The 72,089-nt window shown below is 37.6% G+C and overlaps 3 protein-coding genes across 4 annotated transcripts; 2 read left to right on the top strand and 1 right to left on the bottom strand.

Moving 5' to 3' along the window:
- Nucleotides 1-22,625: 22,625 nt before the first annotated feature.
- LOC141701564 (exportin-T) lies at nucleotides 22,626-33,698 on the top strand. 2 transcript variants are annotated; one of them, XM_074505192.1, is made up of 15 exons: nucleotides 22,626-24,780; nucleotides 24,884-24,973; nucleotides 25,079-25,168; nucleotides 25,319-25,423; nucleotides 25,661-25,720; nucleotides 27,027-27,089; nucleotides 27,162-27,257; nucleotides 27,787-27,951; nucleotides 30,594-30,767; nucleotides 30,912-30,977; nucleotides 31,048-31,146; nucleotides 31,693-31,839; nucleotides 32,937-33,109; nucleotides 33,192-33,241; nucleotides 33,463-33,698. In XM_074505192.1, the coding sequence occupies exons 1-13, from the start codon at nucleotides 23,056-23,058 to the stop codon at nucleotides 33,021-33,023; spliced, it is 2,967 nt and encodes a 988-aa protein (XP_074361293.1). In that variant the 5' UTR covers nucleotides 22,626-23,055; the 3' UTR covers nucleotides 33,024-33,109; nucleotides 33,192-33,241; nucleotides 33,463-33,698. The 2 variants fall into 2 exon arrangements, with proteins under 2 accessions (XP_074361293.1, XP_074361294.1); XM_074505193.1 differs by having other exon boundaries at nucleotides 33,460-33,698.
- Nucleotides 33,699-41,786: 8,088 nt separating this feature from the next.
- LOC141701565 (serine/threonine-protein kinase RIPK-like) lies at nucleotides 41,787-43,878 on the top strand. The gene is made up of 5 exons (XM_074505195.1): nucleotides 41,787-42,232; nucleotides 42,347-42,482; nucleotides 42,561-42,697; nucleotides 42,778-42,901; nucleotides 43,070-43,878. The coding sequence occupies exons 1-5, from the start codon at nucleotides 41,846-41,848 to the stop codon at nucleotides 43,651-43,653; spliced, it is 1,368 nt and encodes a 455-aa protein (XP_074361296.1). The 5' UTR covers nucleotides 41,787-41,845; the 3' UTR covers nucleotides 43,654-43,878.
- A 715-nt stretch (nucleotides 43,879-44,593) lies between these two features.
- On the bottom strand, nucleotides 44,594-49,542 carry LOC141701563 (linoleate 13S-lipoxygenase 3-1, chloroplastic-like). Its single transcript, XM_074505191.1, has 8 exons — nucleotides 48,931-49,542; nucleotides 48,417-48,697; nucleotides 47,318-47,555; nucleotides 46,881-47,198; nucleotides 46,488-46,681; nucleotides 46,053-46,348; nucleotides 45,701-45,964; nucleotides 44,594-45,494 (listed from the first exon to the last, which is right to left on the bottom strand). The coding sequence occupies exons 1-8, from the start codon at nucleotides 49,313-49,315 to the stop codon at nucleotides 44,738-44,740; spliced, it is 2,733 nt and encodes a 910-aa protein (XP_074361292.1). The 5' UTR covers nucleotides 49,316-49,542; the 3' UTR covers nucleotides 44,594-44,737.
- Nucleotides 49,543-72,089: the final 22,547 nt, after the last annotated feature.

Here is a 72,089-nt window from a genome sequence, read left to right as displayed (position 1 = left end):
ATTGAAAAGATGAGTGTAGAGATGTTTCATATTCACACAAGCATGATGGTAGCTACTGAGGAAGTGAGTAGGCTAACAAAAATTAATGAGAAGCTTGAGATTCAAAAATAGGAATTGAAGCTGCAGCTTATTGGTCTTGAGACAGTCAAGCAAAAAAATGAATATCTTAAAAACAAGCTTAAGCGTGCTAGTGAAGTGGAGGTAGCGTTGAGAGAAAAATTGGATAAGAATGAGTTGAAACTACAAACATATAAGAATGCATCTCAGTTGGTTGGACAATATCACGAGAAAAAAAAACAATGTGCTAACATAACTATTGGTTTGGACTATAAGGCATTGAACTCTCACAAGAAAGGTGAAGATGACAAGGGAAAAGAAATAGTGAACCATGATGTTCCTATGATGCTGAAAAAATTTAATGCACCTCTGTTCAAAGCTTGTGAGGTTAATTTCAGTGAAGTTGAGTTGGTCATCAAGCAAGAAATTGCATATGACGATAATGAGAAGAACAATGCAGAAACCACTCCTACTGCTGAAAATGAAAAGAAGCCTATAGTAAATCAAACTGCAAAGACACCAACCAAGGGAGTCAAAGCTTAAAATGCTGGGAAAAAGAAAAAGAACAGAAATGGAAAAATAGGTATAAACAAGAGCAACAACTATGCCTACATTTCGGATGCTCCAAGAAAGTAATGTCAAAAATGTGGCTCAACAAATCAACTAACTCACCTTCATAGAAAGGTTGTTAATGAGCCAAAAGTGGGAGCATGCAAATATAATGAGGCATTGGCTGATGATCCCTATTCAAATCTGGTGACAAGTTTGATTTCATTCCTTGCAATATGAAGGTTATGACAAGCTGTCATAAATTGAGAAAATATATCAAGGAAGTAAATCTTGGATCTACAGTTAAAAAGGATAATGCTAATCAAACAAGTAATAATGTTCTTTTTGAAAGCTCAAACTCTACTTCTGCAACTTATGTGAAAAAGAAGAAAGTACCCAACACTGCTTAGGTAGCTAAACACACTTAATTCTCATTATATGCATGGCAAGAATAATAAGGTCATATGGATCATTGACAGTGGATGCTCCAGGCATATGACAGGTGATAAAACCCTGTTATCACAATTTGAGGAGATGGCTGGCCCATTGGTGACTTTTGGAGACAACAACAAATGACTCACAATGGGATATGGCAAGTTAATTTCTGGAAATGTTGTCATTGAAGATGTAGCACAAGTTGCTGGTCTTGAAGTAAATCTTCTAAGTGTCAGCCAGTTTACAGATAAAGGTTTCAAAGTGATATTTGACAAAGAAGACTGCTCAATCACTAGCAAGAAAACTGGTGAAGTTGCTCTGAAAGGAGCAAGGAAAGGAAGCCTGTTTGTTACAGACCTAAATTCAGCAAACAAGGATGGAATATGTTGCTTCTACACCAAGGCATCCATTGAGCAAAGCAAGTCGTGGCACAAGAAACTCTCTCACCTGAATTATAAAGTAATTAATACCTTGGTGAAAAATGAATTAGTGAGAGACATGCCAAATCTGTAATTTACTCAAGAAGAAGTTTGTGAGGCTTGCCAGAAAGGCAAAATGAAGAGGTCCAATCACAAGAGCAATACTGTAAATTCAATAAGTGCACCATTGCAGGTTATTCACATGGACATGTTTGGACCAATTAATGTCTTGTCTATTTCAAGGAAGAAAAATGCACCGGTGATTGTGGATGACTACTCAAGATACACTTGGGTGGAATTTATGCATTCAAAGTATGAAACCCCATATATCACCATTGAACACATAAATAAGGTTGAGAAGAAGGTCGAGGATCAAAATTGTGTTAAAAGATTAAGAAGTGATAATGACACAGAATTCAAGAATGCAGCTTTAAGTGAATTCTGCAAAGACAATGGCATTATTTAAGAGTTCTCAGCTACAAGAACACCCCAACAAAATGGTGTGGTTGAAAAAAAAAATATCTCTGGTTGAAGCTGGAAGAACAATGCTGCAAGATGCCAATTTTCTAACAATTTTTTGGGAAAAAGTTGTCAATACTAAATGCTATGCTCAAAACAAATATTTAATCAACAAAAACCTTGGCAAGTCACCCTACTCAATTTTGTTGAAAAGAAAGCCTACTGTGATACATCTGCATGTGTTTGGAAGCAAATGCTTTGTGCTCAAAGACAACTCTGAATATGTCGAAAAATTTGAATCTAAAGTTTTTGAAGCTATTTTTCTAGGATATTCATCGGAAAGAACTACCTACATAGTTTATGTGCTTGAACAGAAGAAAATTATGGAAAGCACTGATGTGACCTTTGACGATGACAAGTGTCCAGGCTTGGAATTCCTTGATAAAAAAGAAGCTGAAGCCCTAAAATTTGAAAATCTAAAAATTGATAGTGATTCTGAAGATGAAGCTGAGATCAACACACATAACAGGATTGAGGAAGAATCAAATGATCTAGTGAGCTGTGGAAATGAGGATTCATCTCAAAGTAGAAGCTCACGTGATTTTGATGGCATAAACTCGGGGGGAATAGATGACTATTCTGTATGTCATGCCAACAATGAAGAAAATGCAGGCAACTCTAGTCAATAAGATCATACCAGAAAATGGGATCCGAGTCACACAAGAGATGCAATAATTGGTTATCCAAGTACTGGAGTGAGGACTAGGAGTGCAACTGTAAATGAATGCTTGCATGCATGTTTTATTTCATAAATTGAGCCTAAGAAAACCCAGGAATCTCTACTTGATCTTGTCTGATTATTTGTCATGCAAGAATAGCTAAATCAGTTTGAGAGAAATAAAGTTTGGGAATCGGTTCCTGCACTAAAGAATAGAAGCATTATTAGATCAAAGTGGTGTGGTTGAAAGGAAAAATAGAACTCAAGTTGAAGCTGCAAGAACACCCTAGCAAAATGGTGTGGTTGAAAGGAAAAAATAGAACTCTAGTTGAAGCTGCAAGAACAATGCTACAAGATGCCAATTGCCTTCTATACTCAAAACAAATATTTAATCAAAAATACCCTTGTCAAGTCACCCTACTCAATTTTGTCAAAAAGAAAGCCTATTGTGAAACATCTACATGTGTTTGGAAGTAAATACTTTATGCTCAAAGACAACTCTGAATATGTTAGAAAATTTGACTCTAAAGATTTTGAAGCTATTTTTCTGGGATATTCATTGGAAAGAACTTTCTACAGAGTTTATGTTCTTGAACAAAAGAAAATTATGTAAAGCACTGATGTGACCTTTGATGATGACAAGTGTTCAGGCTTGGAATCTCTTGATGAAAATGAAGCTGAAGCCCTAAATTTTGAAAACTTAAACATTAATAGTGATTTTGAAGATGAAGCTGGAATCAACACAGACAATAGGATCGAGGAATAATAAAATGATCCAGTGAACTGTGAAAATGACGATTCATCTCAAAGTAAGAGCTCGCCTGAATTTGATGGCACAAACTCAGGGGGAGAAATAGATGACAAATCTGCAAGTCATGCCAACAATGAAGAAAATGCAGGCAACTCTAGTCAATAAGATCATACCAGAAAATGGTATAAGAGTCTTACAAGAGATATAATAATTGGTGACCCAAATGCTGGAGTGAGGAATAGGAGTGCAACTGCAAATGAATGCTTGCATGCATGCTTTCTTTCACAAATTGAGCCTAATAAAATAGAGGAAGCTCTGCTTGATCCTAAATGGATATCTGCCATGCAAGAAGAGCTAAATCAATTTGAAAGAAATAAAGTTTTGGAATTGGTTCCCACACCAAAGAACAGAAGCATTATTGGAACAAAGTGGGTGTACAGGAACAAAATAGATGAAAATGGAATTATAACAAGAAACAAAATAAGACTGGTTGTCAAAGGCTACTCACAAGAAAAAGGAATTAATTATGATGAAACTTTTGCTCCAGTTGCAAGACTTGAAGAAATAAGAATTTTCCTTGCATTTGCTACACACTCAAAAAAGTATATCAAATGAATGTGAAAAGTGCATTCATTAATGGTGAATTGGAGGAAGAAGTCTATGTGCAACAACAACCTGGCTTTGAAGATCCAAAATTTCTAAACTTTGTTTATAAACTGTTAAAGTTCCTTTATGGATTGAAGCAAGCACCTGGAGCATGGTATGACACACTGTCAGAATTCTTACTCAAACATGGATTCACAAGAGGCACAATTGATAAGACTATGTTCTACAAGCAGCATGGTTGTGATATTATCCTAGTTCAAATCTGTGTGGATGATATCATTTTTTGTTCTACTAAAGAAAAGCTATGTCAAAGATTTTCAAGACTCATGCAGAGTGAGTATGAGATGAGCATGATGGGGGAACTAAGTTACTTCCTTGGTCTTTAAGTTAGCCAAAGAAGTGATGGAATTTTTATCAGTCAAAACAAGTATGTCAAAGATTTTTTGAAGAAATTGGAATGGTTGACTGCTCACCTGCATCAACACCTATGTCTACAGTTCTAAGTTGGATGAAGATAAGAAAGAAAAAAGTGTAGACATTTTAGGTTATAGAGGAATGATTGGATCTTTGTTGTACTTAACTGCTAGTAGACCAGACATCATGTTTGCAACATGTCTGTGTGCTAGATTTCAAGCAAATCCTAAAGAATCACATTTAATGGTTGTAAAAAGGATTTTAAGATATTTGAAGGGGACACCAAACTTGAGATTGTGGTATCCTAAGAGAACTGGTTTTGAAGCTGTTGGATACGCAGATGCAGATTTTGCTAGATGCAGGGTAGGCATGAAGAGCACAAGTGGAAGCTGTCAATTTTTTGGTCAAAGACTTGTATCCCGGTATAGTAAGAAACAACAACCTGTGTCAACTCTCACAGCTGAGGCTGAATATATAGCTGCTAAAAGTTGTTGTGCTCAAGTGCTTTGGATTATAAATTAATTAATGGATTATGGCCTAGTATGACACAAAATTCCAATCGTGTGTGACAATACCAGTGCCAGATCTTTTGTTGCTAATCCAGTTAATCATTCTAGAACTAAGCACATTGATGTAAGGTACTATTTTATTTGAGAACATGCTACAAATAGTACCATTGAGCTTATTTTTGTTCCAACAGAAAAACAATTAGCTGATATTTTTACTAAACCTTTGGATGAAGCAACTTTCATTAGACTTGTAGGTGAAATTGGTATATTAAATTCTTCATCCTAAAGGCAATAAATCAGCTAATGTGTTACAACAGATTAATTTCACATAAATCAAAATTAATTTGATTTAATTGGAAATTAATTGAAATATGATTTATAAATATTTCAGAATTCTCTGTATATTTATTTTTCAAAATTTAAAATTCAACTTGGAATTTTTCAAATTTTGAGAAAAAATGTCTAATGGTTAATTCACATTTTTAAATTGTGAAATTATTTTAAAACAGAACTGAAAAAAATCAAAAGTATGTAGAGAACTGAGTTCTCGATAAGTCTAAATGACTTCTCGATAGGTTATTTTGAGACTTCTCGATAGAGTTCTCGATAAGCCTTTTTCATGACTTCTCGAAGGACTTCTCGACAAGCCTCAGTTTGACTTCTCGATAAGTATTGTAGAGATCTCGACATATGTTTATACATGGAGTTCTCTACAAGTATATGTAATATCCGGGATATAACGTGTAATTATTTTTACTATTAAATAATTAATATGTGTGTTCAGTATCTATTCTGTGAGTTAATTGTTAAGTGATATATGTACTTGAATATTCAAAAATAATATTAATTGAGTATTTTATTTTTATATGTCCCAAATAAAATATAGATAATTGTTATATCTTCCTAATTATTTTTGTGTTGATTTATAGATTTATAAGAATCATATGAAATTTTTAAAATCTTTTTCCGGGTAATTAAAATCTATTTTATAAAAACGGGAACCAACCGACGTCAACCGTTGTTACGTTTTTGGAACCCAAAACTCTACCGAGAACTCCTTCCTAACCTAATTGTAATATTCCGAGCATTTTCCATGTTTCGACTTTTTCGATCCGGCGTACGGTTTGTCCTGCGCGGGTCCCGGCACAACATTTTCGATACAATATTCGTTTCGGTAAATTAATAAAACCCGTATTTTTGATAAACGGGAGCTTTTTATTAAACTATCCCAATTATCACTTCGTAGTACGTGTAACTGGGTGCTGAGACCAAGACCGCAGTACAAATTGTACTGATTGGGATAACTATCCCGAAAACCAATACTGTTTGGATCAGTTTTTATAAATAAACGTACCATTTTATATCCGGAATGATCCAACGGGATACTAATTTTCCGTAATTATAAATAGCCTTTTTCCGTATTTTATTTCGTATCAAAATCATTTGCAGACAGATAAATATATAATTTTACAGAGAAAAATCATATATTCATAAACCTTTCTGAGAATCAAACCAACTTTTGAAGGTGTTAGTGATCTTTGTTTGAAAAGCTCGAGTACTGGATTTGAAGGTCTTGAGAAGCTCTATCAGAATCTGTAATCCATACACCTGCAGAATCAAAGAAGAGGCAAGGCGTAGAACAGGGAAACAGATAGTTGAGGAGTAAGACGATTGTGATTGGAAGCGAGTACAGAGTAGTAAGCTAATTCCAGGCAAGTGTTCTGAACTTTCTCGAGATATTGAAATTCTTGATAGTCTTGTTGACATTGCAAGTGCTTTGAAGCACAGAAACCTAAACCCTGATTTCAGTTATTGTTCTTGAGCTATGAACCATATTCTTTCTAAGCCATTGATTATTATAAACCCAAACTTGAACCTCAAGTATACGATACTATTCCATAAATACATGCAAACAAAATCCCAAACACTGAACTGAATTACTTATACATTCAACCATTGTATCCTATGCTTTGAGAGCTCAAATCTTTGAAACCCTGAAATATTGATTCTTTTGTTATCCAATTCTTTCAGTTCCCAGCATTCAAGCTTGTAAACTACTTTATTGATCCTTACAAAGATTGAAACCCTTTCATTGTTAAACAGTCATTGTTGTTAATGATTCTGGTTATTGTTTATTATTGCATATTCTGTTATTATGTTAGAATTGGATTGTTTTTTTTATAAAATTGTGGACCAGATTCGTGGTCAGACCATATAATGGTCAAGTTAGGCGAATGTGTGCCTTGGATCCAATAGTTAGAGCAATGCTGTGTGCCTTGCTCGGGGTTAGTGCGTGACTGATCAGCAGCCTAACCTTGGTTTTTAAATTAAAAGTATATTATCCAATTCTAAATCATAATCCATTGTTCACTTGATATCATAAATATATTCACCTGATGATCATTATTCTCAGTTTTGTTATTGTGACTTGCTGAGCTAGTTAGCTCATTTGTGCGATGTTGTTTATATTCTTTCCAGTTAAAAAGGAACCAGTTGGTAAAGAGGATCCCCAGTCCAGCGCGAGAGCTAGGGGTTCAGGTTGAGAAAGCTGAACTAGTAGACTTCTTTTGGGATAATTTATGTTGTAAAAGTTTGTAATAATGTTTGATACTCAGTGTGAGTTGAAATAGTTGGGATTTGAACGGTTTGTAATATATTAGTGTGTTGGCTTGTGTGCATACTTTAACCTGTCGCGGTCCGTGGTGGTGGATAAGTAGGGTCACTGCATATAATTATTATTATCTTTATTATTGTTATAAGCAGGTTATAATTAAGGTGTGTGTGTGGACCCCAAACTTCTGACCCGGGTTTGGAGGGCGCCACAGGTTGGTATCAGAGCTACAGGTTATAAGTCACTGACACAAGCCTAGGTTAACGGGAATGGGTAGAGGGTTAAGATTAGAAGTAAGGCATAGGATGAGAGAACGTTGAGAGGTTGAGTGCTTCGGTATATCAGGTATTAGTATAAGTTTGCGTTATGGAACGAGATTCTTATATTACGATATGATTTCAGATAGCAGAGATGGCCGACTCTTTTATTCCTGTATCAGCTGATCATTCAGAGCCTTCAGTTGGAGTGCCGTTTTCGGATCCACGTCCTGTTGTTCCATCAACATTGGCTATTCTACCTCCACCGGTGTTGCAGCCCGTACCACTGCAGGCTATTCCACCTCCAGGTGTGAGGCCACCTATCAGAGGACCCCCACCTGCGGATTCAGGCTTTACTAGTCATTCAGTCACGGGAGTACCTTTCCAGTTCTCTTCCTATCCTGTCCCATATCATCAGTTTGAGGCTTGCCTTATGGAGCAGCGATTTCTACAGGGTCAGATCCAGGAGTTATTGCATATCATGCGTACTAGAGAGATGGGGAGTGGTGAGAGGCGACTTAGAGAGAGGCTCCAGGCGTTTCGTAAAACAGCTGCTGTGAGGATTGCTGAGGCTACACATGCGGACATCACCCCTGATTTCCTAGTCGAGTGGGCTAAGTGGGTTCTAGAGGAGCTTGAGGAGATAGGAGGTCCAGATTTGCCATGAGTCAGAGATTCAGAGATGGAGATGCTGAGAAGTGTTGTTATGGTTATGTAGTATGTACAGTAGTGTGTAGTGTGTATCAGTAGACTTTTGAGTTGTATTTATAGACTAGCTATGCTGACTAGTGAATAGGTTGTTGTACCCTTTTTGCTTTTACTTTCGAAGCGTCTTTACGCTTGTACTACCCTAAAACTTTTGATCTATATATATCAGTACCTTTTTCCTTTCCAGCACTGTCATTTATTTTATTGCACCAGTCATACCCTGTGATACCATGTACCCCATTTTCCATAACTGTTTATATTCTGTAAAGAAGCATGCAATTTACTTAGTTACAACTGTTTTCAAAAGAGATATTCCTGTTTTACAAAACTTTTCTTTTATGCAAATATTTGATTCAAAAGCTAAATAAATTGATTGATTCTTTACAGAAAATGCCTCCTAAAAGAAATACCCGCACCAACACCCGAAATGAAGAAACCAACAACAACAATCAAGATGATACAAACCCGAATGTGAACCCAGGACCTATGGACCCAGCAATAGCCCAGATTCTTCAAATCTTGGCTCAACAAACAGTTCACCTAGCACAACAACAACAAAGACAGACCAATCCCCAGGTAACCTTCAAAACTTTTCAGGCAATAAACCCACCAGAATTCAAGGGTTCCTTAGAGCCAATTGAAGCAAATGTTTGGTTAAAGGAAATAGAGAAGGCATTTGCCTTAGTGAAAGTGAAGGAGGAACAGAAGGTTGAGTTTGCAAGTTACTATCTGAAGAATGAAGCCACCTATTGGTGGGAGATGGTGAAGACATTGGAAGGTACGGATGTTATTACTTGGGAAAGGTTCAAGGAATTGTTTCTAGAAAAGTATTTTCCTCAGTTTGTTCAGGATCAAATGGAGTTGAAGTTTTTAGAGCTAAAGCAAGGGAATATGTCGGTAATAGATTATGAGGGGAAGTTTGAGGAATTGTCAAGGTATGTACCGTCGTATATTGATACTGATAGAAAGAAAGCTAAGAGATTCCAGCAAGGCTTGAAACCATGGATCAGGGGAAAGGTAGCTATTTTTGAATTAGAGACTTATGCAGGAGTAGTACAGAAGGCTATGATCGCAGAGACAGAGAGTGAGATGTTCCAGAAAGATAAGGAAAGCAAGAAAAGGAAAGTTGAGGGAAGTGAGGGTCAGTCACAAACAGGGAAGTTTCCAAATTTTAAGAAGGGCAAGTTTCAGCCAGGGAGAAATTTTAATTTCAGAAGACAAAATGCAGGAGACGGAGGACAAGGCAATCGTCCAGCTAATGTAAATCAGCCGAATCAGTTGAGATTAACTTTTCCAGATTGTCAAGTTTGTGGAAAGAAGCATGGAGGAGTTTGTAACAAGTTGAATGTGGTATGTTTTAAATGCAACCAGAAAGGGCACTATTCAAGGGAGTGCCGAAATCAGCCAGCAAATAAGGATCAGCCTATCCGGAATCCAGCAGTGAAGGTTCCAATCATTGGATTTACATGCTTTAAATGTGGAAAGCCAGGACATATGGCCAGGGATTGCAAGACACCAGCCCCAGTCAGTAATGCATTGAGGATTATGGGATCTACCCCAACAGTGAATGAGACTCCAAGGGCTAGAGTTTTTGACATGTCGGTGAAAGATGCGATCCAGGATACGGATGTCGTGGCAGGTACGCTTAATGTGAATTCTTTATGTGCCAAAGTGTTAATAGATTCGGGAGCAACTCGATCATTTGTTTCACAAGACTTTGTTAGTAAATTAAATTGTCCAGTGGAATGCTTAAATGAAATAATGACTGTGGAATTAGCAAATCAAGAACGTGTAACTGTGAACCAAGTTTGTGGAAATTGTGAGGTTGAGATTTCTGGTAGTAAGTTTTGTGTAGATTTGATACCATTTAAGTTAGGAGAATTTGATGTAATATTAGGGATGGATTGGTTATCTAAGCATGATGCTCAGATAGATTGTCGGAATAAGAAAGTAATGGTGAAAACGCCAGACGAAAGAATAGTAACGTTCAAAGGTCAGAAACAAGTAAAGAAGTTCTTAACAATGATTCAAGCCAAGAAATTATTACGGCAAGGATGTGAGCATTTCGTAGCATATGTAATCGACAGGAGTCAGGAGCCAGCAAAACTTGAAGATATTCCAGTAGTGAATGAATTTCCAGACGTATTTCCCGACGAATTACCAGGACTTCCTCCAGATAGAGAAATTGAATTTGCGATCGACTTAGAACCTGGAACAGAACCGGTGTCCAAAGCCCCATACAGAATGGCGCCTGTTGAGATGAAGGAGCTAGCAAGGCAATTGCAAGAATTGTTAGAGAAAGGAGTAATTAGACCTAGCGTATCCCCGTGGGGAGCCCCGGTATTATTTTTCAAGAAGAAAGATGGAAGCATGAGACTGTGCATTGACTATAGGGAGCTCAATAAGCTGACAATCAAGAACAAGTATCCGTTACCCAGAATCGATGATTTGTTTGACCAATTGAAGGGAGCCAAGTATTTCTCCAAAATTGATTTAAGATCGGGATATCATCAACTAAAGATCAAGCCACAAGATATACCAAAGACAGCTTTCAGAACAAGGTATGGACATTATGAATTTCTAGTGATGTCTTTTGGATTGACCAACGCCCCAGCAGCGTTTATGGATCTGATGAATAGAATTTTCAAAGAGTATTTGGATAAGTTTGTTATTGTGTTTATAGACGATATTTTAATCTATTCCAAGACGAAAGAAGATCATACGGAACATGTGAGAACGGCTTTGGAGATTTTAAGGAAGAAGAAGTTATATGCTAAACTGTCGAAGTGTGAGTTTTGGTTACAGGAAGTTCAGTTCTTAGGACACATAGTCAGTAATGAAGGGATCAAAGTGGACCCGGCAAAGATCGAAGCAATTACGAATTGGGAGAGACCGAGAACACCCATTGAGGTAAGAAGTTTCCTAGGATTAGCAGGATATTATCGTCGATTTGTTCAGAATTTCTCAAGGATTGCCACATCATTAACAAAGCTTACACGAAAGAATGAAAAGTTTATATGGAACGACAAGTGCGAAGGAAGTTTTCAAGAATTGAAGCAGAGATTAATCACGACACCTGTTTTATCACTTCCGGACGATCAAGGGAATTTCGTAATTTATAGCGATGCTTCTCATAAGGGACTAGGATGTGTTCTTATGCAGCATGACAAGGTGATTGCTTATGCGTCAAGACAATTAAAACCACACGAACAGAAATACCCTACTCATGACTTGGAGCTAGCAGCTATAGTTTTTGCTTTGAAAATTTGGAGACATTATTTATATGGAGAAAAGTGTGAGATTTTCACGGATCACAAAAGTTTGAAATATATATTTACCTAGAAGGAACTTAATATGAGGCAAAGGAGATGGTTAGAGTTGATCAAGGATTATGATTGCTCGATTAATTATCATCCCGGTAAGGCGAACGTTGTAGCAGATGCGTTAAGTCGGAAGGAAAGGTTAAATGTGTTATCTGTACCTGAAGAAATATATAAAGAATTTCAGAAATTAGAATTGGAGGTTAAAATTTGCAAGCCTGAAGAAGCAAAAGTATACAGTATGATTTTCCACCCGGAGTTACTGGAGAAAATAAAGAAATGCCAGAAAGAGGTAATGGATCAAGATATAAATAGTTTGGTAGGTGAGGAATTATGCACGCAACAAGATGATCAAGGTATTCTTAGGTTTTCTTCAAGAGTTTGGATTCCACCAGTGACGGAGTTAAAGAATGAAATTTTACAAGAGGCACATAGTTCAAGATATTCCATCCATCCAGGGAGTACCAAAATGTACAGAGATCTGAAGAAGAATTATTGGTGGCCAAATATGAAGAGGGAAATTGCGGAATGGGTTAGCAAATGTTATACCTGTCAGAGAGTTAAAGCGGAGCATCAGAGACCAAGCGGATTGCTACAGCCATTGGAGATTCCAGAATGGAAGTGGGAACATATTACCATGGATTTCATAGTTGGATTACCAAAGACAAGGGCTAATCATGATGCCATTTGGGTTATAGTGGATAGACTTACCAAGTCAGCTCATTTTCTGCCTATAAATGAAAGATTTTCGCTCGACAAGCTAGTTCATATGTACCTAAAAGAAATTGTAGTTCGTCATGGAGTTCCAGTGTCTATCGTATCTGATCGAGATCCAAGGTTTAATTCAAGATTTTGGAAGAGTTTTCAAGAATGTTTGGGAACAAAATTGAAGATGAGTACGGCCTATCACCCGCAGACGGACGGCCAAAGTGAAAGAACAATCCAGACAATCGAGGACATGCTACGTGTTTGTGCTATTGATTTCAAAGGAAGTTGGGACGAGCATTTACCCCTGGTAGAATTTGCTTATAACAACAGTTATCACGCCAGCATTGGGATGCCACCTTATGAAGCCCTTTATGGACGCAAATGTAGATCTCCATTATATTGGGACGAAGTAGGAGAACGTAAAATACTCGGACCTGAATTGGTGCAGCAGACAAAGGAAGTTGTTGAACTTATCCAGAAAAGATTAATAGCCGCACAAAATCGTCAGAGGAAATATGCAGACCAGTCAAGGAAAGACATGGAATTTGAAGAAGGGAGCTTGGTATTATTGAAAGTATCACCGTGGAAAGGACTAACGAGGTTTGGGAAGAAAGGGAAGCTAAGCCCAAGATATGTCGGACCTTTTGAGATCCTAAAGAGCGTTGGCAAAGTCGCTTACGAATTGGCATTACCTCCTTACATGGAGCACATTCACAATGTTTTTCATGTATCGATGCTCAAGAAATATAATCCAGACTCCAGGCATGTAATAGAATATGAGCCAATAGAGCTTCAGGCAGACTTATCATATGTAGAGAATCCAATAGAGATTTTAGAGGAAAGAGAGAAAATATTGAGAAATAAAGTGATAAAGTTAGTAAGAGTATTGTGGAGAAACCCAAAGGTTGAAGAGTCAACCTGGGAGTTAGAAAGTGATATGAGAGAAAAGTACCCTCATTTGTTTTCTTAGGAGATTCTGAGGACAGAATCCTTTTAAGGGGGGAAGGATGTAATATCCGGGATATAACGTGTAATTATTTTTACTATTAAATAATTAATATGTGTGTTCAGTATCTATTCTGTGAGTTAATTGTTAAGTGATATATGTACTTGAATATTCAAAAATAATATTAATTGAGTATTTTATTTTTATATGTCCCAAATAAAATATAGATAATTGTTATATCTTCCTAATTATTTTTGTGTTGATTTATAGATTTATAAGAATCATATGAAATTTTTAAAATCTTTTTCCGGGTAATTAAAATCTATTTTATAAAAACGGGAACCAACCGACGTCAACCGTTGTTACGTTTTTGGAACCCAAAACTCTACCGAGAACTCCTTCCTAACCTAATTGTAATATTCCGAGCATTTTCCATGTTTCGACTTTTTCGATCCGGCGTACGGTTTGTCCTGCGCGGGTCCCGACACAACATTTTCGATACAATATTCGTTTCGGTAAATTAATAAAACCCGTATTTTCGATAAACGGGAGCTTTTTATTAAACTATCCCAATTATCACTTCGTAGTACGTGTAACTGGGTGCTGAGACCAAGACCGCAGTACAAATTGTACTGATTGGGATAACTATCCCAAAAACCAATACCGTTTGGATCAGTTTTTATAAATAAACGTACCATTTTATATCCGGAATGATCCAACGGGATACTAATTTTCCGTAATTATAAATAGCCTTTTTCCGTATTTTATTTCGTATCAAAATCATTTGCAGACAGATAAATATATAATTTTACAGAGAAAAATCATATATTCATAAACCTTTCTGAGAATCAAACCAACTTTTGAAGGTGTTAGTGATCTTTGTTTGAAAAGCTCGAGTACTGGATTTGAAGGTCTTGAGAAGCTCTATCAGAATCTGTAATCCATACACCTGCAGAATCAAAGAAGAGGCAAGGCGTAGAAAAGGGAAACAGATAGTTGAGGAGTAAGACGATTGTGATTGGAAGCGAGTACAGAGTAGTAAGCTAATTCCAGGCAAGTGTTCTGAACTTTCTCGAGATATTGAAATTCTTGATAGTCTTGTTGACATTGCAAGTGCTTTGAAGCACAGAAACCTAAACCCTGATTTCAGTTATTGTTCTTGAGCTATGAACCATATTCTTTCTAAGCCATTGATTATTATAAACCCAAACTTGAACCTCAAGTATACGATACTATTCCATAAATACATGCAAACAAAATCCCAAACACTGAACTGAATTACTTATACATTCAACCATTGTATCCTATGCTTTGAGAGCTCAAATCTTTGAAACCCTGAAATATTGATTCTTTTGTTATCCAATTCTTTCAGTTCCCAGCATTCAAGCTTGTAAACTACTTTATTGATCCTTACAAAGATTGAAACCCTTTCATTGTTAAACAGTCATTGTTGTTAATGATTCTGGTTATTGTTTATTATTGCATATTCTGTTATTATGTTAGAATTGGATTGTTTTTTTTATAAAATTGTGGACCAGATTCGTGGTCAGACCATATAATGGTCAAGTTAGGCGAATGTGTGCCTTGGATCCAATAGTTAGAGCAATGCTGTGTGCCTTGCTCGAGGTTAGTGCGTGACTGATCAGCAGCCTAACCTTGGTTTTTAAATTAAAAGTATATTATCCAATTCTAAATCATAATCCATTGTTCACTTGATATCATAAATATATTCACCTGATGATCATTATTCTCAGTTTTGTTATTGTGACTTGCTGAGCTAGTTAGCTCATTTGTGCGATGTTGTTTATATTCTTTCCAGTTAAAAAGGAACCAGTTGGTAAAGAGGATCCCCAGTCCAGCGCGAGAGCTAGGGGTTCAGGTTGAGAAAGCTGAACTAGTAGACTTCTTTTGGGATAATTTATGTTGTAAAAGTTTGTAATAATGTTTGATACTCAGTGTGAGTTGAAATAGTTGGGATTTGAACGGTTTGTAATATATTAGTGTGTTGGCTTGTGTGCATACTTTAACCTGTCGCGGTCCGTGGTGGTGGATAAGTAGGGTCACTGCATATAATTATTATTATCTTTATTATTGTTATAAGCAGGTTATAATTAAGGTGTGTGTGTGGACCCCAAACTTCTGACCCGGGTTTGGAGGGCGCCACAGTATAAATCTTAGACTTCTTGATAACTTAGAACTGAAATAATTTAATTCAATAAGTTGTTTAGTAAAATACTTTTAATACAAAATCATTTTAATTTTATATTGGTTTATTTAATGTAAATTGGAATAATTCAGCCCAATTAGGACAAACTGGGTATTTATTCTACATCTCGATAAGTCACTATCTAGTTCCCGATAAGAGTCAGGATAGTGACATCTCGACATGAATTTTCTAATTTACGTGACTTCTCGATAAGCAAATATCAATCCTTTATTCCTACTTCTCGACAAGTCACATCTCTAGCCTATAAATACCCAGACATCTCAACATAACCCCTCTTTACGCTTTCGAGATCTCAATTGACCTAGCTTTTGCAAATCTTCACCATTCTCTCTCATTTCAAACTCTTTCTTTCTAAAATTTCTTACCCATTCAAACTCAAACACTATCAATGGCTGCCAATAATGTCAGGGTTGTTATCCCAACGAATGGTACCAAATACTTGGAATTTACAGATGCAAACCAAGCTCTTGACAGTTTCAAGTATTTTATCAAGTTTTTGTCTGAGTCTTATCTTGTAGGAGCTTTGGCTGCTAATCATGTTCTCTACTTGGACATGCTCAACGAGTTTTGGAACTCAGTTGTGGTGAATACTATTGTGCATGAAAACCAGGCAGTTTCTTTGGTGGTAAATTGATCAATTCAGGGCAGACATGTGGAGTTTGCTGCCAATGATATCAATAAAGCTTTAGGCATTCCCACAGATGGCATGGTGGAGGTACCAAAAGCACAAGAGTTGGATGAGTTTATAGATTGCATAAACTACAGTGAGAAAATTAACCTTGCCCGTCTCAACAAGAAGCATCTAAAGAGGGAATGGTCCTTTTTGTTTGACTCCATTGTGAGGGCTTTTACATGCAGGAAGACTGGGTATGACAACATATCTAGTGTTGTTCAAAAGCTGGTGTTCTCGGTAGCTTACAACAGCCACATCAATGTTGGGTTATTGATCCTGGAAGAACTCAACACCAGGCTCACAATGCCATTAGTAAGTAGAGGTAATAAAATTTTCTTTCCAAAGTTAATAATGTCTACTTTAAATTATAAAGTTGCAGAGATTCACTTGATTGAAGGAAATGACAGAAATAAAATAGGCAACTGTAGACAGGTGTCCAAAATTTATTTGGGTCACTTATTACAAAGAACCAGGGGATGGTAGCTCTAAATGTCACTAACTTTATGTTGGAGAGATTTAAGACATACCCTTATCCTTTGCCTGACATGAGGTCTAATGCAGGTTCTAGTGCAGTAATGGCTCCTGCACCTGTAGTAGTACAAAAACAGGATAACCAACATGAGCCTTCCCAAACTGAGACCCTTCCTTCAAAACTACTAGAAGCTAGGGAACCAACTACTTCAGCCTCCCAACAGGTTGGAGTTAGTAAAAAGAAGAGAAAACAAACACCAATAGTTACTATTTATAAGAGTGGTGAGGACCAAACACTTATTGAGTTAAACCTGGTCAGAAATCCAAAGAAGTCTAGGAAGATTGAGTTGACCACTCAAATAGCCACCTCTGCATCTTTTAAAAAAGATGTGGTTGTACTCTGGGGGCACCTTCTCAACAAGGTGTCACTATTAAATAAAGCAGTCTCCCCAATGCATCATGTACAGAGTCTGCACCACCTCTTGAGCACTCTCAAGAGGTTGAAAAAAATGATTTGGTTGGCACACACCATAAGAGCACATCTTTTGAAACTCCCTCATCCATTCAGGGGAAGTTGCCAAAAATTAACTCTGAAATTTCAAATCTTATTTCTCAAATTTCTTCTTCTTATAATGATAGGCTTGAATCTATTCCTCAAGCCTTGCCAAAATCAAGGGACACGGTTCAAGAAACTATGATCACCACTTAGACACAACATTTAGATGGTGAGATACTACATGCTGAGCTAGACCTTGATGAAACCATCACAAACACATGGGTTTCATCAGTTTTTACTAAAGAACATATGCATGTTACTCTAACACCTTCATGTGCACCACAGTCTTCACAGACTACTAGGTTTGAGGGTAGTCCTCTTAAGGGGAGCTACTCAAATCCTCTCCAATTCCATTGGAGGTTTCTCAAGTAGGAACAACTTCCCTCGCAACCCTGGCTGAATTTGCTTTGTCAATTGAAGCTAGGAGTTCAATTGCCAATGTTACAGTCATTGAGGAGGCAAGCATAGCACATTCAGATTCTAGTTTCTTGCAAGAGGAACAAGGGTTTGAGGTCATGGTACATGATAGTAACCTGGTCAAATCCCCTCCAATTCAATTGAAGATTCTCACTAGTGGTAAACAATACACTATCACAACCACAACTCAAGCTGTGAGTTCAACTGTGATCCATGTCACATGTACATTTACTACCTCCATCCCATACACCTCAAACACAACAATCCAACCTTCTACCTCAAACACTATTTTATCAACCCTTACACCTCATACCTCATCAAGCCAAGCCACAACTCAAATTCAAAAGAAGGATGATATTGGAATGGACAAACTCTTGAAAACAGCTGAGGGACCTTGTTCGGACAATGAATTTGATGAACTTCTTAAAGCTTTCAGTATCTCTCTTAACAACAATCATTTCACCTATACAAAGGCTTTGGACATAAATATAAATTTTCTAAGGGTGGTGATGGTGATCAATGATAATTTCAGGGAAAAGTGGATTGTTGCAAACATCAATGACTCGGGTGTATACATGCTTATGCATGTATCTCTTTCTTATCTCCAATCTAGAAGAGCATCTGAGCTGGACATCCTAATCTACAAAGTCAATAGGGAGATTTTAGAGGACACTCTCTAGCTCAATGAACTCAAGAAAGGTCAAGTAGCTGCATTTCCAGAAGCTTACCTTCAACCTAGTAAGGGAATGGCCTACATCTGTCCATCTACCAAAAGGTGCAAACACTTCATGATGACTAAGCATTGTGTCATGGGAAACCTGAGATTGATCATGACTTTGGAAACTGACTTGAAGACTAAGAAAATCAAGACTGTTAAAGATGAAAAGATGATCAAAATTTTGGGGAAATACTTGAAGAATGTTGAAACCATGTTGCCTAAAACTCAAATCAATACTAAAAATGACTTTGATGATGATGAGCAGAAGAAAGGTGATAAAAAATCTTCTGACTCAAATCCAAGTCAATCTAGCAAAGCAACTGGCAGTAAAGGTGATGACAAGAAAAAGGAGAAAGAAGCAAAGAAGAACATAGATGATGATAAGAGGAGAAGAAAAGATGGAGAAGGAGTAACAAAACAACAAAATATCTAAGGAATCCAAATATCACAAACTCACAAAACTCAAACTCCCAAACCTAGCCAAACAGACACTCAATCAATCCAACCTCAGAAACCCAAGTACCTATACAAGCCAACTGCAAACTCCATACTCAAGATACCTATCACAACTAGTCAAGTCTCTTTAAAGAAAATATCAAAGCCACCTTCATTCAAACCTACAACCAATACTCACTTCAAAACTGCCAGGAAGAAAACCAAAGAAAATTCAAGCTAATGTTGGTGTCATCTGGAACTGTTTCAATCAGAATGACTTTCTACCAGCTTCAAGGAGCATAACAGATGATGATTATCACCAACAACTAGCGGAGAAGATAGTCAAAGTTTGAGTTATTTCTCTGAGAGAAGTCATGATCTACTACAAGGGTGACTCCTTCATTTTTCCGAATAAGGAAGTAATAGATACATTTTCCACTGTAGGATTGAAGAGGGTGATCAGTTTGATGAAGGTTATGGATTCTAGTACAATGATGTGGAAGGCTGTATTGGCTGAAAGTTTGAGAGAAAGGGATATCAGGCCTGTAAGGGAAAAAGTTGAGAGGGAGAAAATAGAAAGAAAATATGCTGAAGAAATTGAGATGTTTGAAAGAAGATCAGATGAGTTAAATGCAAGGGGGTTGAGCAGAGTTTCAAAGGATGGACATTTTCTAAACATCAAAGTTGGCAGGTTCTCAAGATTCAGAATTCATCTTCTCAACAATTACTCATTGGAAGAATGGTTCAAGCTAGTGGAAGCTCCAAAAGGGACTGAAATCATTGAAGAACTTGAAGTGATAGTCAAAATCAAAGATCTCATTAGAAAGGAGCCTGACTATGAGAAATTCACCTAATATTTGTAATTTGTGAACTGGTGTAATTTTTTAATGTATAAATAGTGTCTTTGTCAATCTGTCAATTTATTGTATTTAATTTTAGCTTGGGGTTAGTCTTGTTATCAGGCATGAATTTGTGATAAACAATCTTCTCATAAATTGTGGGAGATTGTTGTGCAAGACATGCCTATATAATAATAAGAATAAGTCATATTGACATCCCTATAAGTTGTTTGATAATCAATATTTATATTATGTAATTGTATTCCTTGAGTTTGTAAAAATGTTTTGTAGATTAGACTGGAGGATTTTTTTTTTGTGAACAGTTTTAAGCTAAGGAATAAACTCTGGAAGAAGATCAAGACATGATCATGCCTCAGAGAAAAGATGTAGCAGCTTGGAATTGAATAAATTTGTTCTAGGAAAAATGTTCCAAGTCAAGATATCGATAAGTCACAGATCAAGGTATATCAAGAAGAAAGTTGAGAACTCCGAAATGACTTATAGAGAAGTCTCAAAGGATATCGACAAGTCATTTATGCATGTAGAGATGTTAGAGATATCGCAAAGTCAAATAAAGATGTAGAGAACTGGAGATATCGACAAGTCAATACCTCATGTAGAGATCTCAGAGATATCGACAAGTCAAGTATGTATATAGAGATCTCAGAGATATTGACAAGTCACTTCTGCATGTAGAGATCTCAACGATATCGACAAGTAAAATTCCTCATGTAGAGAACTCAAGACGTCGACAAGTCTAAAACCCATGTAGAGAACTGGAGATGTCGACAAGTCATTTTACATGTAGAGAACTAGAGATCTCGACAATTTAAATATACCTATAGAGAACTAAAGATATCGATAAGTCATTATACTTATCGATATGTCACATCTCTATAGAACAAAAGAAGATCTCGATATACTATTTCAAATTCAGAATACAGACAAGTTCAAGATTCAAGATTATCAGTAAACAAACAATTCATTCACTGAATTGGAAAGTCTACAAAAGCAGCTTGAAGAATACAAGATCAAATGCCAAGATTCACTGGACAAAGGATGGTCACAGACCTGCAAGATTCTGCACAGATTTGCTAACACCAAAAAAGGAAATAGACAAGGTTGCTATAGAAATTGGTTTAGTACATTTTAGTGCAAGTTTTGTAAACCCGTGTTGCTAATCTATAAAGCATGCACGGGTCCTTAGTTGATGTGTAACAAAATATATCTGGAAAATCTTGTATTCTTTCAAGATAGAAGCTGGGTTCTTATTTTCAAGAACACGGATTTGTAGTAAGACAGACTTCATTAGTATAATTAAGTGAGTTTTTGATATTGTGTCTTGTGTGTTAAACTGTCAATCATTTTATTGCTACAATTCTAAACTTTTCAGTTCACCAATAATCCAAACCAATTTTAAAAGCTAAATATGATCCAAAAAATATATCCACCCACTGTGTTATATTTCTTTGCATTCAATATCTAACACAGAGCTATATAATATACATCATCGAAAAAAGTAATTCAGTTCATCACCTTATATTTCTCAATATCTACGTACAACAATGTCTTAATACAATTCCGTTTAGTATATGATTAATATATAATAGAGCTATATAATATACATCACCAAAAATATTAATTCAATTCAACATCTTATATTTCTCAATGTCTGCATATTTGTTGTAACAATATTGTAACAAAACATAAAAATTAAAAAAATATTGCAACAAAATCATAAATAATAAATAAACAAATATATATATATATATTAAAAACTTATAAAAAAAAATTTAAAAAAATAAAACAAATCAATTTTAGAAAACCGTGCTAAAAGCTAATCTATACTATATTATAATAGACGAAACATTAAAAGTTTAGTAGTCGGTCGGGTATTGCTGAAATTACATACTTACCCTTTCTTAATTATTCCAATTATTGGGTCGATGAATTATAATTCTAATTGATATTGAAGTCAACTTTCTTTATTGCTTTACAAATTTCAATTCTATTTTATATCGAACTCTATATCATTATAATTTATATTAAATTCAACTTCTTCTACCAATTTATATTTTAATTCATATCGAGTTCTATATTATTCTGATTTGTTACTTTGGGCTAAATTATATTTAAGCAAAATAAATATAATTATTAAAATTTAGTTGATATATCATGTGACTTGGGACTAAGTAAAATTTGTATCCTATTAATGTGAACTAAAAAATCAAATTTTAATTAAAATATAAATATTATTTTTTTAAAAAAAATACACATGAAATTATCAATAATATTATATTGTTCAATCAGTAATATTGTATTTTTCAAATATTTTTTATAGAGTTATAGTTAATCGATTAAGGAATAACCATGCTAAAATAATATTTTTTAAGGTCTCAACATGAAGACATTATATTTTTACATTTAATAAAATAATAATTTCGTTATAATAATATTCATACCTACCAGTGCTATCACTTTAAATAAGTTTAAATATTCTAAAAAGTTTTGAATATATACGTATACTAATATAATTATCATGAAGTCATATCATTTAAAATTTTAAATGAACAAAATTAAGAATTAAATTTAATTTTTTTTTAAAAAAAAATAAATAATATTAAAAAAAATATGTAAAATCCGTACATTGTACGAGTTTTAAACTAGTTATATATAAAAAAAACATATAGAAAATATACGTCTAAACGTAGAGGCCAAGTAAAAATACGACTTTTCATGTTAAATTTGTTTATTTTCGAACAGAATAAAATTATAAAAAAATCGAAATTAGAAAAGGAATAGAAACGCACAGAAGGAAAGGGTGACAAAGCGGTGGTATATATAGAAGGGCGATTGAAGGCAAGCAATTGAAAAAGCCTCCGTCCATTCCATTGTTATATAAGTATTTCCCATTTATTCATTCACCCCCTCCCTCTCTGTCAGTGTCTTGTGAATTAGACAATCTAAAGACCCCAGTCATTGCACACTACCAATCCAAACCCTAGCTTTCTTATTTTTTAATTCTTGCTCAAAAACCCTAAAACCTACCTACACTGATCTCTCCTCATCTAATCATCTCTCCCTTTTGCTTTCTCAGAGGTAATTAACAGATCTCTCTCCCCCCTTCTTCAAATTCGTTAACTCTCTCTCTCTCTCTCTCTCTCCCCCCCCCTCTCTCGTTAATTACCATCCGTCATCACTGTGTGGACTAGTTTTGGACTCCAAGCTGTAAGTTTTATTCCTTTTTAATTAATGATGGATGATTTGGAGAAGGCGATATTAATTAGTTTCGATGAGTATGGGACCGTTAATCCACAACTTAAATCACAAGCTGTTGCCTATTGTCAGCAAATTAAGGACAATCCGTTAATTTGTAGTATTTGTATCGAAAAATTGTGTTTTTCTAAATTAGTTCAAGTTCACTTCTGGTGCTTACAATGCTTGTATGAAGTGCTTGGTACTAGATATTCTGATATGACTCCTGACCAGATATCGTTTCTCCGCAAGTCGTTGTTTTCCATGGCTTGTTTCGAGGGTCTCGATGATAAGAACTCTGTTAAATTGTTGGATGGCCCTGCGTATATTAAGAATAAGCTTGCTCAGGTTTTGACTACTTTGATTTATTTCGAGTACCCGACCGTTTGGTCTTCTGTGTTCCTTGATTTTTTGCCAAACCTGAGTAGAGGTGCTGTTGTTATCGATATGTTTTGTCGGTTGTTGAATTCACTTGATGATGAATTGATTAGTTTGGATTATCCGCGGACAGCGGAAGAGACGGCTGTTGCTGCTCGGGTTAAGGATGCAATGAGGCAGCAATGTATATCTCAAATTGTTAGGGCATGGTATGACATTGTCTCCATGTCGAGGAACTCTCATCCTGAAATATGTGCTAGTGTTTTGGATACTATGAGGAGATATATCTCTTGGATAGACATTGGGTTGATTGTTAATGATACCTTTCTCAGGTTGTTGTTTGAGTTGATTTTGGTTGATGGGGGGTTGGATCAGCTCAGAGCTGCTGCTGCGAGTTGTGTTCTTGCTGTAGTATCCAAACGTATGGAACCACAGCTCAAACTAAATCTTATAAAAAGTCTTCAAATGAGTAGAGTGTTTGTGTTGTTAGGGGAGGATAAGGATTCTGAGTTGGTTGCTAGTGTAGCAGCTTTGCTTACTGGGTATGCTACTGAAATTCTGGATTGCTACAAGCGTTTGAATGCCGAGGATAAAGGCGCTTCGGTAGAGCTTTTAAATGAGGTTCTGCCGTCAGTTTTTTATGTCATGCAGAATTGCGAGATTGATACAACATTCAGCATTGTGCAGTTTCTCTCTGGTTACGTCGCCACAATGAAGAGCCTTTCTCCGTTAAGGGAGACGCAACTTCATCATGTGGGTCAGATACTGGAAGTGATACGTATGCAAATTCAGTTTGATCCCATATATCGTGACAATCTTGATGTATTGGACAAAATTGGAAAAGAGGAAGAGGATAGGATGATGGAGTTCCGAAAGGATTTGATCACGTTGTTTCGTAGTGTAGGCCGTGCAGCACCTGATGTAACCCAAATATATATTCGGAACTCATTGATTAGCTCGGTTGCAGCACCTCCTGACAGAAATGTAGAAGAGGTAGAAGCTGCTCTATTCCTCTTTCATGCATTTGGAGAGTCTTTAAGTGATGAGGCACTGAGAACAGGGAATGGTCTGTTGAAAGAGTTGGTACCAATGCTCTTATCGTCAAGGTTTCCTTGCCATTCTAATAGGCTTGTTGCTCTTATATATTTGGATACGATAACCCGGTATGCAAAGTTTGTTCAAGAGAATAACCAATATATACCTCTGGTTCTTGCTGCCTTCCTTGATGAACGTGGCATACATCATCCAAATGTTAATGTTAGTCGCAGAGCGAGTTATCTTTTCATGAGAGTCGTTAAATTACTTAAAGCGAAGCTAGTGCCTTTCATAGAGACTATATTGCAGGTATTTGTTCTTTGTAGATATCTGAATCGTACTTGGGTGTATCTATTGCTTTGCAAGCCGGCTCCCCTCCTTTTGTACTTATTGTTTCTCAAATATTTGTTAGAGCCTACAAGATACAATCGCTCAGTTTACAAGAACACATTGTGTAGAGAATGATCTATTGGTAGCTGAAAATGGTAGTCACATATTTGAGGTAATTGCATATGCTCATTTAATCTGCCGATAAGACGATGTTATCAAATAATTTTTATGTCTTTATATATTTTTTATGGTATGAGTTCCCATGCCTGCTTTGTAGGCGATTGGCTTATTAATTGGAATGGAGGATGTGCCAGTGGAGAAGCAGACTGATTTCCTTTCATCGCTGCTGAGTCCTCTTTGTCAGCAGGTCAGCTTGCAGTTGCAGTAATGCACTTAAATTTTGGGTCGCCTAATTTTGAGCACCCTTCTTAATCAAAGACTTTATAAAAAAATTGTATTCACTTATTTAATTATAAATTGATTATGTACATGATATAAACTATTTTGCTTGGATCAGATTGAGGCATTGATTGCGAATGCCAAAGTTCAAAACTCAGAAGAGTCTCCAGCAAAAATATGGAATATTCAGCAAATAATTATGGCCATTAATGCTCTCAGCAAGGTTTTAATAGCTTTTAATTTGTTAGATATTTCTTGTGTTTCACCATTATTGATCCGTTTTAATAGTGATGTTAAATTTTAAATTTTCTCTCCACGCTAGTGGTTTACTCCTGTTATTTGCAGGCACGTTTTTTTTCTTTAGGATATTGGAATCGATCATTAATGGACAAATATCTGAATTTAATGTAGTACTATAAATATTTGGTTGGTTTTATATCTATTCTTTTTCTGTACTTAGGGTTTTAGCGAGCGACTTGTAACCGCTAGCCGTCCTGCAATTGGTCTGATGTTCAAGAAGGTTCGCATCAGTATTTATGTATCATAACCTTCTTGGCTGACTATATATGTATATATCTTCTTAATATTGTACATTGGACAGATTTTAATGTAGTTCTGATCGGTTTCTTTTTGACTTGTAGTTGTATAGCTAAACTTTAAGTCTTTTTTTTTTGCAACTGCGAGAATGATTTGTGAATAAAAACATTTATAGGTATTTGCAAGTAAAATTTTAGATGTTTTCAACCATGTTTTGCTTCAAGCCTTTCTATTATGCCTGTTAGTACTCCATTTTGAATCATCTCATAAATGTCTTCGATATAGATTCTATGGTTATCACAGCGCCAAGTCGAGCCTCGACACCCGAGTAGACAACGTCCGACTAGTTGTTAATAGTAGACAACGTGTTCATAGTACATATACTTTATAGATCTAATATATAATATGACTAATAACGCCAATTTCATAGTTAAAATCAAAATTAATAGAATAGTAAGCTCAAATAAGCATAGTTGCGGCATAGTAACATTCATATTCCAAATATCCAACATGTGCAAGTAAATAAAGACATAAGTATGATGAATATCAAGCAAAGTTAATCATCTTAATATCATTTTCATCTTCATCTCTTTCTTATATACTGTCAGGGGTTGGTATCTTAATATCATTTTCATCTTTATCTCTTTCTTAAATACTGTCATGGGTTGGATTGAGTCATGGTACACCACAATCGTACCAACTCGGGCACTGACCCAAGTACCTTCAGGACAGCTAGTCGTCGACAAGCCGGGCTTCGAGGCCCTCGGCGCCCGAGTACCTTCGCATCGACTAGTCGTCTTCGTGATAACAATGATAGATTCTTTTATTAGGCTGTGTTATAAAAAAAAGAAATCTGCATAATATGGGAAAGAAATCAGCAAGATTGTTGTTATGTATTCTAATTCATTTCGTTTCCTCAACTGCTTCTGTTTCACTAATTACGATCCTAAAGTGATGCCTGTAATTTAGGATCTATTCCAGTCCATTATATGTAGCCTGTATAAGGCCTGGATTAGAAAATAAAATTTGATTTTTCTAGATTCAAAATTCAGCGTGCGAGGGCTCTGTCGAGGACGAGTCTTTGCTCAAACCAATTCAATTAACATTCTTTCGTGTCAAGGCCTGTGATTCGATCCTATGGCAAAGAACGTAACAGTCTCATTACACATGTTAGCATTAAGTTTGATGTTTCTATCATTTAGTATGTGAATATCAGAAAACTTATTCTTATTGCCGGTCCGTTGCTACTTTATCACTTCCTTACAACTAATATTATTGTTTGTATGTAGACGTTGGATGTTCTGCTACAAATACTTGTCATTTTTCCCAAGATAGAATCCCTGCGGTACAAGGTAAGAACTGTTGAATTTACTGTTTTGGGATTTGTAATGTGATAACAACCTGATTCTAGGTCTGCTTTTCAGGTGACATCATTTGTACATAGAATGGTGGACACGTTAGGTGCATCTGTGTTCCCTTACCTTCCAAAAGCTCTGGAGCAATTGCTTGCAGAAAGTGAGGTATAATAATTTGCTGCATTTTGTATCTATGAACTCATCTTTTTTAGTAAGGTCATACTTTGCATTTTTTGCTCAATGAAATTAACAGTAGAGATTAGACCGATAAGAAGTAATTGTTGTAGGATATTGAAGAAGCTTTGTAGTCATAGTTAATGCTTTTGACATTGGTGCATGTTAAACCAATCTCCTATCTCCCTCAATTTTTTTCATTTCCTATTATTGTCCAAATTTTCTACTTCTCCAACTTTCCTTTGTCTAAGCAACCCAGGTTTGACATTTTTGTTTCATGTAGCTCACTTCAATGTTTCCCTGTTAATCTATATTGGATAAAAGACATTATATGTTTGCAAAAGCATGATTTTATCTTTCTAGTTGGAGTAGCTCGAAGCCTATAATTGCTTTTGCATTTTCAGGATAGAGTTTGGGACTTACAGTAGGGAGTTGTGCATTGTGGGTATTTTTGTCAAGAGGAATTGAATGCTTAGGTTGTAGTTATTAATGCTTCACTTTCCTCAATTTGTGGTTGCAGCCTAAAGAATTGGTGAATTTTCTTGTTCTACTAAATCAGCTAATTTGCAAATTCCGAGCTGCAGTCCAAGCTATAATGGAAGAAGTATACCCTGTTATTGCTGGTAGAATATTTAATATTCTTCCCAGGGATGGATTTCCTTCTGGGCCTGGTAGCAACACCGAGGTAATTGACATTATTGAACGGAGTTTATAGGTTTCCATGTCTGTGTGGGTAAGGCGTGTTAAAGGTCTTGATGTCAGAAAGAATCAAATTAGAACACGAGGACTTATCTGTTGTTAGATCTGTTATAGTGGCTAACATAGCTTAGATATATACATCAAAACTCACCTTTTCTGTGTATTGTTATGCCTATTACATTTTGTCATTTACTGTTTTTGTCCTATGATCCTCATTCATTTACTGTGGTCAATATTGCTATAATATAATTGCATGCCTTTATATGTGCGCTTTTTCATTTTAGCTGCCATCTTCTTGCATGCATTTCTTTCTTTTTTTCTGTTGCTAGGAAGTCGGGGGTGGGGTTGGGGGGATGTGAATGTGAAGGAGCAGATATCAAGTTTAATATGATGAATTGCATTGAGGATGAGTTCGAAGTTTGGATTAAATTAGCATAATGATTGTTGCCTTCAGATACATGGTATCATGTTCGCTTTGGGTTAATGATTGAATAATGCTATCTTTATGACTGGAGTGGTAACTTAACAGGTTTAAACGACCATAGATTTTTTTAAGAAGTTAAGTGAATGCATGCTCCCAGCCATTATTAATGTCATAATAAAAAGCAGTGAACTGATAGAACTAGAGCGTGGTTTAGAAGAATCGCTACCTCCAGAGATTCCCGACTGTGGAAGGGATAAAAACTATGGAAGACAACTGATAAGTACTCTCAGTTTAGTGTCCAATATTTTAGTAATAAAGTCTTAAGAAAATATGTGGGATTGGGAATCTCGACCTGTGTAGGGAATAAAACCTTGTAAACCTAGTGGACTAAGTCCCAAAACAATTGGACTCACTATAAATAGCCTACAAATATTATAGCTCCTGGCCAAATCTTCACGTGATTACACTAATTTCTCTACAGTTACTATGACCAAACTATATACTAAAAAAATAAATAAAAGATCCCCTGTATTTTCATTTTCCATCATTTAGCTAGAGGCCTAGAGTGCCACATGTTCTCTGAATAGTTTTTTGTAACCAATTATTTTTCAATTTCTATAACGAATTAATGAAAAGCTTTTTTAATGATATTACAGTACTTCTGAATGTCATGTCTTCATTGCAAATGCAAGGCAAGTAGCTGGCATTGTTATCTACTCGATGGCTAGTGGTCCAGTGGGAATTGTTAACAAGTCAACCAGAAACTTATTGCTTTGGCCAGTAATGGGTTACCCAAAGCCCTATCCTGAATTGTACAAAAATATGTTTAAATTAGAAACACTTACGCGTACTTCGGTTAACGTCTGTGGCTCTTGATATGAAAGTTTGCGGCAGGCAGCGTATATGATCTCTCCTCCAGCGTATGCAATTACTCCTGTGTATTTCGGTGTTTTTCATCTTGTTATCCACATCTCTCATCACTAAATTCCCAATTCCTAAATCGCGTGGTCTTCATATCTCAACTCGTCCGGGCCTTTGTTTATATACGCACCTTCTCGTTTTGGGCCATATTTATATTGTATACCCAGATTTTATCTGTACTAAGATTTTATTTTTACACTTACAATTTAAATAATTTCAATAGGAAAAGATTTATTTTCAACAGTATACAAGTAATTTATATTTGTATACAAGTTTTTTAATACAAATAATTTGTATAAATTCAATACAAAGAGAGATTTCTTTTTCCCTTTTTGATATTACAATTTTAAATATACCACATTTGAACGGATAGTAATATAACCACCTCTGGTTTTCCTTATTTTATATTTCTTTAGTTTTTAAATTAGGATTCAAAACAATTAACTGGTTACATTTTCCATATAGCAACTGGTTTCCAGGTACAACTGATTGCATTTTATAACCTGCTTTGATAAGTGGTTTATGGATATTTGAGCTTATTATAATATCAATTTTAAGTTGAACTATAAGATTGATCTGTGTTCAGTTTATACTTATATTATATACTAATTATTGTAAATATGTTTATATGAATTACTTCTCTAGTCTGGCTACTTGTCGACTAGTTGTTGCAAAGGTACTCGCGGGGCGAGGCCCGACTTGGTCCCATGATAACCATGGTAGCTGGTCATGGCTAATTCCGGTAGTGTGCCTGCTTGTCTGTACTCCAATCCCAACTAGTATTTCAAATGAAGTCCACTTCCAACTCAATCGCAAACTATCTTGTTTAAATACCCAACTGCTTAAAAGAATCAGTGTCTCTTCCTTTACGGACTACCATGCCCCCACTGTGGTTTTCATAAAGCTTATGTTGTGATGTTCGATGACACGTTACAAGGCCTCAAGAATTTTCGATCATGTAATATTCAAGTTTGGAATTATAGAATTATTAGTGTGATAAATTGCTTTTGATGTCAATAATTATCTTTCAGATTAGGGATACATTTTTTACCTTTTACAGATTAATATAATTTAGGAAAGTTTGTTTAGCTTCATTGTAGGAGTCACATTTTGTAATTTAAGGCATAATTTATTGATAGTTTGTAAGTTTTGAAAACGCAACCATTTCTTTAACAAACAGAAAAAGTTATTAATTTTGCCTGCTTTGAATATGTGTGTCCTGTGCATTTAGTTAACCTTTTGTACCTGTTATAGATTCATTTTTTAAAATAAACAAATTTCAGGAAATTCGTGAACTGCAAGAGCTCCAGCGCACGGTGTATACCTTTCTTCATGTCATAACAACACATGATCTCTCGGAAGTGTTCCTTTCCCCTAAAAGTAGGGGATATTTGGATCCAATGATGCAATTGCTATTGCAGACATCATGCCATCACAAAGATACAGTCATTAGGAAGGTCAGTGAAACTATACATTTAAAATTCTCTGACCATAAGTGAATTTTACCTCAGATTACCAGAGGTTTGTAAGTCTAGTGATTATACACACACAAACACGTACAGTTGGGGCTTCAGCTAATTACTGTTTTCTCTTCTATTCAGGCGTGCGTACAAATATTTACTAGGTTGATAAAGGATTGGTGTTCTAAGCGCTTCGGAGAAGAAAAGGTAATACACACTTTAAAACTTGGTATTGAATAAAATTATTTCAGGTGTACTGATGTCGCAACAATTTCAGGTGCCTGGTTTTCAAAGTTTTGTAATTGAGGCTTTCGCAACAAATTGTTGTTTGTACAGTGTGCTTGACAAGTCCTTCGATTTTCACGATGCAAATACTGTAAGTTTATTAGTAGCAGATGTTGGTTATATACTTATAGATACAAGTAAAGAGGCTTCCAGCCCAATCATCAGAGGTGTTGTGATATGATTATTTTCCACTTGTAAAAATATAGGGTAACTAGTCATCTTAACTACTAATGAATTATGGAAGTGTAAAGATTAGTCTGTCATCCTTCATAGTTCTGATCATCCTCCTCAGCTCCAAAAATTCAATCCTGTTAGTGTATTGAAACTAATCCTTTGCCAAAAGTAAAAATAAAGAATTAGAAGTTGCAGATATTAGGCCTATGTAAAAGGCGAATTAACCTTGGGTTAGCTTATTTTTCTGGTTGCTTTGTATACTTCTGACTGTTAACTTGCTTTGGTTTCATGCGAGGGTACTATTTATTTTAATACAATTTTTGTGTCCTATGTATTCATAAAAAAGGTACTTTATGTGGATTATTATTTTTGGGGGATGGGTGCTTGTAATATTGTTATTCTGTTTTCTACCAAGTTTCTACTGCCTACTTGCCTGACTTTTTTTTCATGATTTATGTGGCAGCTTGTTTTACTAGGAGAAATTGTAGTGGCTCAGAAGGTCATGTATGAAAAATTTGGAAATGACTTTCTCACTCATCTTGTATCAAAAGGTTTCCCGGCTGCCCATTGCCCCCAAGATTTGGCGGAACAGTATTGCCAAAAGATTCAGGTAACATGTAGACCTTCACTTGATAAAGATAATATGGAGTAAAAATATCCTCTGTTGTGGGATAAAGGCAAAAAGCTTCACTTGGATATTAGATCTTGGTGTAACACTATCTGTAGTAAGTTAAAATACAAGGTTATTGAGGGCAGCTTATAACCAACAAACCAGTCGTGGCATGACTTTGCAGGCTAGAATTGTAGTCCCATCTCTGTCCAGTATTTATCAGGGGCTCCAATGTATTAGGCCAATTTTATCAGGGGCTCCAATTTTCTGGTGGCGGCCAAACAAAGTCTTAAACTTTTAGTTGTTGCGGAGAACATTTCTTTTGATTTAAATTTTGTAATGCTTCTGCTGTTGGGACTACTGTTGTAGTGCTAATTCTGTCTCGTTTGTCACATCTTTGTTTTATCCGAGAATCTACAGTATATATTTTTCATATTATGCACTTTCTTTTAGTTTAATAAAAGAAGAGTCAAGGTTGTCGTTCTTAGTGGCCAAGAAGCGTAGTACTCATACGAACCTGTGTACAAAAGCCAAAATGTGTTTTTAGTAGATTTATCGTGCCATTATATAAATCTTTGATTCATTTCTTTCTTTGTCAGTTCATAACTTTATAAACAACTCCCTAACTTTATAAATAACTTTATAAATATATGAACTGACAAAGAAAGAAATGAACCAAAGATTTATATAATGGCAAGATAAATCTACTAAAAACACATTTTGGCTTTTGTACACAGGTTCGTATGAGTACTACGCTTCTTGGCCACTAAGAACGACAACCTTAACTCTTCTTTTATTAAACTAAAAGAAAGTGCATAACATGAAAAATATATACTGTAGATTCTCGGATAAAACAAAGGTGTGACAAACGAGACAGAATTAGCACTACAACAGTAGTACCAACAGCAGAAGCATTACAAAATTTAAATCAAAAGAAATGTTCTCCGCAATAACTAAGAGTTTAAGACTTTGTTTGGCCGCCACCAGAAAATTGGAGCCCCTGTTGTGTGGTTCTGTCAGTATGGAGTTGTATTATATCCTTGAGCTTAGCTTATTAATAGCATGATGCTAATATATGTTTTGACTTCAATTTACAGGGGGATATCAAATCATTGAAGTCATTTTATCAGTTATTCATAGAGAACTTGAGACAAGAACAAAATGGAAGTCTTGTTTTCAGATAGCATTGGCAAAGTTGCACCATTTGGTCAAAGTGTAGTAGTTTGTGGTGATGTAAGCACTAATGTTGAAACAGTTTTGCAAACACAAGGTTTGTACTTTTTGCTTGCCGCATAAATAGTTTGGAATTGGCAATCATCTCTTGCAGATAATTATTTCCATGAACATTGCAGGTATCATGTATGTATATAAAATGTTCCCAACAATTTTATGGCACTGAGAGGTAAACACATCTTTAATTTGAATGTCCTGTATGGCGGCTCTTGTTTAGAAAAATAATCATGTGTAACTTTTTTAAATTGGTCTTTATAATCAATATATCGGGATTGTAAAGTTAACATTTGTTTATGATAATATCCACTTGAGAAGTAAAATAAATTATAAGTTTACTGAGAATTTCTTCTTTATCCATGTTACTGATTTATTCTTACATTGCTTTAGCAGGTGTATATTTGAGAAAGCTGTTGGTTTGAATATGACCTGTAACGCATAAAATGGTTGCCTGGAGCTGTGAGCAATATAAAGTTTCTAGCAAGAATGTTTATATCAAATTTTGGAAATTTTTGATGTGTGACGGTTCCTTGGATGTGTGTATGTAGTTTACATCCGTAGTGTAAATTATTAATATTTTAGAAAATTAAAGTGATTCGGTTTTATTTATAGATTATAGATTATAGATATTTTGGTGTTTTGGTTGCGGTTCATTTCTGTATTTTTATAGCAGAGGAAAGGTGAGCCTGTAGGCCATATAGTAATCCATGCAGCCTGACCTATTATTTATTTGACCCCTTTTTGTACATTGAAAAATTATCACGGTTTAATCATTTCAGACAAGAAAAAAAAATAAAGCTAAACCATTATTCAAGTAATTAAGAATAAAAAATGCAGTGTTTATGCCAAGTGTTTCTGCCGTGCTGTGTTCCAAGTTTCATACCGGGCAGTGGCAACTTGGGCCTTATATGTGGACTTTGGCTCAATTGTGACGCCGACAGATTGCAGTCAAATCTTTCACCTAAAAGCTGGTTGGGTTTTTAGAAACCTGATTGTAAACACCATAATCTCTTCTAATGATGATGAAAGTAACAAAAAAATAAATAAATTCAAGTATAGAATTTTCAATTTTTCAATACCAATTCAACTAGCTTGGTCAATGAGAATACTCGAGCACTCTTTCTGTTACAACGTATATATAATAAATTAATGTTTCTTTTCTATATTTCTGGGTTTTTTTTGTTAAATATTTAACCTTTTTTTTTTTTTTTGTATAAAGAAAGTTGTGTTAAGTTACTCAGTCAGGTCTCAGGATAATGTCGTTTGGTGTTTGTTGTTGGTTGTCCAGGTTGGGCACTAGTTTTTAGTGGGGAGTGTTTTGTTTTAAATCAACATCGAATATGAAAATAAAGATATACAGGGATAGAAAAAATTAAATTATTTTATGCAATTACAGCAAATACAGCTATTGTTTATCTTTTTGCAAAAACAAAAAGAAAAGGGTTTTTTCTGGTACTAAAAACAGAACTCAGATTTTGGGTGCAAGATTCCATAGACAGTTGGATTTTGTTGCTATAACGAAATATGAACTTTGTTTTGGATTCCTTGTTCATGATTTACACATAATGCAGAACCTACTATACATCATTTTCTTCTTCATATTTTGGTCATAATATTAGTTTTTAGTAATGCAGTGTATTTGCTATTATCATATGGGCATATCATATGAGATGTATCCATCAAATTCGTGGACGGCTGTAATCGGGTACGAGGCTAGCTTGTTCAAAATATCGAACCTAATCTCTGCCCGAACTTAACTCGTTTAATTTTACAAGTCAAGCTGACTCGTTTAGCTAAACGAGCCGATTTTAACGAGTCGCGCAAGTTGACACGTTTAATTTTACACTTAATCGAGTCTCAAACACTATCTGAACTCGGTTTGTTTAATTTCACGAGTCGAGTCAGGTGATTCATTTAATTAACGTTCCAAATTTTTTATCCGAACTCTCATTTAACTAAACGAGTCGAATCACAATTAAATGGATTCGAGACAGGAGAACTCGAGACCCACACGAACCGAGCTCGCCCGGACCGATTACGGCCATAGAGGAGACGCATATGTACATATCGGGTAAAAATTAGGATGAACGGTTCATAATTAGGTTAGTGCGATTAAGCTCTAGTTTAGATTGGGTGAAATGGCAGTTTGGTCACTTCACATATCAGCAACTTGCAACTGGATCATCCAAGTCAAAAATCTTACAGTCAGGTCATTTCACTCTTAAAAACTTGCAATCAGGTCATTGGCCGTTACTAACGTTAAAAAATAGACAAAAAGAAGACTATGTTGGGTGAGTTGGCTTCGATCGATATGATGTGGCATGAACATGTCAGCTGATACATATTGTGACCCGATCCAACCAATCTAAAACCAAGTTATATAAGAAACCAATCGATAAATTAAGGTTCTTGTTATCTCTCTTTCTTCCATCTTCAATGTCTACTTCAAGGAATAGCTGCTCTTCAGTGAAGAATCCATACAACAATAGCAACTCTATCATGAGCCATAAGAAATAAAACTCAAACTTCGAATATATGTTTAATGGTATCAAATGCAAGTGTGATATTGCTGTTCCATATCAAGAAACTTGGAAAAAAGGTACAATGGATCCAGAGAGGAGGTTATTTGGATGTAGCCGCTACTTGGTAAGCTTATATATGGTCCACCTAGATTTATTTTTTTTTTCGAATTTGCAACAATTATTTCAATTTTTTGGTTAGGACCCAAGCAAAAAGTGTAATTTTTTTTGTGGGCTGATCCCCCATACCCGGATAGAGCAAGAGAGGTTATTAAGGAGTTGAAGGGAAAAATTAGAGGCAAAGATGAAGAAGTGCAAAGAGCTATGATGGAATTAAGCTTTGTGGAAAAGAAAATGTTGGTTCTAAACGAAGAATGTATTTCACTTCGAAGAGAATTGATGAAGTAGAAGCTATTTTGCGGAAGGAGAAACAATCTAACAAAATGAAGAAGTTGTTAGTGATCGTAGTCATAGCTTGGATTGTTTTTAGTTTGTTCAATTAATTTTAAGATTATAGTAGGGAAAATAATGTGTAGTAGTTTGTTAATTCTTGCAATGTGATGATGTTCATTAATTTAAAATGGTGTTCTTAATGTAATGTTGTTCTTAATGTAGTAGTTTGTTCTGTGACTTCGCAAAATAACAGTATAGTAGAGAAAGCTTGTAATCTTAATAAAAAAATAATGAACAAAAGAACTTGATAGATATGCAAAAGACTGTTAATGGTGATCCCGTTACATAGAATATTGTCATACATATTAAAGTTGAATGCATTGACATTGTTTAAAGGATAAATTATATCAAAAGATTCGCATTACAATAATTCATAGTCTAGTGGTCAAAAGCAACATGTTCACTTCTTTTTTGGCCTTGGGGGAGGGGGGCAAATGGCTTGATAGATTTTCTTGGTGTTTTCTTCTTGACTTTTGGTGGTCTTGTTGGAGGTGTTGAGGCTAGTGGAGTACACCATGTTCCTATATGCTTCCTCAAACTTGGTGTTGGCATCTAACACAATAGAAACAAGATGTATAAATATCGTAAACAATCACACCAACTAAAATATAATAATAAAATTAACATCACATACAAACTTCATTCTAGTGCTAGGTCCATGTTGTTCAAATGATGCAACAACTTCATCTATACCCTGTAATTCTTCCATTTTTGTTAGTGTCTCATTCATAAACTCATCTTCACCGGTTTGGTGCTCTTCATCTTGCATCTCTACGTCTTCATTTAACTCTTTCACATTTTCATTTGGAGGTGGATTTCTTACCTGTTTCCCCTTTCTTTTCTGCCCTTCTGCCGGATACTTGTCTCTATCTGGACATTTGTCCCTTCTGTAGCCAGCTGCTCGGCAGAGACCACAATGCATCACTCTACCCTCATATTTAATCCTTTTTTTTTTCCAGTAGACACAATACCCTCTCAACCATCTCTTCTTCTCATCTTTTTGGGTCTGCCCCTCAATTGTTTCTTAATTTTAGGTGGTAAAATCAAATATCCCTCAACATCTTCCCAATAGTCCTCATCTTTGATTATATCCAAATAGTAGGAATATGTCCTCATGTAAGTTTCTTTTGAATATCATTTATCAACAAAAGCAATAGGGTTCTTTCTAGCCTCCTGAATAGCAGTGACCCCATGGTAACAAGAAATGCCTACCAAATCCCACACTCTAAATCTACATGTCCTATTCTATAGGTTAACTGAGCAAGAAGTACCATTACCTTTAACTACATAAGTCTCCCTCCCATTCCAAAGAACTGTAAATCCAAGTGAGATTTTGACAGCTTCATCTAATATTTGTTTAGCTTTCGGAACAATGACAATATCTTTTTCAGCCATTCTATCTCTTTTTTGATGCACTCTTGTCATAAGCATATCATGTATTTCAATCAACATGTCAATAATAGACATATATCTTGCTTTCAAAATTCATGAATTAAAACACTCACTTATATTATTTTCAGTTGAATCATTTAGTGAGTGTGTCTGGAAGTAGGCCTTGGACCACATACTTGGCTGTAATTCATTCATCTTCTCAAAAGCACCCTTTGATGCATTATCCAGATTCTTCATTGCTTTTTTAAATGGTTGAGGGTGTGTTGCACATGATGCTTCCCAAAAGGCATGTTCCACAATGTTGCTTGGATGCTTATTTTTCAAGTTTGCTGATAGGTGCCTTGTGCAAAACCTATGCTCTACTTGAGGTAGCAATTCCTTTATAGCTTTGTCCAACCTCTGTTTGCAAGTAAGTAAAAAATAAGTAAAACCGAATCTGTTAAAACCAAAGTAAATGAAAGCAAGTAAACTTATAACTAATACCTTTTGTTGATAAAAAATGATGGTTTTCCTATGTCCATTTTGAAGATCAAGATCATCCATCAGCTGCTCCAAAAACCATTTCCATGAATCATAGTTTTCACTCTCAACAACTGCCATTTCCACTGAATATATGAAGTTTTCTGCATCTCTCCCTACTGCAGAAAGCAATTATCCACCAGTTATTGTTTTAAGAAAACAACCATCAAGCCCTAAAACTGGTCTGCAACCATTTTTTCAACCTTCCTTTAAGGCTGCATAACAAACATAAAACCTTCTAAATTTGTTTACATCTCTTTCCTGCAGCCTTGTTGTCGAGATTTTGACTATATTATGGCTATTACTTCTTAAGATCTCACCACCAAACTTCCTAATCTTGGCAAAATGTTCTCTTATCTTTTCTGCAACACCACACAATGCAGCCTTTCTTACTCTACTGCATTTTACTTCACATACATCTACCTTAAGTACCCTTTTAAACTCCTCCTGCATCTCACCTAGTTTCTAATTTGGGTTTTTCTTATTTTATCTCCAAAGAGGTCAACCAGGTAGTTGGTTGTTACTAACTTGTTTTTATAGTTCCACACACAGTTATGTTCATTTATTATACTCTTCAACTGTCACACATCCTTTTCTTTATTGTAACCAAGCCACATTTTAAATGGGCACCCTTCTACACAACCCACTTGAATTCTTTTTAAATCATCATGCAGATACTGGTAGGGCCTGCCAGTAGCCATAGATGTTGACCTCACAGCTTCTTTGAATTCTTTTCTACTACCAAAATCCATACCAGGTTCAAATTTGATGTCCTTTGTTGGTGCGTGCCTACTAAAAACTCCTTGTACATACTTCATTTTTTATTTTTTAGGATGGGGGCTAGCATAACAGAACTCATCATCACTCTCCTCACTGCTAGGATAAAATGCAACATCTGATTCACTACTATATTCATTTTCCATCTCATTTATCTCCTCTAATTCTGCTTGTCTCTCGAATTCAACCATTTTCTTTTTTTGTTCTCTACAAGCCCTCCTAATATCTACATATTCATCATCACTACAATTAAATCCCTCCATTTCATCCAATTCTATGTCTAAATCACCACTAGCAGGCATAGACATACAACACAATGTTATAATCACACAGCTTACTCAATTCTACCAGATGAGATTTTGATTCAGCATTATCTTTTCTTCTAGAGTTTTAAAATACAGAGAATCATATTCACCAACAACAGCATCAAAACACAGCTTCAATTCATTAATAGTAAGCTTCTCAAATTCAATTTTCTTATAAACCCTTTTAACATTACTTGTGTATGAGGGAAAAGGAACATGGACAAAGTGACCTCCATAGTACAGAATAACATTGTAATATTCATTCTTGTTAAACACAAGCAAACTAAGAAAGAGACTAACATGAAATTCGAGTTCATGCAAACTAACAAAAAGAATAAATAATTAATTTTATCACATAAAAAGAAAGAATAGCTATTACTTGCGTTTCTTCTTCACCAGTGGTCTCGTTTGTGTCTTCGTCTTCATCTTCAATAACGATTTTATCGTCATCCTTGTGACTCCGAGTTCACACCATCTCCACAATTAGGGTTCAAGAACGATTAATTTGAGGGAAATAAAATTAGGTTTAGAGTGTGAGATAATTGGAGTATACAATTAAAAAAATCGTGGATTATAAGGATCGGGCTTTAAAATGAGCGAGTTATAATTGGATCGGGTTTTACAATGGTCGTGAAATGTTTATCGTGTTTAATGACTTGATTGCAAGTTTTTAAGAGTGAAATGACTTGACTGTAAGTTTTTTGACTTGGATGATTAGTTGCAAGTTGCTGATATGTTAAGTGACCAAACTGACATTTCATCCCGTTTAGATTTGTATAAATAGAATAAAGGTAAGTATTCGAAAGTTGACAAACTATACTGAAGTTCATACAAAAAAGTTTAGCGTGGTACATTGAGTCGAGGCCATGAGACATGAGAGGGGTTGCTTATCGGGGTAACCTTTCATAAAAAATAATTTTATACTAATTGCTGTAAATTGATTTTGATATTCGGGACAAATCAAACCAAATCAAACCGTATCAAAGAAGACAATATATTAGTTCGGGGACATGGGCGTCAGCCAAAAGAGAAAAAATGTATGATCCACGATAGAATTGTTCCAAATCGCCAAGCTCGGACTTCAAGTGGATATATGCTTTAGAAGCTAATCATAATTTGGTTGAACTTAAGCTACAACAACAACATATTACTATTCTCATTCTCACAACTTCCGTTCAACAAACAAAATAGGAGACCGTTGATTACACTTTTTTCTTTCATTCAGTTTACACAGTGTGTGTGTGAGAGAGACAGACTGCGTCGGCAATATTGCCTACACTAACTACATGTTTAGATTAATGGATATGCCATTCTGGTTTTTATCAATGCAACCAGGACCGTTCAGGAGATCTACGGGCAAAAATAGAAAAAATGGAAAACCATAAATTTTAAACAGAATTCAATTGTTTAGTAAAGTACACAGGTAAAAAAGTTTTTTAATAAAGGGTTGCATTAGGGCCGCAATTTCGGACACAAACCGAAACCCGACCCGAACCAGACTCAATTCGTAACCCGATTTATTGAGTGAAAATCCTAAATTAACCATACACAACCTGCACAACTCGAAAGTGACCCGAAATGATCCAGAGAATTTCATTTCTTTCCACTTATTATTTCTTTTCATTTAATTTTAGGTAATTATAACATTATCTGAAATTGACCGGTTTACAAATAATAATATGATCTAAAACCCGAAATTGCTATGATACACTGGCGGGAGGCCGGAGAATTTTCCGTAATGGACGAAAATCTAAGTGAACTCGTGGAGGTAGAAGGCCTATGGGTTGTGAACATCTTTCCCGGAGGAGAAGTAATGACGCTATATGAGAAATAAGTACAGTTAACTGGGTCGGATTTATATTTTAAGGGCTCAGGTTGAAACATTTTTATTACCTATTTGTTATAAATCTTCTGCAGAAATGAGAACTTTCGATCCGCGAAAAATTATAGCGGAATGGGAAAAAAAGTTTTAATTTGGATCTTTTAAATAAAGATTCAATGGTTCTGGTTAGGCTTATTTGACACCCGGTTGTTAGAGATTAAGACACATCAATGAAAATTTAGGCAAAAAGATTAAACTAAACTATAAAGAACATCTATTTCACATGCAAGTAAATGGATTAACATAAAAACAAATGACTTAGTAATATTTATCGTCGAATTTTAGTAAATGGACATGTGCATGTTTTAGTAAAAAAAATATTTAAGAAAGTAAAGCCACATTTTTCATACTACACAAAAAAAAAAGAGTCCCATCGTTAATAGCAGGAAATTATGATTATAACAATTTAACAACTTTACTTGTAAGAAAAGTAAATATCCCAAGGAGAAAATAATGTTGAAAAATATGGCTTAAGAAATGTGGTAATGTACCAAATTTTATTGAAAAATCATCCTCTGGGTCATAGCGGTAACTTTCATAAACGTGACAGCATGAAACACAGAGATATCTTATCTCTCTGCAGCTCAAACAGAGAATCACTGCTACATTTCCTAGTTTTAATTCTAACATTTTCAAAGTCAATCCCAAGTTTCAATGGGAAAATTATATAAAAAAAGTTGCAAAGAAAATAAACAGACAGAGAAATGCACTGAACAATATTATCATTTACTTGTAAAAGATTTTCATGATGCTAAATAGATCTCCAAATGGGAAAAAACAGCACAGCCAAGAAATTATTTTCATGTGTATAAATATGGAGTGACTTTGCAGATATGTACATGTCTACACATGTCTCTCTTTTCAGATTAAACGTGTTACAGGCCTTTAACTATCATCAACTTTTCAAGATTTTTTGTACATTGAAAAAAATGGTTCTGAAGAAGAACAAATGGAGAAGTATTCTTCCAAGTTGTTTGAATCCGAACTACAAATCTGATGAGTCCAAAAACAGAGTTTTGAAGGAGAGTTCTTCGAAAAGGCTATCACTTTCTGATATAAGTTACCAGAGCTCCTCATTTTCTTTGATCAGTGACCTTTCCAACTCTGTCATTGGCTTGAATCTTCATATCTTTACTCTTGAGGAGCTCAAGTTGATCACACACAATTTTTGTGGAACTAATTTTCTTGGGGAAGGCGGGTTCGGACCGGTTTATATGGGATTCATTGATGACAAGGTTAAGCCTGGCTTGGCAGCTCAACCTGTTGCAGTTAAAAGATTGGATTTGGATGGGGGACAAGGCCACAGAGAATGGCTGGTTGGCATTTTACATTTTCTTGTCTTTCTTGCATGGCCATCTGTAACATAATTTTGATAGATGGATGCTATATTGTTAAAATTAGTATATAAATTCTTTCGTTTGCATTTACAGGCGGAAGTGATATTTCTAGGGCAATTGACACATCCCCATCTTGTGAAGTTGATTGGTTACTGTTGCGAAGATGAGCACAGACTTCTTGTCTATGAATATATTGCCAGAGGAAATCTCGATAATCAGCTGTTTAGCAGTACGTGTATACTAATCTATTCACTTCATTAGTTGTATATTTAGTTAGATCTTGCTAATGTTTGAGTTTGAAATGCAGAGTACTCTGTTTCATTGCCATGGTTGACAAGGTTGAAGATTGCAGTTGATGCCGCAAAAGGCCTTGCCTTCCTCCACTGTGAAGAACCTCCCATTATCTATCGTGACTTCAAAGCTTCTAACATTCTGTTAGACTCTGTATGTTCTTCTGTCTTTTTGATTTTTTTAAAAATCATCTATAAAAGCTATTGGCTCATTCTTGAATTATAAATTAGCAGGATTACAGTGCAAAGGTCGCTGATTTTGGGCTAGCTGTGGATGGTCCTCAAGGTGTTGATGCACATGTCACAACAAGTGTAATGGGAACCGAAGGCTACGCTGCACCTGAATATCTCATGACAGGTATCTATGATAAACTCCGGTCTCACTCTTTCTGTAATTATATTTTCTATGCAATTTGAGAAAGCATTGACGTTAAAATTGTAAAAGATCGATAACTTCACTGAAAAATGTGATAGTAATGCAAAGCTGGCAGAACTAAAATATACTACAATGTTGTTAAACTTTTAGGTCATTTGAGCACAAAGAGCGACGTGTTTTGCTATGGAGTAGTGTTGCTAGAAATATTAACTGGACGACGAGCTATTGACAAGAGCAGGCCAAGTCGAGAGAAGAACTTAACCGATTGGGCCAAGCCATTTTTGAGGGATCCTAAGAAACTTGACCGGATATTGGACCCGAGACTAGAAGGCCAGTACTCAAAAGAAGGGGCTAAGAAGGCTGCTGCTCTAGCTTACCAATGTCTGAGCCACAATTGCAGGTCAAGGCCAACAATGACACATGTGGTCAAGACATTGGAACCCCTCTTGGACTTAAATGACATCCCACTTGATTCTTTTGTGTATACTGTTTCAACAGACGTGGAAAGATCGCAAAATGACAAAGACCAAAGCATAAAAACTGAAGATGATAAAGAAAAGATGTGTAAGATTGCGAGGAATGGCTCAATGCGGAATGGACACAGACAGTGGCGTCTGAGAAAATCATCAAAATCTGGAGCTGTATATTCTGATACAGCACTCTATACAACACATAAAAATGCTTATGATATGCCATTGCATCAAGAACAGGAAAGAATAGTTAGGGGAAGCTAGGATCTATTCATATCCCTCCGTTGTTTAAAGAAGAAGAGAAGAAGAAATGCGTATTAGGAATTAATGTCTTCGCAAAGACATTTGGCGTACACAACCAAGAGATTGTACTTGAAAGTGTGACATGATCCTACCACTTCCGAGTGTGACATATTAGGCGATGTTTATTTGATTTCGTTTATGTCTGTATTGAGTAGTTGTGAAGTGTGAAATATAATGCAGAATTTCCTCAATTACATTTTTGATTAAAATCTATATAGTTAAGAGCTTTCTGTAAATGTGGGAATATCACTAAATGGGAGTACATAATATTGGAACCTACTTTAATAGATTTCAGTTGTTTTTTGTTTGCTCTAAGAAGCTTGTTTTTTGGTGCATTTCCCTAATACAAGAGATCCAACACATGATCTATTTGTTTACGCACATCTACTGGATTCTTGTAGAGTAAGGGAATCATTATTATCTTCAAAATCCTGAAACATCTTATATATATATTCCATACAATAGTTTACTAACATTATGCATTCAATTATTAACATGATGTTGAGGGTTAACCAAGTGACTTGATATAGTTAGTACCTGTTTGTTCACAGCTGTAGCCCTCTAAGCTGCATCCATATAAAGATAACTATTAAGTTTTTAGTTGCAGAATAACATTTTCCAGATGCAGTAAATACTTCACCAATCAAGCTGGAGATTTGAGTAATCAACTTATGGATCAGTACTCAATAACAACCACAACGTGCTCTGAATCTCAAATTTGAAATGAAGACGGGGATGATTAGCCTGGCTAAATTGACTGATAGATCTTCTAGTATTGGCTTATTGCATGTTTGCATTTCTTTCATTAATATATAAAATCTGTATTAATCCAATTTCTTATGACAACCAAGTTCAACATTCTATACAAAAGGGTAGTTCCTATAAGCTACCACTTTGGCACTTTCTCTGCATTGCCTGACAGTTTTAAATTTAAATTTTTATACATGGATTTTATATACGCCCAAGAAATTTATACTTGTAACTAGTGCCATCCCACATCTAGGTTTTATGGGACTGCTACAGTTTTAACCACCTAACTTAAGTTTCATATAGTTACACTATTAGGGATACCCCTACATGTTGCTCCAGGACCAGAACTCGGTGCTAGTAGCTCGTATGGTAACACTCCAGCACCGCATCTATTCTTGAGTTTTGGATCACGATTTCTTTCTTCAATTTCTTTTTCTATATGTCCAATCTTAGCTGAGAACTCGTAAAATGCCTCGACGATTTCTGCATCTCCAGACCAGATAGAAGGGTTACTTCTTTCTCCAATGTACTCCTCATCTGCGGAATGAGTTGACAATGTGTCCACTACCGCCATGTACTTTGTTGATTGTAGCATACTTGGAATGGAAGCAAGGAAGTATTTCTGGGGATCAGAGAGAAAGTTTACGTATTCGGGATCATTTTCATCGGGGACTAATCGCCTCATGAGTGGTGGCCGGTTTGGAACATAACCACCATAAGGATACTGACCAAAGTTCAATGCAGCATGCTGTGCAGATGCAAGCCAGATTATGGTGGTGAGTATGGATGTGAGATCATTGCTGGTGGCTAATCTAGGCCACCAGCTTTCGTTGCACACATCAGCATGGCCCACATTGATTGATTCTGAATACCAGGCCTGGAGCTCTCTGTCGTTGCAGACTGTGTCAGAGTCTGGGTAGTAATGATTAACATAGGTGCAAACCCAGTTATCAATAGCGTCCCAGATTAGAAGTCCATCAGCAGCATATGGGTAGTCATCAAGTAGGAGTTTCACACCATGTGGCTGTGTTGAGTCCGGTACTGCCATACCCCTGGAAATTAGCATACAGTTCATTAGACTAGCAATATGTAGAAAAATTGAAATTTTATATTAAAATAATTTGTGCACATTGTTTGTTTCAAGAAATTGCAAATGCTTCGTTGAGGGCTAACTGTCGAGTCCATGATGGTTTGGTCCAGTAGTCTACTAGATATATAGTTGCTATAAATTAATTGTGGTCTGTTTGCAAGAGTTTACCTTCGGATGAGATCAGCAGGAAGTCCTTCAAGATCAAAGCGCCAATTCTTGTAGGCAGCCGCACTGATCTCCATGCAATAGCGACCAGGGGTGAAGCATGCCTCAATAACACCATCAGCATTGATCAGATTCTGACGAGCCAGGGCATTGATCTCAAGGGTATATCTCATGTGTGGGTCAAGAAGCTTATATATAGGGTGCATTGCACTCAGTTGCCTATGTGCCGCAATAATAAATGGCTCAGTACATGCATGTGTGCGTAGCCTGTAAAAATTGAGAGCCCAGTTTAGTAAAACACCCCATAGATGGAGGTAAAAGAAGCAAGGAATGTCAACAGAATGCTAATGCTCACCAGTGATAAACGAGTTGATGAGCTCCGGCATCATTGGAACACACATGTGCTTTTGCAAGCTGCCATAACCAGTTGGTAGTGGCATCTACGGGAGGTGTGAACACTCGTTTTGATCTGGAACTAGGACCAGGCAAGCTAAGCTCAATAGCGATGGGCTTGAGGGTGCCTGAAGGAGTTGAGAAATAGATAGTGCGTGTTGCATATGTTGCACGGCCATCAATGGCATTTATTTCATCAAGAAATGGTAGGTAAATGTCATGGTAATCCACAATAAAAAGTTTATTTCCCTCCAAAGCCTGTGTACAATCATCAAAAATAAAAATAAAAATTAATTGCTGAGTAGGAGGAATTAAGGACTTTAGTCCAGAAACTTTTGAAGGAGTCATGAACTCAGCGGCTGTGTTAAATATCAATCTTAAAGATATGATTGAATACCTCTTGTAGTGTCATGCCGTTCAGATGGCCAGCAATGTGTTCTTCTTTAAGCGCTGACTCTTGAGGGCCATGAAGCTTGGGGTCAAGCTTGCTCACTGGAGGAAAAACAGTGAGTCTTTCGATGGCGACAGGGTTAACCCCTGCTATTGCTTGCCTAGCGAATTCATCATCTCTCATCCATGCAAATTTATCCTCTGCAAAATAAAATAATAAGTTACTGACAGTGGATACATTTAATTCTAGTATTGGGGCTATTAAGAAAATCTGCGTCAGTTTTTGAGGCAGGAAAATCTTTTAAGTCATTATTCTGGTATATTTAGGTGCCCAGGGTTATGTTAGATCAATTGCAAACTTGTTAAGGTATAAGAAGATGATAAGGTCAGTGATGCTTACGCGAAGTTATCTTGGGAATATCGTATTTTAGGAAATTGGCCTGCCTTGATCCCTTTAGCATGGGGAACTTCTCCACAAACTTATCTTGTGTTCCTAGATTGAGGGGCAGACCTTCACTGTAGAGGCTGTCAATATGTTCGAACCCCTTGAAGTCAGGGTTGTTTGGCGAGAACTTTGCCGTTATAGTTGGAAGCAAGTTGTGGAGCATGCCTTTAAGCCTACTAAATGAGAAAGTATTTGATTTACACTCCTCAAACTGTTCATCTCGTGGCACGTACATAGGCAATGGTTTCTCCACTCTGCTCTCCGCATAATCATCTGTGGCAAGAAACAAAATAACAGTTTAAATTCAACAATGTAGTTCAATAGAAAAAGTAATTGTTTCAAGTTCAAAAGTATCAGCAAGTTCAATCAAGTCGCAGGTTATTGACACTTACCAGTATTGGAAGGAAGGCGTCCAGTGCGACAGCGTCTTGGATATGGGCGTTTTTCACCTCCAAGTGTTGGCCTAACAAAGTCAATTCCTCTATCAGGATTGCCCAAATCGTTGTACACATCATAATCATATATCCTGTCTGACAATTTTCTAACGCCTTTGCCATCACCCCGCAAATCTCTCAGTTCTTTCTGTCTCAATGCTCTCAGCCCTGCTGGCGTCTCATTTGGCAGATATGGCTGTTCATAAAAATCAGAAATATTTAATCATGATTATCCACAGAATAAATAAACTAGACTTCGTATTCTTGTTTATGCAATGTCCAACAGTTTATCCTGTACTACAAGTTTAATCGACAACTACCTGATAATTCGATGGCCATTACATAATTGGTGCAAGGTTTAATAAACTGCTACAGACTTGTATGAAGCTAGAGCAATGTTGGGAATTTGGGATATTTGATTAGAATAACTATCAACGGGCCCATACTGAAGTGTTATGATAAATGCTAAATTGCAACTTAGCTGCACTTATGGTTGGATGTCTTTGTAACAAAGTTTGCACACTAACAACTGCCATCTTAATATCTAAGTTGTCCTGTTCATACCCTATTGACTACGATACTCAATGATTTTCTTCCATACACAAGATTAGATATTATCATCGCATACCATATGCGAAAAACGCGCGCACACACACACGGAAAAAGAAAGCAAAAAGATCAAGAGAATCTCTTGTATAATCCATGTGATGATTAAATTACCACAACAGGAAAGGATGAAGAACTTTCTGATTATATAAAACTCTAGAGGGGGATGAAGAATTATGAAAAGTTCAAATTGGGCTGGCATGAATAGTTCAATTCTACCAAGTTGTACCATTATAAAAGCCTAGAGCTCTAAAATATGTACATTGACTTCACCAATTGATCAAGAACTCTTGGCGGATTATTTGAATAGTATGATCCACATTTGACTTTCAACTATTTGAAAAAGTCCAATTAAGCATGAGAAAACATAAAATAATGATGCACCAACAATAGAAAAAAAAATCATAGAAGATCAGTGAGTATCTGCAGTAATTAAGTAAAAATAAATTACCTGATTAGAAAAGAAAATTCTTTTGCCAGGAAGATGAGTGTTTGATTGAACCCATGAACAGCAAGGGAAATGAACAGGACCAGAAGCAAACCCTTCAATGGTGATACTCTCCATAAAAAACTCCTGGTGGTGCTTGTTAATCACTGTGATTGCCCCTGGCTCTCCAAAATTTGAGTCCACCACGAAATCTGCTGTATAATTCACTCTCTCTTCTTTCACATTTGACTTTTCACACCAATCCCTCAATACAGTTTCCTTACTTTTCTTCGGTGTTCCTGTCCCTGCAACATTTCAACACATATCAATCACAATTCCCAACAAAACCAAACTTTTTAACCGCTAAGTTAACGGTTCTCCTAAAACCTTGATCACTAATCAAGATCATATATTATGTTGTAACCAAAACTAAAAAGGACATATTTTTGTTAATCAGAATCATGTAATATGAACATATGCTGAAACCAACCAAAAAAGACAATAACTTTAAAAAATCATGCCAAATCTTGAAACTTACTTGAATCAACTTGAGTGCTGACAAGCTGCAGAACAACATTTCTTCCAAATTTGTCGGCAAAAGAATCGACATGTCTAACAAGTGATTCCTTAAAGTCTTCCTTAATCTTGTTTCGGACAGTAATAACAGCTCTAACCTTAAATCTAACAGGCTTTTCAGGAGCAACTCTGAGTAAACTATCAGTAACAGCAGCTGAAGGAGTAGTCCTCTGAAACCTCTTATTAGTATTGTCAGAGCAACATAAAACAAGTGGATTAGAAACAGAAACCCGATGATTACGAGTTCTGTGAGTGAAATGATTATTGAACAAAAGAATGTTTGATGAAGTAACAAATGAAGATTTGTCCAGAACAGAAAATCCCATGATTTCTTTAGTAAGTGCCATTTCAACCAACCCTCCTATTCGGTGTATGGCAAAAAAATAAAGGCACTTACGGTAGAAACCGGAAATCGGTTTGACTCGGTTTTGTTCCGAAAAAATGAATAGCCGGAGCTTGGAGAGTAGTCTGAACTCTGAAAGAATGTAAAAGAAAAGTAGCAGGAATGTAGTGATGGTTATGTACTAACAATGGAGGGGAAATGTTATGTTATATATAATGTTTGTGTAACAACTATATATGTGGATCCTCTCAATATATACAACAAACAACTCACCGGCCAACACGTTTAAATTTTGTATGTTATTTTTGAAAGAAATAATATGTAAAATATGTTTAATTTGTGGCAGTACATAATGTTTTCAATATGTACTTATTTATTTTTATATTTCCTGGGGCCACCTTTTTCATCTTTGACGAGCGTTTTTGCGGCTCTGGGTACGAGTCAAACCGAGTTATGAGTAAACACGCTCGCCTCGACGGAGGAAGGTTATGAGAACGTGAAACTTTTAGCCATATTTACGTTTTTACCCTTTTAACTACCAAAATGCCCTGCCTTGTGCCTTTTGCGCTTCAGAGGTTTTTTAATTTTCGGAGCAACCTCATATAAAAAGATAAAATTGTCTTTACCCATATAAGCACATCTATCTACACTATCTATCTATACTATATTATAATATAATATATAAAATATTAAGAAATTTGGTAGTTAGTCGGTCGTTAATTGTTAAAATTACATAATTACCCTTATTACTTTATGTAATATTAAAATACTTAATATTCAAGCCAATTCAACTTCTTCAGTACCTGCTGCAATAAAATAATTACCCAACTACTTAATATAATATTAAATCAGTTAATATTCAAGCCAATTCAACTTCTTCGGTAACGTACCTACACATGCCTTTGGCTCTGGCCGGTCCAACATGAATTGCCTTGGTACATGTTAAAGAGCACATGTGATGGCCTCAATCCCGGGGTCAGGGGCTGATGTCACTAAATATAACAAACCACAAATATAAACTACAAAATTATTATTACTACACTAACAAGACCCCAAACCAAGATCCATTCCAGGTTCATGTATGATTTAAGCTACTTACTATTACACAACCAATTATTATAAAGTCTGACACACTAACTTATTCGGCAACTCATCAGACCGTACATGATCTAATACAAACTACCTCAGAGGAGCCGGGACCGGAAGGAGCTGAGACTCTGTTCTGACCAGGTCTGATCAAGATCGTCTAGGCAACTGCGATATATATATATATATATATATATATATATATATATATATATATATATATATATATATATATATATATATATATATATATATATAACAGGTTGCAAGGTTTAGCATATAATCGCTCAGTAGTACCAACATATGAATATCAGAGTAAAAACAATTAATGTAAACGGTTATAGGAACAGAACTATAAAGCAATAACTTGTAAATTATTTCGAATATCTGCCAAGATAAAACAACATTAAATCTGGATATCATTGACTAGCATGCTCTTAATAAAATAACGTAGTTGTGTGCTATGTAAACACCAGAGTCCAATTTTATCATGCTATTAACATTTATAATTCAACTGTATAAATCAATGTTTCTGTCACAGTAATCACAAAAACCAGATCAGATACGTAGTGGATATGTGAAGACAGCTGATCAAGCTATCAACACCAGGCGACTCCATCTGTCATCCCATAAACCTGTTCCGGAACTCAGAGACTAGTTAGGCCTCTGACCAGCTGAACTAATCGGTTTAGTAGTGCGCACAACCGAGTTAGCCGCTTACGCAACCTCGATATGCCACTATGGCCCCTATGTATCAAATATCTGATCGTTTTTATTCAGTTTTCAAATCACTTGTACCCATCTCAGTTTAAAATCGTTCATTTAACAACACACATAAAATTGGTTCACAAATCATTTTCATTTGGAGATAAGTACCTTTCCGAAGTTACATTTCCCCAAAACAGATTTTAAAAAAATTTATAACTACAGGGGATACTTAACTTAAAAAGTTTTTGTTCCTGTTCGAAAATAAAACAACAGTTTATTCATATGTACTGAACCATAAAAGTATGGTCAGGGGTACTTGCCTTGCGACGATTTCTCGGGATTCCTAGGGTTCCTAGGGTAGCCGCGCTCAATTGACTTTAATCCTCACGAACTTTGACTGGGATCTACAGTAACAGAATACCCTAATTAGCTATACCGACATGCTTGATATCCTCGAACCTAACTAACCCAATCCGATAATCCGACTCATATAAATACACATATTCACGTAACGATTTTTATGATAACAAAACATTTAATATAATATAGTACGCTTCTCGTAATTAAAATAATTTTCGGAAAATTTGGACAGCGACTCCTCTATTTATTAGACTACCCGTCGAAATATAATCGACGTCCAATTCACAAAAATCACAATTTTGCAATCCACGTCTCAATACGACTTTTAAACTAAATAATAATTTACGTTCCAAAAACTAATTTTACGAACTACTTTATTTGTTTTATAAATTTAGGACTCAGAATTAATCATCACCGTCTACCGTCGACGGCGGCAAAATTTATTGGTGCCCGATAATATACGGATTTTCAAATAAAATTCGCCGATTGAATAAATTTTTCCCGCACGAATTATTAAATTCCTATCACAAAATCACTCAAGTAAAAATTTCTGCAGAAAATAAAAAAATTGTAAATTAATAATCGAACAACAGGAGCAAAGCACAACAGAAGCAACAGCCACAATACGCACAAGCACAAACACAGGGCACACACCACGCACGCCACCACGCGCGCGCACACACACTTGCACACACGCACACAAAATCACACATAGATACACACATATACATAGACACATGTATACACATGTATCAATAGCACAAAAACTGAACCAGCCAAGCCAGAAAAATTGAGTCGTGTCTCACCGGAAACGGGCCGGAAAAACGAAAACGGCGGCGAACGGAAATAATAGGGAAGAAGAGAAGAAAGGAACACGAATAGAGGGAAAAAGAGAAGCAGGGAGAGATTTGTGAGAGAGGAACAAAGAGAGAGAGATTGAGATCGAAGCCGATGAAGAAATGGAGGGGGTGGGTTGTTTTATTTTATTTTATTTTTTTTTCTTTTAATCCACTTCGCTACACGTATCATTTGGAATAGATACGTGTCAATTTCTTTTTATAAGAAGTTGACACGTGTCTCTGTTATCCCCGAGAGCCTGGTTTCTATCTCGCATAACACATTTTATCGAACAATCTACTGTTAAAATTTATTGGAAAAATTACCAAATAATTACTAAAATTCTCGGAATAATAAAATATGAATAAAATAAAATTTTCATAATTTTAAACCATGTTTGAAACGCAACTCATATCCGCATTTAACGATTAAACGAATTAACGCGCAGGTGAATTTGATCGGAAAAATTTCCGAAATAATTTTAAAATTCTCAAAATATTTAAACTTAATAAAATATGAGTTCCATAATTTTTGAAGCATTCTGCAATTAAATGCTTAATTTACACATAAGTGAAATCAGAAAATTATTTAGGGCTAAATAATTATTAAAATATTGATTTCTAAATTTTATAAGATCTCAAAAATATTTATTGAAATTATAAAACCATAAAAACAATTTTTTGAGACAATTCAAATATTTATAAAAATAAATCTTCAATAAAAGCACTTTTTAAAGTGAAAACAAAACAATACGACTCAATAATTAATTATACAAATAATCCTTGTACACTAATAAACACATATAAATAATAACAAGATAATACACAAATGACAGAACCAATACACATATTTTTTTATTTAATTATTTAATAATTACATATTTAAATAATACAAAAATATACGAGTCATTACAGGTACTGTATATTAGGATTTAAAATTAGTATAAGAGAGGGATTAGTATAATAATTATATTATTAAACTAATATATTATGTTTTGACTTGGATATGAACAACTATTATATATTATCTTTTAAATATTTTAAGAAATTAAAATTTATATTTAATATATAACCAATTATCTTTTTCGGCTAAGATACATTAATTTTCTCTAATATTATATAAAATGTGTGCATTGCACGAGTATAAATTATATATCTATGATATCTATATTTCTTTTATATTCTTGTAATAAAAAAATATTAAAAGTTTTGGTGGTGGTGTTCTTCGTTAATTTATTTAATTGCCCTTACTTGAAAATTTCACCAATTTACTTGATTACCCTTACTTAATTTTTTTTATAAAATAATTGTCTTTTTTTAAAAGTAAAACACGTTATTATTCTTATTTGCACAATTAAAACATCTCATTCTCCAAAATATTACATAAATATCTATTTAAATAAAATATTGTAATGTATAATAACTAACCAATTATTTTTTCTACTAAAACCCAATTATTCATTCCATTGCAAATAACAAAATTTTCTATTATTCACTATAATGGCCTCAAGATAAATCAAATAATCTACATTTTTCATCGGTGCTAAAACAAAATTATACTATATTTCGGGCTAAAATAATTTTAAAAAATAAATAAATAAGTAGTTGTTGTTATAGCCAAAATTTGGTACTGGATCGTCTCGGGTCAAGTACGGGTTAATTGGAATTGAATTGGGACAAAAGGATGAAGGATTAGGTTTTAGGCCGCAACACATGAGGGGAGGACGCGTCCTAGTCTTAAGACGCGTCCATGATTGTGTAGATTGTATCTTGGGTTGTGTTAAGAGATGGGGAGGAAGATATTGAAAGGAGAAGCCGCGCCCATGAGCTTGGGACGCGCCCACTTGTTGTGGAAATGTTTTTAAAGACTAATTTTTGTGGAAAGGAGGTTTAGAGGTACCTACCTAGTGTAGAGCGCGTCAAAGGATGCAGGACGCGTCCATATTTGGCAATTGTAGTCGCTAGGCTAATAAAGGTTGGAGCGCGTGCCTAGAGGGTGAGGACGCGCCCAATGTCTTAGGACGCGTCCTCTGTGTGGTAAATGTATTCTCAAGGATGAGCTCAGGACAAAGCACGCATGGAAAGGAGCAATGAAGAGGTATTTTTACTAACATATTTGTTGCAGGTATTCTTTGAAGAATTCCCTCCTTGAGACGGTCAAGGAGGGGGATGTCCGTGAAAAGCTTGAAGGCCTCCAGGGGTGTACCTGATGATTGAAGGCCTCCTCCTGTATTCAACGGGTGTCCTCGTTGGGGATGTGGGGTTTACTTTGGTGTGTGCTTTGGGAGCTCTGTTCTTGTATTCAACGGGTGTCCTCGTTGGAGAACTTTGGAGTCATCCTGCACTTTGCACCCAAGAGCTTGGGATCACCTGTCCTGTTATCTGGTGGGTTATCCTCATTCGGGGGACAGGGACGCGTCTGGCACTTGGGGTGAACCGCGGCTATACCTGCGTTCGTAAATCAAGGGAGATAGCTGTAGCGGAGTGTTATCCTTGCGCAGGGAGATGCACTATCCGTGAAGTCCTACGATTACGGACGAGCCTTGGGCCTTTGCGGTTGGGCCTCATAGTTGGACATTCCTAAAGCTAGCGGAAGATGGATATCGGATGGGCTTCTACTGGGCTTAGGAGTAAGAAGTCTCAACGCGTTAGACTTCTTGTTCTACGAGAACTACGTCAGGCTTGATCCCTATATAAAGGGTACGTAGGCACATTGAGAGGGTAAGAAGTTGAGAGCTGATAAGAGAGCCACCACTTACTCTGATCAATCTCAGCCTAAAACAACCACAATCAACCATACACCGCTTAAGTTTCCGGCAAAGAACCACCGTCACAGATCTTAATTCCGGCGAGAAACCTCAATCTTTGTTGATACCAAATTCCTCCGTCAACAAATTGGCGCTAGAAGGAGGGGGCTAATTAAGATCGCAATCTTAGGAGGAAAAGATGTCTTACAACCGTGATGGAAGTTCTTATGATGGAAGTGACAGCAGGTCTGAAGAAGAAGGCGGGGGGCGCTATGCTCGCCACGAACCTTACGTTCCCAGAAACATGGCGGATCCACCGAGGGCTCCAGATGTGGGGGGAACACCTCCAATTCTCATCAGCAACGCTGATATATTGGAGCAACTGTATCACATGGGGGATACTCTTAACAGTTTTAACTCAAGACTGAGTACGGTGGAGCGCCGAAAGACGAGGAGAGGTCGTCGTTTCCCCCGTCATGGTCATGCCTTGGGGAAAGCCCCTGTAGTTGAGGGAGATACACAGGGGAGCGGGGATCACACGCGAATCACTCCACGGCGTTTGCAATATTCGGATGATGTAGAACCTATTGTGGAGCTTGCGGATGAGGACACTGAAGGCAGAGAAATGCCTAGCCTAGGCAACCAGGTAGTGCCACACCCACATAGGTCTGGGCGTACGATGGACGAGCGTCGTCGTGCGGAGAACGCTCAAAACCAAGACGAGGAAGGAAGGGATCTTTCAGCCTTGAAAAGGAGGCTTGGCATAAGGTTGGAGGATGACGATTTGAGAATGTTGCTGCTAGAATGGCAAAGGGAAGGAAATGCCGGAGAGGCGAGGCCCCGTGACACAACGCGTGTGCCCCCTGCATTCCAAAGGGATGACGGGGCGCGGCACCGCGAGCACGAGCGTGCCCCCCCGCGAGGAAGGCCCGGGAATTACTACCGGGGATATCAGAGGAATAGACGGGGAAGAATGGGATATCAATACGGAAGAGCCCCTTACAATGGTAGGAGAGGTGGAACACACTCCGCCGGAGAAATCCCCGTCGTTATCCCCGTAGCTTCCCACAGCGTCACTGGTAATAGGTCTGGGGCGCGTCCTCATGACCAGGACGGCGGGCGGACTCAAGTAAGAATGCAGAACAATGACGAAATTCCGCGACACGGTCAGGATGAACCTCGTGTACGGGAAAACGTTCAGAACCAAAATGGTAATATGCCACCGCCGCAGCCTCAAGGTGAGGGGCGGCGAGATCCTCCGCCACACCCGGGGGGTGATCAAGGGGAATTTCAGCAAGTCACGGAGCAGCCCCAGCAGCCTAATGTTCAAACCATTCCTGGGGTAGGAACGTTTAATGTGAACGACCTCAAGCGGTTACTCAACCATCTTGAGGGAGGAAGAGTAACGGCGACAGCGCAAGCTCCTTCTCCTTTTGCTGCTATTGTGAGGGAGGCGCAATTGCCCGCGGGATACCGGAACACAACCAACGACTTGCGTTTCCACGGGAACTCTGATCCTGTGGAGTTCTTGGGGCGTTTTAACATTGAAATGGATGTATATCAAGTACCTGATTTGGCTCGATGCCGTCTCTTGGCAGCCACTTTCAGAGAAGGCGCTCAGCAGTGGTTCCAAAAGCTGGGTCCAGGTATAATTACATCCTGGGAACAGATGAAAACTTTGTTTTTGACACAATTCCAAGCCGCGGTGAAGTACACACCACCTGTTACCACGCTGGCTAATGTGAAACAAAAGGAAGGAGAGAGTTTGACTTCATATTTTAAGAGGTTTAATGCAGAATCTACTTTGGTGAGGGGTGCAACTGACGAAACATTGAAAATATTGCTTATAGCTGGGTTGCGTGTGGGGACGGATTTCTGGAAACACCTACAAGGGAAAGACCCAGTGTCATTGGCTGATGTGCTCGCACAGGCGGAGTCGTTCAAAGCAATCGAGCAGTCGCTTGCAGAAACAAAAAAGAATGATGATACCTATAACTCCAAGGGGCGATCCAAGAGAAGGGACAGATCTGTAAGTCCGGGTTATCGGCGAAACGCCAGAAGCCCTAACAGGGTAAACTCTGTGAGCTCGCGAAGAGAATGGAGCCCACCATCGAACTACGAGAGAAGAGTCAGCAATTATACCCCGCTGGCGGCGTCCATTGATCATATCTTCGAGGTAAATAAGGACAGGGGAATCTTCAAGAAGCCCGACCGTCTAACTTCGTGGCAAAGCAGAGATAAAAAGAAGTACTGTGATTACCATGAGTCTACTGGCCATGACACCCACGAGTGTCGTCACTTGCGGGATGAGATTGAGGAATTGATCAAGGCTGGACACCTAGGAGAATGGATCGACAAGGTGAAGCGACGCAGGGGACTTGATGACAAGGGTAAAGATGAAAAGCAACCCCCGCGGGCGGGGGATGTTGAGAAAACAGCGGAGGTCAAGTTTCAGAGGGCCGGCAGCATCAGGGCAATTTTTGGAGGACACCCTTTTGTTGGTGACAGTAATCGAGCACTTGAGAGAAATGCGAGAGAAGCGCGACATCCACCGCTCACTAACATCCACAGCTTGGAAGATAGACCCCCGAAGGTCTTTAAGGGGGAGTCCGCTGATATTACATTCAGGGAAAAAGAATCTAGGTGGGTGCATCATCCTCACAACGATGCGCTGGTGATTACCATGCTTATTGGGGCAATGAACGTACATCGAGTGTTCCTGGATAATGGGAGTTCTACAAACATCTTGTACTATAGCACCTACAAAAAGCTGGGTTTCCCAGATAGTGACATGTATTTTGAAGATGCGCACGTCTATGGCTTTACGGGGGAAGCAGTGAGAGTTATGGGCTCAGTCAGGCTTCCCGTCACGCTTGGGGAAGGGGCTTTGTCGGTTACTCAAATGATAGATTTTAAGGTGCTAGATCAGGATTCCGCGCACAACGTACTGGTCGGCAGGCCTTGGTTGCGGGCGTTCAGGGTGATAACCTCGATACACCACTTGATGATAAAATTCCCGACGCCAAACGGAGTTGGCAGCCTGAGAGGGTCACAGTATGAGTCACGTGACTGCTATCACAAGGCTGTCAAGGAATTTCGCAGAAGAAGGTATGAAGGGAAAGGTCTCCCATTTGAAGATATAGAAGATATTCATACAAAACCGAGTGGAGAGGTCCATGCCCACTATTTTCTTGAGAACCCCGGAAAGGAAGAAACCAATACCTCTAGGAACCTTTTTGTGACGCAGGGACGTGTTTCGAAAATCCGTAGTGTAGAAGAAGTGATGGTGAGTAATACAGAGGGAATCACGCAGAAAGAGGTTAACGGGGAAAAGTTGGAAGGGAGAAGTGAGATTTTGCAAGGTCTCGGCGATAACTGCAAGGTTGATGCTCCTCAAAAGAAGGATGCGCCCTTGAATGAAGTTGAGGTTGATGCTCCTCCAAACGAGGACGCGCCCTCAGGTGAAAAAGTGGAAATTGAAGACCCCCGAGACTTTGATTTCGATTTGGATCCCAGGATCCCTATGCCTATTGAAAAAACGGGACCGGCCGAAGACACAATATCTATTCCAGTTGATAAAAATGACCCAAGCAGGGTTTTGAAAGTGGGATCTCAGTTGGATGAGGAGATGAGAGGAGGTCTTACCCGCTTTCTAATTGCAAACCTCGATGTTTTCGCATGGAGTCATTCAGATATGATAGGGATCGACCCGGAAGTAATGTGTCACCGTTTGAATATCCTCCCGAATTGCAAGGGCATACGCCAGAAACGCCGCCCAGTAAGTGGAGAAAGGGCGATAGCATTAAAAGAAGAAGTAGACCGGTTGTTGGAAGTGGGGTTGATCAAAGAATCGTTCTACCCCGAATGGCTTGCAAATCCAGTACTGGTGAAGAAACCGAATGGGAAGTGGAGGACATGTGTGGATTTCACGGATCTCAATAAGGCATGTCCAAAGGATAGCTTCCCGCTGCCAAGAATTGATCAGTTGGTTGACGCGACGGCAGGGCATGCGTTGTTGAGTTTTATGGATGCATACTCCGGATACAATCAAATTCCGATGTATGGCCCCGATCAAGAACATACATCCTTTATTACAGACAGGGGGTTATACTGTTACATAGGAATGCCGTTTGGCTTGATTAACGCTGGCGCGACCTACCAGCGGCTGGTAAACATGATGTTCAAAGACCAAATCGGGAGAACCATGGAAGTGTATGTAGACGATATGCTGGTGAAATCTAAGGTGACAACTGACCATATCAAGCACCTGACGGAGATGTTTAATATCTTGAGGAGGTTTCGTATGAAATTAAATCCGCAAAAATGTGTGTTCGGCGTGGAATCGGGAAAGTTTCTCGGGTTCATTGTCAACCACAGGGGAATTGAGGCCAACCCCGCGAAGATCAAGGCATTGTTGGATATGAAGTCACCTACCAATGTGAAACAGGTGCAGAGTTTGACTGGGAGAATCGCCGCGTTAAATCGATTTGTTTCCAAGTCGTCTGATAGATGCAAGGAGTTTTTCAAGGCGATTAAATTAGCTGGGAAAGACTTTATATGGACGTCAGAATGTGAAGAGGCTTTCAAAAGAATCAAGGAGCAACTGGGACATCCTCCCATGTTGTCAAAGCCATTGGAGGGGGAAAATCTAATACTGTACCTCGCAGTGTCTGAATATTCGATCAGTGCGGTTCTGGTAAGAGAGGAAGACGGGCAGCAATCACCAGTATACTACGTGAGCAAGCGGTTACACGATGCGGAAACTCGCTACACAAGTATGGAGAAACTGGTTTACGCCCTGATTCTTGCGTCAAGAAAATTGCGGCCGTATTTTCAAGCCCATAGAGTTGAAGTTCGTACAGCATACCCGCTGCGGCAGGTCCTGCACAAACCAGAGTCATCAGGCAGAATGCTGAAATGGGCTGTGGAGCTGGGACAGTTTGATTTGGAATATGTGCCTCGAACAGCGATAAAAGGGCAAGCCTTAGCCGATTTCTTGCTGGAATTTGATTCTGAAATTGATGATAAAGCTTTGGTGATGCTATATCCACCTCATGCCGAGGAGTCTTTGGAGGAGTTTCCGCATCCTTGGTGGATCTTGCATGTGGATGGGGCGGTTAACAATGGAGGAGCAGGTGCGGGCATAGTACTTGTATCTCCGGAAGGCCACCACCTGATGAGTGCAATTCATTTCAAGTTTTATGCAACTAATAATGATGCGGAGTATGAGGCGCTGATTAATGGCCTGAAAATCGCTCTGGAAATGGGGGTGCGAAACTTAATTGCAAGAAGTGACTCAGAGTTGGTAGTGAATCAGGTGAATGGGGGATTTCAAGCGCGAGGCCCGCGAACAGAATTATACTTGAGATGTGTACAGCGCCTGATTGGAATGTTCAAAGAAGTTAGATTGGAATGCGTTCCGCGGGAGAAAAACAGTAATGCGGATGCTTTGGCAAAAATGGGGTCACAACAAGAGGCTGTGTTGTTAGGATCCATCCCTCTTGAAATCCAGGAGGTTCCTAGTATCCCAGAGATAGAAACTATGCAAGTGGATGAAGCTCCCAAAGAAACATGGATGACGCCCATTCTAGCTTACATTCGCAAGGGAACACTCCCCGAAGATAAGTTTATGGCTCGTCGACTCCGTTATCAAGCCGCAAGATATGTGATATACGATGAAGTCCTATACAAGAGAGGGTTCAACCAACCTCTACTCAGGTGTGTTGAAGAAGGAGAAGGAAATTACATCCTAAGAGAGGTGCATGAAGGAATCTGTGGCAATCACTCGGGGGGTAGCTCGTTGGCAATGAAAGTGTTGCGCCAAGGGTATTATTGGCCCACAATGAGAGAAGATGCTACAAATTTCGTCAAGGCATGTGATCGCTGCCAGCGCTTTGCAAACTACTCGTCTATGCCGGCTACACTCTTGACGCCTATGGCAAGCCCATGGCCGTTCGCCATGTGGGGAATCGATCTTATCGGAGAATTGCCGAAAGCTAAAGGAGACGTCAAATATGCAGTGGTTGCGGTCGATTACTTTACTAAATGGGCGGAAGCTATGCCACTGGCTACTATCACCGCAAAGAAAATCAGAGATTTTGTTTTCAACTCAATTGTATGCAGGTTTGGAATCCCTTACAAGCTGGTCTCCGACAATGGAAAACAATTTGATAGCAAGGAGTTGCGACAGCTATGTGAGGAGTTGAAAATCAAGAAGGAATTTGCGGCGGTCTATCATCCTCAAAGCAATGGACAAACAGAGGCTGTTAACAAAATAATAAAACATACCCTCAAAACCAAGCTGGAGGAACGTAAAGGGAATTGGCCTGAAGAACTCCCGAAGGTGATGTGGTCATACAACACTACACCGCGATCTACTACGGGAGAAACGCCGTTTATGCTGACTTACGGTTACGAAGCTATGGTCCCCGTGGAAGTTGGATCGGGATCACTTCGCAGAGACTGTTACGGGAAAGAGGACGCTGAGGTTAATCAAAGGCTTCATTTAGATCTCTTAGAGGAGACGAGGGAAAATTCTCAGCTAAGGCTAGCAGCATATCAGCAGCGCGTCGCAAGGTATTATAACAAGAAGGTAAAAGGACAGTTGCTGAAGGTGGGGGATTTGGTACTTAGGAAAGTGATGCCCAATACGAAGAACCCCCAACATGGAGTGTTTGGAGCTAATTGGGAAGGACCGTACAGAATAAAGTCTATCCTGTGGAAGGGGACTTATCACCTTGAAGACATGGACGGGAAGCTGATTCCGCGAGCTTGGAATGCGGAACATCTCCGAAAGTATTACCAGTAAGGCGTGGCTTTGGCCCCTTGCATATTTCTTTTATTATTTTGGTTTATGCCCAGTTTATAGGCTAGAATTAAATAAATTCCTCCTAGCCTAGGGGGGTAGTGCATGTACTACTTACCTTGGGACTAGTTGAAGGGTCAATTTTTAGAAATAATTTTCCCACAAAGCATAGTAGCCGTGGGACTGGTGCACTTTTGACACCAGAGCGTATTATAAATAAAATTTTGAAACTTTCCCAAAAGATATTTGCTCAATTTGTTTGATCTCATGACGCGTCCTAAGTATAGGGCGCGCCCTAAGCTAGGGTTTTGTATAAAGGAAACTCAAGAAAAATACTGTTTTAAAGGACGCGCCCAAGTTATTTTGGTTGATGCTCCTTTAGACTAGATGTTACTATGAAAAAGAAAAAGTACTTGTCAAAGACGCGTCCAGCGGGAAGGGTGATGTATTTTGTATTTCCAAGGACGCGCCCAAGTAATATTGGTTGATGCTCATAATTTAAAAGCAAAAGCAAGTCCCTACCAAGGACGCGTCCTCCCTGAGAGGAAATATTTTTAAGAGAACATTAAGGCATGTCAAACAGTTAGGACGCGCCCCGTCGTGCCTTGTGCATTGGTTAAACACACAAGTACAGTGTAGTGCCGTGCTCATGCACTTTCCAAAACAAACAAAGACGCGTCCAACTAGAGAGGACGCGCCCATAATGGATATTTGCTTATTGGGAGAAAATAATAACAAATTAATCAAAGGCGACGCGCCCTAAACACAAGGCGCGCCCATGTGAATGATTGAGGAAAAAAAAGAGAGTGCAAGTGAATGAAGTTCAAAAATAGTCTTTACAATTTGCAAGGCTTCAAAGGGCCTGCGCCTTTAAAGATAGTTTAGGAAAAATATATAGAAAACATAGGACGCGTCCTAGGCAGGAGGCGCGTCCAGGGTTTTGTCTTGATCATTTGCGGGAGGAGGTTGAGTTTGGAGAGGAGCAGGGGACGCGTCCTCCTCCTCTAAGCCCAGGAAAATCCTCTTGTTTTTGATGGAGTCTGCGGCCCTTACCCTGAAGTCGTTTACCCATATCTGGGTATCTGCATCAAACTTTGAGAATGTATACTCTGGGTCGTTGGCAATAAACCCAGAGCACCATTCTTCAAACCCAGCCTGGAAACCATGCTGGTAAACTAGCTTTTTCTCCTCTGTCCACCCATGCAGCCTATCATCATTCAGGATGTCGAGCTCCAGCTGCATGGTGGAGTTCAGGGCGATGACGCTGTCCACTTGCTTTTCCATTGCAGAGACATTGCCTTCCAAAACAGCTTTCTCTGTTTCTAGACGCGTCCTCTCCCCCTCCAGGCGTCTGATTTCAGCATCTTTTTCTTGGGTGAGCAGGGCAATGTGTTTTTCCAGAGATTTGACTTTGTCTTCGGCCTGGCACTTTGCAGTATCAGTAACTGCAAGACGCGCCCTGAGCCTTGCCGCCATGTTGGCACTCTGTCTGGCATGAAGGTGAAGCTCGGCTGCGGCCTTCACCATGGCTTTTTCTGTTTGTTGCTCTGTTCTGAAAGTCCAGCCTCTGACTTCATCCTCTGAAAAATCCCCAACAGAGGACGCGCCCAGGTATCTAAGAACGAAGGACTGATCGTCAGGAATGATCTTTTGGCGTTTGGAGGGCGCGTCCTCCCCCTCAGGAATTTCAAACGCGGGAGTCTCTATTATCTTTGGAGGAGGAGAAGGAGTTGCAGCAGGAGGTGGGGTTTTTGCCTTTGAATCAACCTTTATGGGAGCCTGCTTCCTTGCCCTTAGTTTTTTGGAAGCCCCAATTGCAAACCCTTTGGGGAGTGAGGCCATATCTGCAATATAAATATTGAAAGGAATTAGTTAGGTACAAGGAGACGCGTCCTAAAAGTAGGATGCGCCCATTTAATGATATAAAGGTCTATGTGCATGTCAGATATAAATGAACATAAAGATGAATAAATGTGTGGTAATGGCGCGTCCTAACGGTATGACGTTTTCTATAATGAGACATGCCCGGGGGGTAGGGCGCGTCCAAAGTGATAGTGCATATATGAAGTAACTCTTATAAATTACGCTAAAATTAAAGAAAAAAAAAGTGAGCATAAATACGACGCGTCCTAACGCCGTGACGCGTCGTACGTACAATGATTTCTTACCCTGCTTTAAATCCACCTTCTTGGTGATGTCTGGCTGAATAATTTCTGTGGCTTGGAGCCCTTTGGACTTTTCAGAAGCGGTAAGGATAGGTTTCCCATTGTGGAAATCTCGAAATTTGCAGAGAGAACCCACTCGTGGGGACAAAGCTCCTATTTTCTTCAAGTTCTCCTCGGTGATCATGTCCTTGAGGTTGAAATGTTTTTCAGCATATTGTAACACCTTTTCTGCCCTCTTCTTCTTCTTTCCTGCAAGCTCTTTCTGGGTCCTTTTATCTAAGAGAAGGGAGGATAGGTTACAACAAAGAAGACAAAGAAAGGGGTATAAAAGAAAAGGCGCGCCCTGATAAAGGGGACGCGTCCTGAATGTTGGACTCACTTGGTTCCAAGTTGAAGCGAACGCGTGTCCTTTTGACATCATAAATATAGAAGAATGGCTCCTTCCAGTCTCTTTCGTGGCTAATTTTACCTTCATTGAATCCCTTGTTGTTCAACCATTTGTTGACTACCAGGAAGTGGTACCCGGGAATTGATTTCCTGATGCTGTAAAAGAAGCTGAATTCTTTCATTGAGGGCGCGCCCAGCCTTAAGTTATGGTACATGATGAACAGAGCCCAAGCTAGTTTGTATGAATTTGGTGATAGTTGGACTGGAGCTACGTCGTACCATTTTAAGATTTTCTTAATGTATGGATGCAAAGGCGCGCCCACACCCAAGGAAATTAACTTTGGAGTAAGCACCATTCTGGGGATCCTTTGGTTCCCGACATTGAAAATGTGTGGCCTCATGGTTCGAAGAGGGCGCGCCCAGATTCCCTCCATGTCATAGTACTTCATGTGCCATTGAATTTCCCAATCGGTTGCCGTCGAGTCAAGAGCTACGCATGCCAGCTTGCCCTCTCTTTTTCTTCTAGCATTCTTCTCTGCCTCAGTTAGAGTGTCAAGCTTGGTCCAGTCACAGTCCACTTCAACATCTGAAGGATTCCAATGTTCCAGAGGGGAGTCTGATTTCTGAGGGGATACTGGATATGTTTCGGGGTCAGGAATCCTCCTTTCAAATTCATTCACGCTGAGAGGTGACGCGTCCTGAGAGGGAGCCGAGCCTTGGGAATTTGACGCGTCCTGGGAATAGGACGCGTCCTCTCCTGAAATGGCTATTTTTTGGGGTTTTTGGCTTGTGGTTAAAACAATTTCGTCGTCTGTCCAATCTTCAATGGCAGCCCTAGTATTGAGAACCGGAGTTCTTTGCCTTTTGACTCCCTTCTTCTCCATTCTTGAAAGTATGGGAACATGATCCATGGAGTCAGAACTGGAATTGGACATTATTGAGGTTTTTGATTTAAGGGAACAGAAGGCGCGTCTTTCTGCTCTTAGGAAGGAATTCGTCCTGTGGATGTTGGGAAAGTCGGGTTTAAAAGAGATCAGGTGTGGGGAGTAGGTTCCGATACGCTTGTTGAATGCTTTAAACGGGTGAAATGGTGAAGAAGAAGACGCGTCCTCCAGCTGCAAAAGAATAAATAACAATTTGAGGACGCGTCCATTTTAAAAAAAAAAAGGGAGAGAAGAAAAGGAAAAGAAAGATGGAAGGAGGATATTGGGGGGGCGCGTCCTGAGAATCTACCGCAGGGGGGTGTGCTACAATGATGCGTCCTAATAAACCTTTGGTCCTATATTACCTTTGTTTGGGACAACTTGAACATGTCTTAAATTAGGAGGTACAGGACGCGCCCTAACAGGAAGACGCGTCCTACATAATTATAATAGCGGAATGTTAATCGACCGTTAACTATTTGGGGGAAATATGATGAAATCCTGGAAACATGTAATTGGGAGATCAGGGAAGCAAAATATGTTATAGCTACAGATATATACGCATATACATACAAGGAGAGCAAGGAATGGTGTATGGAACTCGAAGTATATGAACGGGTTTTTTGTTTATTAAACTCAATTTGCTTAATTAAATAGGAAGGTAATGGAAGATTTGCATACCTTGTGAGTTGGCGGTTGGATTCAGCTAAAGAAATAGGGAAATGGCTGGATAGATCACCGGAATTTGGACCTCGAAACTCCTGTTTGAAAAGGTGGCAATGGCGGTTGTATGAGAGAGAAAAAGAGATGGTAGTGGTGGTGTGGTACAACTAGGGTATTTATAGAAGAAGGACGACCCTAAGGATGACAGCTGCACCCTAAGACGCGTCTTCCTGTCATGACGCGTCTACATATTTTGAGCCAAATTTCGCTTGAAGAGAAATTCCAATTTTGTTTTTAAACTGCAAATGGAATTTGGGGGGTAGTTGTTATAGCCAAAATTTGGTACTGGATCGTCTCGGGTCAAGTACGGGTTAATTGGAATTGAATTGGGACAAAAGGATGAAGGATTAGGTTTTAGGCCGCAACACATGAGGGGAGGACGCGTCCTAGTCTTAAGACGCGTCCATGATTGTGTAGATTGTATCTTGGGTTGTGTTAAGAGATGGGGAGGAAGATATTGAAAGGAGAAGCCGCGCCCATGAGCTTGGGACGCGCCCACTTGTTGTGGAAATGTTTTTAAAGACTAATTTTTGTGGAAAGGAGGTTTAGAGGTACCTACCTAGTGTAGAGCGCGTCAAAGGATGCAGGACGCGTCCATATTTGGCAATTGTAGTCGCTAGGCTAATAAAGGTTGGAGCGCGTGCCTAGAGGGTGAGGACGCGCCCAATGTCTTAGGACGCGTCCTCTGTGTGGTAAATGTATTCTCAAGGATGAGCTCAGGACAAAGCACGCATGGAAAGGAGCAATGAAGAGGTATTTTTACTAACATATTTGTTGCAGGTATTCTTTGAAGAATTCCCTCCTTGAGACGGTCAAGGAGGGGGATGTCCGTGAAAAGCTTGAAGGCCTCCAGGGGTGTACCTGATGATTGAAGGCCTCCTCCTGTATTCAACGGGTGTCCTCGTTGGGGATGTGGGGTTTACTTTGGTGTGTGCTTTGGGAGCTCTGTTCTTGTATTCAACGGGTGTCCTCGTTGGAGAACTTTGGAGTCATCCTGCACTTTGCACCCAAGAGCTTGGGATCACCTGTCCTGTTATCTGGTGGGTTATCCTCATTCGGGGGACAGGGACGCGTCTGGCACTTGGGGTGAACCGCGGCTATACCTGCGTTCGTAAATCAAGGGAGATAGCTGTAGCGGAGTGTTATCCTTGCGCAGGGAGATGCACTATCCGTGAAGTCCTACGATTACGGACGAGCCTTGGGCCTTTGCGGTTGGGCCTCATAGTTGGACATTCCTAAAGCTAGCGGAAGATGGATATCGGATGGGTTTCTACTGGGCTTAGGAGTAAGAAGTCTCAACGCGTTAGACTTCTTGTTCTACGAGAACTACGTCAGGCTTGATCCCTATATAAAGGGTACGTAGGCACATTGAGAGGGTAAGAAGTTGAGAGCTGATAAGAGAGCCACCACTTACTCTGATCAATCTCAGCCTAAAACAACCACAATCAACCATACACCGCTTAAGTTTCCGGCAAAGAACCACCGTCACAGATCTTAATTCCGGCGAGAAACCTCAATCTTTGTTGATACCAAATTCCTCCGTCAACAGTTGTTATTTAGTGGATCAGTTTATGAACTTATTTGTTTGAACGCTTAATCATTATAAATAGTTATTATAATATAATGAAAGATATATTCGACTATACTTATTCAGACGTACTTACTAATATAACAAATATAACTTTTATGATTAATTAAATATTAAAATAAAAATAATAAAACAACATATTTAAAACAACATATAGTTGGTCTAAATATATGGTGTGAGGCCATGACTACTGAATTAACAGTTCTTGATGCTAAAAACACTTGGGCTTTGGTCTCTCTTTCTCATAATAGAAAGGTTGTAGGATGCAAGTGGCTTTATAAGGTGAAATATAAGACTGATGGTATATTAGATAGATATAAAGAAAGATTTGTAGCTAAAGGTTTCACTCAGAGAAAGGGCTTAGATTACTTTGAAACTTTTTCCCATATGGCAAAGATGACCACAACAAGGATACTTTTTGCCTTGGCTTCTCTACACAAATGGGGACTGTCACTCAAATGGATGCAACAAATGACTTTCTCTATGGTGAATTAAGTGAAAAAGTTTACCTGGCCATTCCTCCAGGCTATGTTATCCTTGCTTATGTTAAATACACATCTAATCTAGTATGCAGTTTACTTAATTCCTTGTATGGACTAAAACAAGCACCCAGAGAATGCTTCCTCAATTTCTGCTCTGTTTTACTTGCTCATGGTTTTTCACAGGCTCACTCTGATTTCGACCTATTTCTTCTATCCAAGAATGGTGCTTTTGTGGCTATATTAATCTATGTTGAAGACATTTTGGTCACTGATAATGATCAGTCTCTAATTACTCATATCAAATCATACTTGGCTCAACATTTAATATCAAAGATCTGGAACCCTTGAAATATTTTCTGGGAATAGAGGCAGTTAGATCTAATAAGGGCATTTACTTGAATCAAAGGAAGTACACATTAGATCATATTGTTACTGCCGGTATGCTTGATGCCAAACCATCTCTTATACTAATGGGGAAACATCATACCTTGTTATTTGATGACAAGTCTCCATTTTTGAATAATATTACCACCTAAAGGCAACTTGTTGGTAGATTAATCTACCTTACTATTACTAGACCTGACATCAGTTACCATGTTCATATTCTCTCTCAATTTTTGGCATCTCCCAGAGATTGTCATTTATATTATGCATTTAAAGTTGTCAGATACCTAAAGACACCTTGGGTCAAGGCATTTTACTCTCGGCTTCCGGTCCTTTATCTCTCATAGTTTACTCAGATACTGACCGGGGAACTTGTCCCATTTCTAGACAATCATTGACAGGCTACTGTGTTACTCTTGATCATTTTTTAATCTCTTGGAAGGCTAAAAAATAACCAACTGTCTCCAGGTACTCAGCTAAGGCTGAATATAGGGCCATAGATGATGTGTGTATATTTTTTTAATAATATTACCACCTAGAGGCAGCTAAGTCTCCATTTTTGAATAATATTACCATCTAAAGGTAGCTTGTTGGTAGATTAATCTACCTTACTATTATTAGACATGACATCAGTTACCTTATTCATTTCCTCTCTTAATTTCTGGCATCTCCCAGAGATTGTCATTTACATGATGCATACAAAGTTGTCAGATACCTAAAGCACAGCTTATGTCAAGGCATTTTGCTCTCAGCTTTCAGTCCTTTATCTCTCATAACTTACTCAGATGCTGACTGGGGAACTTGTACCAATTCTAGACAATCATTTACAGGCTATTGTGTTACCCTTGGTCATTATTTGATCTCTTGAAATTCCAAGAAACAACGAACTATCTCCAGGTCCTCAATTGAGGCTGAATATAGGGCCATACCTGATGTGTGCTGTGAAATTCAATGGCTACTCATATTGTTTTCAGAACTTGGTTGTTCTTATCTTAAACCTATCACATTATTATATAATAACAAGTCAGCTCTCTACATTGCATCCAATCCTGTATTCCATGAGTGCACTATGCACATTGAAATTGACTGTCACATTGTTACACAATAATCCAAGCTACAACAAAGGGTTATTAGGACTGCCCATCTGGGAACTTCTTCTCAACCTGCAGATTTATTTATTAAGACTCTGTCCTCTATTTCATTGCAGTTTATGCCGTCTAATATTGGGGTTTGCAATTTCTCTCAACCCACACTCTTGAGGGGGATGTTAATATACAACACACAAGTCAAAGTCAACACACAAGTCAATGTTAAAGTAATGTTAAGACTAATTCAAATATAATAGAGCGGTAAAGTTAGTTACTTGTTAGATTCTTTACTTACTGATTAAGTTTTAATTATAAACTCTATGTATGTAGTCATTGTGATTGATTTCATTAACTCAGTATTGTAGAAAACTCTCTCTTCTTCAAGATGTATTCTAGTTTGAAAATCTTCATCTTCATAGCTTAGCTTTATCAATCTTTCAATAACACGTGTCAAATATGCGATGTCGAACCTTAAATTACTACCGTTATTTACTCTATTAATCTGAAAAAGAAATTCGGTACTCAATAACGTTTCTAGTAAACTACGAGTAAAATATGCGTGAATAAATGAAAATTTATAATCATAAATAAGAGTGCGGTGGATACGAACGGATAATCGAATATACGTTTGAATACAATATAAAATTAAGCTAAGCCTAATCTAACAACTTAAAATTAAATTTTAAATGAATAAATAAATAAATGATATCACTTTTTGATACAAAGATCCCTATCATTTGTTATGGACACGGATGTAAAATTTATATCTAAAAAATATGTATTTTCTGATTCATTATTCGATTTTAAAAAATGGTCAAATCCTTAACAAAAAAAATAAGAAAAGAAAATCTTTTGTATGAGAAAGGATGTTAAAAGATAATATAAAGATCCAGTTTTACTTCCCTAAGTGAGTCCATTATGTAATATATTTTTATGTGATTTTTAAATACTTGCGGTGAATACCCAATAATTTATAAATAAACACAGAAATGACTATAAATAGGGGGAATTAATTTTTACTACAAAGTTATGTAACTCTTCTCACAAGTATATGTTGTTGCATTCCTACGAGTTGTTGCATTTTTCTCATAGCTATTTGGTTTGATCCTCTGCCGTTTGATCCGGGTTCGATTTCCTGTACCAAGATATTTAAACATTTATTTTTATAATGGTTCATCTTGATTTCAGGTAACTATTAATTATATTTATCTTTAGTAATTTATTACATTAACTTTTTTAATATTAGATAATATCGGTCGGGGCCCCTCTGCTAGTATAACTTAAATTAATAGAGAGTACATTAAAATGTTACACGAAGACATAACGTGACATAAAAGGTTACGCCGGTCCTGAGAGATTCGCTAGGACATTAATAAAAATTAGTTTACGAGGTCCTAACATGTAAATATTATGTAATTTTATTTAAATATTTATTGAAAGGATTTGGAAATTTTAGGACTCTTGAATATAGGGAGTCCTAGGCGCAAGTTTTGATCGTCTATACTTAGAGCTACCCCTCGTACAAAGGTGTTAGTTTGTTGTAACCTTGGAGCTAGGGTTGTAATCGAACCGAGCGAGCTAATTTTTGAGCCGGGCATAATTCGAGCCGAGGTTAATTGAGTCGAGCCGACTCATTTAACTAAATTAATCAAGCCTAAAGTTTTGTCCGAACTTGAGTCGAGTCGGGCTGGCTCGTTTAGCTAAACAAGATGGTTTTAACGAGTCGGGCTAGCCGACTCGTTTAATTTTACATAAATCGAGCCTAAACCTCTATCCGAATTCAACTCGTTTAATTTTATGAGTCAAGCCGAGCCGGTTTGTTTAATTAAATGAGCCGAAACCTCTATCCGATCATATCTTGTTTAATTTTACGAATTAAACAATTTCGGGTCGAGTGAGTTTGCGAGCCGCCCGACTCGAATTACGGCGAGCAAATTAAACAAGATTGCCCAACTCGAAATATAATCTTTCTTGAAGCAAATTAATATAAAACACAAATTCAATTACTAAACTTGTAGTAGTTGCATTTGTTTTTAGGTTTTGACGATATGGAGTATGCGCGAAAAGATTTGTTAATTAAAGGGCTGAACCTGCAAGAGCTGAGACAGTCCGAGACATGAAGAATTGTGATTGGTAAAAATAGTTACTACATTCGATATTTGGTAGAGGTATGGAATGACATGATTTCCATAATAATTAATATTTCCTAAAAATGGCAAGGTTATGTTTTTTTTTCCATAAAGGATATTCTATTAAAACTTCAAATCATTTAAAAGTACATGAGATATGTCCGGATATGGGCAACCCCTCCTTACTAAATACGATCATCTACTGAACTAGATTGCCTCGCTATAAAGTGGGCGACTTTGTTCGCATATCATTTTACAAAATTTAACGTTATACTACGTTCTTTTAGTTGAGATCATAAAGCCCTGCACTCATCAACCACCCTAATAAGATAATTGATTATCCTCAATTAACGAATGTTGTTAGCCC

This window comes from Apium graveolens, unplaced genomic scaffold (genome assembly GCF_009905375.1).
Source record: "Apium graveolens cultivar Ventura unplaced genomic scaffold, ASM990537v1 ctg4079, whole genome shotgun sequence".
Classification (NCBI taxonomy): Eukaryota; Viridiplantae; Streptophyta; class Magnoliopsida; order Apiales; family Apiaceae; genus Apium; species Apium graveolens.
This window is presented reverse-complemented; position numbering and strand designations above follow the sequence as displayed.

What these genes read in the sequence shown, in the direction of transcription:
- LOC141701564 (XM_074505192.1), top strand. Translation starts at nt 23,056, where the DNA reads ATGATGGATGATTTGGAGAAGGCGATATTAATTAGTTTCGATGAGTAT. An exon ending in CCATTAATGCTCTCAGCAAG is followed by an intron (nt 25,424 to 25,660) that starts GTTTTAATAGCT and finishes TTCTGTACTTAG; the next exon opens with GGTTTTAGCGAGCGACTTGT. An exon ending in GGCCTGGTAGCAACACCGAG is followed by an intron (nt 27,952 to 30,593) that starts GTAATTGACATT and finishes AACAAATTTCAG; the next exon opens with GAAATTCGTGAACTGCAAGA.
- LOC141701563 (XM_074505191.1), bottom strand. Translation starts at nt 49,315, where the DNA reads ATGGCACTTACTAAAGAAATCATGGGATTTTCTGTTCTGGACAAATCT. An exon ending in GAATTTTCTTTTCTAATCAG is followed by an intron (nt 47,556 to 48,416) that starts GTAATTTATTTT and finishes TTTTATGAACAG; the next exon opens with CCATATCTGCCAAATGAGAC. An exon ending in ACGCCTTCCTTCCAATACTG is followed by an intron (nt 47,199 to 47,317) that starts GTAAGTGTCAAT and finishes TTCTTGCCACAG; the next exon opens with ATGATTATGCGGAGAGCAGA.
- LOC141701565 (XM_074505195.1), top strand. Translation starts at nt 41,846, where the DNA reads ATGGTTCTGAAGAAGAACAAATGGAGAAGTATTCTTCCAAGTTGTTTG. An exon ending in CGATAATCAGCTGTTTAGCA is followed by an intron (nt 42,483 to 42,560) that starts GTACGTGTATAC and finishes TTTGAAATGCAG; the next exon opens with AGTACTCTGTTTCATTGCCA. An exon ending in ACCTGAATATCTCATGACAG is followed by an intron (nt 42,902 to 43,069) that starts GTATCTATGATA and finishes TTAAACTTTTAG; the next exon opens with GTCATTTGAGCACAAAGAGC.